Here is a 72,089-nt window from a genome sequence, read left to right on the forward strand (position 1 = left end):
TCCCACTTACTAGGCAGCTGTGGTAACCAGAGCGCCATTCGCGACACAGTGCTGTCGCAACTGCATGGACAATCTCGGCGCGGCTCACGGCCGATCCACACTCCCACAGACAGCCACCTACCTACAGTCCCTGCCCATTATAGTTCGCTACTCAGAGAATCCGCTTAATCTACTGCTGCACCTGACAGCAGAAATCTCCAATTTTCAGACAATGTTTCACAACTGAGGATTCTGTGTGGTGTCCGTTCTTTCGGTCATCTCTGAAATAAAAGACACCACACGTTCATATAACTCATAAGCCTAGCTAGGCAATGGATCCGTCTTCTTCAGTGCGGATCCACAAATACGTCCGATCTCCTGAGGGAATCTCTGAGTAGCGAATGGGAGCACAATGGACAGGGACTGCGGGTAGGTGGCGCTCTGTGGCAGTGTGGATCGGCCGTGAGGCGTGTCGAGATAGTTCGTGCCGTTACGATAACGCTGCGTCCCTGATGGCGCAGCGGTTACATCACCTGCGTGGTAAGCAGGAGAAACTGGGTGCGAAGCCCGGTCCGCTATACATTTTCACTCTTCGTCCTTGATTCCGCTTAATGATTCGCTGCAGCTTACAGCAGTGATCCCCCTTCAATTTACGTATAGTAATACGTGACAAATCAGTTTGTCTGATTACGAACTCCTTCCGAATAAAACAGAAGTGACTCTGTGACCTAGTATCCATGAACAGCTTGGATGGTTTCCGATATACTTCGAAGAATGCGGGAAGCAGGCTTTTGGTTTCCTATTGAGTGAACCAGCCACATCGCCAGAAATGATTGTTCTTCAGAATGAGTTTTTGACTCTTCTGCGGAATGTGCGCTGATGTGAAACTTCCTGGCAGATTAAAACTGTGTGCCGGACCGAGACTCGAACTCGGGACCTTTGCCTTCCGCGTGCAAGTGCTCTACCAACTGAGCTACCCAAGCACGACTCACACCCCGTCCACACAGCTTTACTTCTGCCAGTACCTCGTCTCCTACCTTCCAAACCTTACAGAAGCTCTCCTGGTAGAGCACTTGCCCGTGGAAGGCAAAGGTCCCGAGTTCGAGTCTCGGTCCGGTACACAGTTTTAATCTGTCAGGAAGTTTCGAAGGTTCTTCAGTTTGACCCTCCACTGTCTCACTTCCCTCCGTCTCCTGTATGTCTCTATCAATTTAGCAATAAACTCGAAACTAATAAAACTAAGCATAAGGGCAATCACAAACAGAAGAGAAAGAACAAGCTACGTTCAATATCGGGAGAGCTAGGAACATAACCCAAAGGCAATAAATTTTTCAATTCACAAAATGTTATGACAAAGGTTTTACATTACCTAAACAGAAATAACTGAAACAGCATTAATTAAAAGACTATGGAACCATCTGTTACAATAGAAAGGCACAACACGCCCTCAGGCCCCATACTATACCGGCAGCGACCGCCTGCAGTAACATGAACAGCCTGGTTACGCCATGGTACTGGTGACTTCGAAAACAACAAACGAATGTACTTATAACAACTAAAGCTCAATTATCTAGGATTAAAATCCGCCTATAGCTCGGGAATCACAATGAGCACGCAATGTACAAAAACTATGGCAGTTCTGTGCACAACCGAAGCTTTACATTTCTTTCAAATGAAGCTTTACAACGACACTGATCAGCCAGAACATTATGTCCACCCATCTACTAGCCAGTGTGTCCACCTTTGGCACGTATAACACCGGCGACCTGTCGTGGCATGGAGGCAATTCGGCCTCGGTAGGTCGCCGCAAGGAGTTGACACCGTATCTGTACACACGTCATCTAGTTACCGTAAATTCCGGGTAGAGAGGCCATGAGCTCTGACGCCACATTCAGTCACATCCGACATGTTGTAAGTAGGCTGTTTAGGTTTTTATGTTGGTAACGCCACGTAGCGCTGTGTATGAAAATCACTGACTGTGCTGTGTGCAGTCTGTGGCTGGTTTGCATTGTTGGAATATTTGCTATTGTAGAGTTGGGCAGTTGGATGTGAACAGTGCGTAGCGTTGGACAGTTGGAGGTGAGCCGTCAGCAGTGCTGGATGTGCGGAGAGAGAGAGCAGAATTTTGAGAGCGGACGATCTGGACATGTGTCCATCAGAAAAAGTAAATTTGTAATATTCGATATGATGAACTGCTATATACAGGGTGTTACGAAAAGGTACGGCCAAAATATCAGGAAACATTCCTCACATACAAAGAAGAAAATATATTATGTGGACATGTGTCCGGAAACGCTTACTTTCCATGTTAGAGCTCATTTTATTACTTCTCTTCAAATCACATTAATCATGGAATGGAAACACACAGCAACAGAACGTACCAGCGTGATTTCAAACACTTTGTTACAGGAAATCTTCAAAGTGTCCTCCGTTAGCGAGGATACATGCATCCACCCTCCGTCGCATGGAATCCCTGATGCGCTGATATAGCCCTGGAGGATGGCGTGTTGTATCACAGCCGTCCACAATACGAGCACGAAGAGTCTCTACATTTGGTACCGGGGTTGCGTAGACAAGAGCTTTCAAATGGCCCCATAAATGAAAGTCAAGAGGGTTGAGGTCAGGAGTGCGTGGAGGCCATGGAATTGGTCCGCCTCTACCAATCCATCGGTCACCGAATCTGTTGCTGAGAAGCGTACGAACACTTCGACTGAAATGTGCAGAAGCTCCATCGTGCGTGAACCACATGGTGAGTCATACTTCCAAAGGCACATGTTCTAGCAGCACAGGTAGAGTATCCCGTATGAAATCATGATAACGTGCTCCATTGAGCGTAGGTGGAAGCACATGGGGCCCAATCAAGACATCACCAACAATGCCTGCCCAAACGTTCACAGAAAATCTGTGTTGATGACGTGATTGCACAATTGCGAGCGGATTCTCGTCAGCCCACACATGCTGATTGTGATAATTTACAATTTGATCACGTTGGAATGAAGCCTCATCCGTAAAGAGAACATTTGCACTGAAGTGAGGATTGACACATTGTTTGATGAACCATTCGCAGAAGTGTACCAGTGGAGGCCAACCAGTTGCTGATAGTGCCTGTACACGCTGTACATGGTACGGAAACAACTGTTTTCCCGTAGCACTCTCCGTACAGTGACGTGGTCAACGTTACCTTGTACAGCAGCAACTTCTCTGACGCTGACATTAGGGTTATCGTCAACTGCACGAAGAATTGCCTCGTCCATTGCAGGTATCCTCGTCGTTCTAGGACTTCCCCAGTCGCGAACCATAGGCTGGAATGTTCCGTGCTCCCTAAGACGCCGATCAATTGCTTCGAACGTCTTCCTGTCGGGACACCTTCGTTCTGGAAATCTGTCTCGATACAAACGTACCGCGCCACTGGTGTTGCCCCGTGCTAATCCATACATCAAATGGGCATCTGCCAACTCCGCATTTGTAAACATTGCACTGACTGCAAAACCACGTTCGTGATGAACACTAACCAGTTGATGTTACGTACTGATGTGCTTGATGCTAGTACTGTAGAGCAATGAGTGGCATGTCAACACAAGCACCGAAGTCAAAATTACCTTCCTGCAATTGGGCCAACTGGTGGTGAATCGAGGACGTACAGTACATACTGACGAAACTAAAATGAGCTCTAACATGGAAATTAAGCGTTTCCGGACACATGTCCACATAACATCTTTTCTTTGTTTGTGTGCGAGGAATGTTTCCTGAAAGTTTGGCCGTACCTTCTTGTAACACCCTATATATATATATATATATATATATATATATATATATATATATATATATATATATATATATATATAATGAGTTTTGAACATTATTAAGGTAAATACATTGTTTGTTCTCTATCAAAATCTTTCATTTGCTAACTATGCCTATCAGTAGTTAGTGCCTTCAGTAAATAGAATCTTTTATTCAGCTGGCAGTATTGGCGCACGCTGTATTGCAGTAGTTTGAGTAACGCATATTTTTGTGAGGTAAGTGATTCATGAAAGGTATAGGTTATTGTAAGTCAGGGCCATCCTTTTGTAGGGATTATTGAAAGTCAGATTGCGGTGCGCTAAAAAAATATTGTGTGTCAGTTTAGTGATGGCCAGAATAAGTAAAGAGAGAAATGTCTGAGCACGTTCAGTTCTGCTCAGCTGTTTGAAAATCAAATAATGAAAGAGGATTATCAGCACAGTAATTCATAAATTTTTCTGAGGGGATGTGTCAGTGTGTTAGGTCGTGTTCAAATCTGATGAGTGTGGAGGGGGGGGGGGGTGGTTAGAACGCCAAATGAAGTTTGCCACTGTGTTTCTCTAACCACTCCTTCACACTCCAGGCTTTGTGACATAGCACGTTATCTTGTTGAATAATGCCACTCCAGTCAGGATATATGATCGCCATGAAGGGGTGTACGTGGTCTGCAACCAGTGTACGATACTCCTTTGCCGTCAGGTTGCCTTGCATGAGCCCCACTGGACCCATGGATGCCAACGTGAATGTTCCCCAGAGCAAAGTGGAGCCATCACTAGCTTGCCTCCGTCCTGCAGTATTGGTGTCGAGGACCTGTTTCCATGGAGGACGACGGATTCGTGGCTTCCCACCAGCGTGATGAAGAAGCTATCGGCATTCATCAGACCATGCACCACTTTACCACTGCGCCAACCGCCAGTGCAATGGTCACGTGCCGATTTCAGTCGTAGCTGACGAAGTCGAGGTGTTAATATTGGGACATGCATGGGTTGTAGGCTGCGGAGGCCCATCGTTAAGAGTGTTAGGTGCACTGTGTGTTCAGACACACTTGTACTCTGCCCAGAATTAAAGTCTTATGTAATTTCCCCACAGTTCGCCACCTATCCTATTTTAAAATGTCAGTCCAGCCTACGACGTCCGACATCTGTAATGAGGTGTGGCCAACCAACCCCACGACGTCTGGACATTGTTTCACCTTGGCTTCGTCACATGTTGAAGACACTCACCGCAGCACTCCTCGAACACCCGACAAGTGGTACAGTTTCCGAGATGCTCATGCCGAGCCTCTGGGCCATTAGAATCTGCCCTGTATCAAACTCAGACAAATCGCGTCTTCCCCATTCTACACATGGACAGCACACCTACTGATACTGCATGCACCGTGCGTGTGTCCGACTTGCCGGCCGCACTGGACGAGCGGTTCTGTGCGCTACGGTCTGGAACCACGCGACCTCTACGGTCGCAGATTCGAATCCTGCCTCGGGCATGGATGTGTGTGATGGCATTAGTTTAGTTAGGTTTAAGTATTTCTAAGTTCTAGAGGACTGATGGCCTCAGAAGTTAAGTCTCATAGTGCTCAGAGCCATTTGAACCATTTTGTGTCTGACTAGCAGGCTTTCCTCTCCAGGTGACGCTGCAATCGCCTTGACGGATTTATAACGATAGCAGGTTGGTGGTGACAATGTTCTGGCTATCAGTGTAAAATACGCGGCGTCTGCTAAATAGTTTGTCATTTACGAATCAATATTTAATTTGCTTTTAATAAACTAAAGTTAACAGTCCTTATCAAAACAGTGTACGCACGATCAATTCCGTCAGTTGAGGAGTGGATGATTCAGACTTTTTTAAATAAACCACGGCTCTGTATAAATCACTTTCTGGATTCCAAACTGCTAAAATTCAATTTAAACGGACTTTAGAAGCAACATGCAGAAACAATAATCAGTTTATAAGTGTAGCCAGCAGATCACTTAACAGACATATCATGCAAGTAAAGATCGCCAATCGCCAAGTCGTAAGTGACTGGAAAAATGTGCAGGTGACTCCTCTGTATAAGAGGGGTAAAAAAAGAAAGGACTAGAAAGTTGCAGAGCAATATACCTAGCATCGAAGTTAAAATCTTCTGGGTTATTAGGCCGCGTCATATTTCCTCTGAAACGATCAACGTTTCGACCCTTCTGCTAGGATCTTCCTCAGGATCTTCCGGTGTCCTCTACTGTCAGTTTCGAATCTAGCCAATGATGACGGCCAACCAATAGCAGAAGGAGGAATTTCTACCAACAACCCTTCTCCAGCGTAAGTGTGCAATATGGCCATTCTATACAATGACGATGCGCTATCAATAGTGTCCACAGCAGTTTAGCCAACAACGCCACTTCTGCATCACTGCGGGAATATTAGCCTATGACTATGGCCCACCAATGGTAGACATAAGAATTTTAACCAATACTACCATTTCTCCAGCACCAACGCGGGAAAACTTCTCTTTATAAGAGGACGCGACACTCGTCTCTGTCAATGTTCTAGCAGTAGTAGACATCGGAAGATCCTGAGGAAGATCCCAGAAGAGGGGTCGAAACTTCGATAACTTTAGAGGAAATATGACGCGGTCTAATAACTCCGAAGATGTTACCTTCACTGACAACGGCCACGAAAGCCTGCAGACTTACATGTCCATCATCGGTTTCCTGCAGAGACCTTGACCATGTTCTCATTTCAAAATATAAAATTTTCATGAGACCGAGAAGCTTATGTCCACGAATCAGTACGCTTTTAGAGAGGGTGCAAAGCCCAGGTTCCCCTTTTCCCGCATGATATACCACGAGCATATGTAATAGGTTCCCACATATGTGAGTGGCTCGGTGATGTCTTAAGTAATAGCAACTGGTATGTGGTTTTCGATTGCGTTATTCATTAGAGACAGGAGTGCCCCAGAAAGGGTGACAGGACCACCGTTATTTTCTACATACACTGCGATCTGGCGGACAGACCAGCAATCTCCGGTTATTTGCTAATGATGCTATAGTGTGCAGTAAGGTGTCGAAGCTGAGTGACTGTAGGAGGATACAAGATGACTTATACAAAGTTTGTAGATGAAGGAATGGCATCTCGCTCCAAATGTAGAAACATCTAAGTTAATGCGGATGTCTAGGTAAAACAAACCCCTCACATGCGGATGCATCATCAGTAGTCACCTCGTTTAAATATCTAAGCGCAACGTTGCAGGGCGATATGAAATGGGACGAGCCTGTGAAAATTGTGGAAGGGATGGTGAATGGTCAACTTATGTTTGTTCGGGGAATTTTGGGAAGAAATGGTTAATCTGGAAAGAAGACCGCGTATAGGACGCAGGTGCGGTCTATACAGTGGCAGGCTCCTAGATTTGTTACCGGTAGGTTCCAACAACACGCAAGTCTTACTGTGATGCTTCGGGAACTCAAATGAGAATCCCTGAAGGGAAGGCGACATTGTTTTCGAGGAACACTACTGAGAAAATTTAGAGAACCGGCATTTGAAGCTGACTGCAGAACGATTCTACTGCAGCAAACATACATTCCGCGTAAGGACCTCGACGATAAGATAAGAGAATTTGGGCTCATGTATAAACAGTCACTTTCCCCTCGCTCTATTCGGGTATGGAACGGGATAAGTAATTACTAGTTGTCGTACAGGTTAGATTCCACCACGTACAGTACGGTGTCTTGCGGAGCATGTATGTTGATGTAAATATTGATATTAACGTTAAACTAATGAAGGTCATTGCAGTTGGACAGGGGTCGAGAACACACTCAAAAAATCAAATCATGGGCAAGGAGCAGGGTTTATTTCATATACTTGCAGTTGCTGAGCCTTATAATTGCGCAGTGAAGTTTGCCTTTATCTGTCCTCACACATTAATTTTCTACAAGACAAACAGCGTGAAACCAACTTAAGGTGTACAGCATCGACAGTACACCAAGTTTCGCGAGCCAGACAATGCCCCCGTCCAGTGCAGTAACAACAGCTGACTCAGTTCGATGCAGTGTGGGTCTTACTTCCGTGTGGGACGCCGTAATTCCAATACAAATCAGTGCAAGACTGCTGAATAACACTCCACACAGAAAAGTATACTTTCGCTGACACATATTCCAGATATTAAATTTCCAAGAAAACTGTCGTTACACATTCAGGGATTTTTTATCGCCTGATCTAAGTGTTTGTCCCTTTCTTGAGTCTGGCCTTTGGCTTACGATTTTAGACTCGGGTTTTTCTTGCGTTTCTTGGTGATTGGCTTTTCCTTTTCTATTTCTATGGTCGGCCAACCACTGTCACACTCGGTGTGATTTTAATTCCTTTTTTCTGGTCTTTGTCTGTGTCTTTTTTGTCCTGTATCGTCTCTTGTCATCTCCACCGTTTGTCTTTATTTTTTGTTGGTGTTTCAAGTTCGTGGAAAAAGGGACCGATGGCCCTAGTAGTCCGGTCCCTTCAATCCCTCAAACCAACCAACCAACCACATTGGCCTCGACTGCTGTCTGCCACGATAGTTAGGCACACTTGAGCCCTACACCACTCACACTGAGGCGAAAGTCATGGGAGAGCGATATGCGCATATACAGATGTCGACGGCTTCGAGTACACAAGGTACAAAACGGCAGTGCATTGGAGGAGCTGTCATTTGTGCTCATGTGCTTCAAGTGACAAGATTTGTGGCGTGATTACTGCCGCACGACGCTAATTAACAGACTCTGAACGCGGAATGGTTGTTTGAGCTAGACATTTCATTTCGGAAATCGTTAGGGAATTCAGTGTTCCGAGGTCCATAAGGTCAAGAGTGAGCCGTGAACACCACGCTTCAGGATTACCTCTGATCTGGGACGACGCAGTGGCCAACTGCCTTCACTTAATGACCCAGAGCAGCGGCATTTGCGTAGAGTTGTCAGTGTTAAAAAACAAGCCACACTGCACGAAACAACCAAAGAAATCAATGAGGGACACACGAGGAACGTATCCGGTAGGACAGTGTGACATTGTTGTTGTGGTCTTCAGTCCAGAGACGGTTTGATGCAGCTCTCCATGCTATTCTATCCTGTGCAAGCTTCTTCATCTCCCAGTACCTACTGCAGCCTACATCCGTCTGAATCTGCTTAGTGTTTCATCTCTTGGTCTCCCTCTGCGATTTTTACCCTCCACGCCGCCCTCCAATACTAAGTTGGTGATCCCTTGATGCCTCAGAATATGCCCTACCGACCGATTCATTCTTCTAGTCGTGCCACAAATTTCTCTTCTCTCCAGTTCTGTTCATTTCTTCTAATCTTCAGATATTTTGTGTTAATGTCTGTGGTAGGAGACGACCGAGTGGTTTCGCTAACAGCGCGACATCGCATGTAGCGTCTCTCCTGGGACCGTGACCATATCGTTTGGCCATAGACGACTGGAAACGGTGGCCTGATGGCATGAAGGTGCAGTTCGAATGTGATGCAAACCCCTATGAAGGCATGGACCCAAGTAGTCAACAAGGCACAGTGCACACTTGTGGTGGTCACATAGTGGTTTGGGCTGTGCTTACAGGGAATGGACTGCGTCCTTGGGTATAAATGAACCGATCATTCACTGGAAATGGTTATGTTCGGCTACTTGGAGATCATTTGCAAGCAAACAACGATGTAAATTTTAGGGATGGCTATGCGCCGTGTCACTAGGCTACAGCCGGCCGCGGTGGTCTAGCGCTTCTAGGCGCTCAGTCCGGAGCCGCGCGACCGCTACGGTCGCAGGTTCGAATGTCCTTAGGTTAGTTAGGTTTAAGTAGTTCTAAGTTCTAGGGGACTGATGACCATAGATGTTAAGTCCCATACTGCTCAAAGCCATTTGAACCATTTTGAACTTGTTCGCGATTGGCTTGAACAACGTTCTCGAGAATTTGAGGTAATGATGAGGCCACCCAGATCGCCCGAAATGAATCCCATCGAACGTTTTTGGGACATAAGTGAGAGGTCAGTTGGTGCACAAAATCCTGCACCGGCAGCACTTCCGCATTTACGGACGGCCATACAGGCAGCATACCTCAATATTTCTGCAGGGAATTTCCAATTGTTGAGTCCACGCCACGTCGCGTTGGTGCACTATGCTGGGCGAAAGGAGCTTCGACACAATATTGGAAGATATGACTTCTGTCACTTCATTGTAGTGCCCGACGATAAACCAAGCTGAGCACGGCAATCCCCTTGTCTCCCAACTGTGACGTTCGCTTCCCCATCCAAAAGTGCACTACTCCGAGCGCTCTGTCCTTCATCCTAGCATGTTTTCGGCGTTCGACGCCCGTCACCTGGCAACGAGTGATCGATAGTGCGAGGGAAGGAAAACAGTCTATGGAATCGTTTCCCGACCGTCTCAAGTTTGAGAAGACTCGTGTCTTCCATCTTGTAAGGAAAAAATTTGGTGCTGTAGAATACCGCAGGTTGCTGTTTGCTGGTTTATGATGTGGCGAGATTTTACTAACTTGCGAGCGGGTAATGCATACTTGTTGCACGATTTTCTGGAACCTTTATGACGAACTCCTGGTTCACGCTTCACTAATTACTTGGCCAGCACCGCGAAGATGCTGTAACTTGAGATCGCAACAGCAGTAAACTGGCGTGAAGTACACTCATGCTCATGAATTAAGGATAATGCTGATATATGGTGAAACAACGCTCTGATGGGCGGTTTGCGAATTTAAATCTCCTCGGGGTATGACCATGCGGTGCATTTGACGGCAGCAGTTCACTTACGCAGAAGTGTGTTGGTGCATGTCAGAGAGCAGTGCAGCGAGTAAGTGTGCAGACGTTTTCAGAAATGCTAATGGTGACTGTGTGTTTAAAATGACTCAAAGATGACGTTATGAGGGGTAGAATACTAGGGCGACTGGAAGCTGGTCAAACACAACAGGTGGTAGCTTGGGGCCCTCCGTGTACCACAAAGTGTAGTCTCAAGATTATGGCAACGATTCCAGCAGACAGGAAACGTATCCAGGCGCTATAGTACGGGACGTCAACAGTGTACAACACCACAAGGAGACCGATATCTCACCATCAGTGCCCGCAGACGGCCACGGAGTACTGCATGTAGCCTTGCTCGGGACCTTACCACAGCCACTGTAACAGTTGTCTCCAGACGCACAGTCTACAGACTACTGAACAGACATGCTCGGAGACCTGCAAGCCGCATTCCACTGACCGCTGGTCACAGGAGAGTCCATAAAGCCTGGTGTCAAGAACAAAGTACATCATCATTGGAAGAGTGGTCCCAGGTTATTTTCACGGTCGAGTCCAGGTATAGTCTGAACAGTGATTTCGTCTGGCGTGAACCAGGAACCACATAACAACCCCTTAATGTCCTTGAAAGGAACCTGTATGGAGGTTGTGGTTTGATGGTGTGGAGTGGGATTATGATTGGTACAAGTACACCTCTGCATGACAGAGGAACTGTAACAGGTCAGGTGTATCGGGACCTCAATTTGCACCAGTATGTCCGCCTTTTCAAGGGTTCCGTGGGTCCCACCTTCCTCCTAATGGATGATAACGCACGGCCCCACCGAGCTGCCATCGTGGAAGAGTGCCTTGAAACTGAAGACATCAGGCGATTGGAGTGGCCTGCCTGTTCTCCTGACCTAAACCCCATCGAACGCGTCTGGGATGCTCTCGGTCGACGTATCACTGCACGTCTTCAAACCCCTATAACACTTCAGGAGCTCCGGCAGACACTGGTGCAAGAAGGGAGGCTGTACCCCAGCCACTGCTCGACCACCTGATCCAGAGTATGCCAACCCGTTGTGCGGCCTGTGTACGTGTGCATGGTGATCACATCCCATATTGATGTCGGGGTACATTTTGTAGCACATGTGTTTCGGGACGGTTTTCTCAACTTATCACCAATACCCTGGACTTAGAGATCTGTGTCGTGTATGTTCCCTATGTGGCTATACTATTAGCGCGAGTTCTGTGTAGTGACACGTTTTGTGGCACCACATTCTGCAGTTATCCTTAATTGATGAGCATGAGTGTACTAGTCGCGCACCGGACGGGTGGCGTCAAATGCCGGTGTGTATGTAGTTTCTAACCGATCTGGTAGAGGTCACTAGCTGACAGACACTGTTTGAGCTGTCATTTTTATTTGCAGTGCTGTTTGTTTAATTTTCTAATTGTTTATTAATTACCACTATAATTGTGCTTAGTTAAACGTGAATGAAGGTGTAAATGTGAAATAATGTTTTAAGTAAAGTTTTTATACTATACATTGAAATAACTGGTCCCTTGAGGATTATTATAGAATGACGTGTCACTCGTACCGAGGAATTTGGTATAAACTATTGCGTCAGTTTATGATACTGGGGAAATGAGATTATGATTTCGGTAAAGTCGTTTTGTTATATATTTGTGGGTCTTCAGAATTTATTTACGTTAGTTTACTGTTATGATTTAGAGACAAATTTTGATTGGTTCTGTATATATGCGCAGGATTGAGCGGGTTTGAGGCTGCTTTTCGATTGGGTATAAAGTTTCTCTGCCAATCAGAAATAAGCATATTCGCGCGTACTTTGGCAACTAGGAACTTCTTGTGCGTAGAGATATGAGTAGAGCCATGGCTTCGATGGCTTTGTGATGAGACCTATTGATTAGATGGTCCGAACAAAATTATTAATATTTTGATATTTCGGTACCAAAATGTTTGAGGAAGTGTCGTAAAGTGTGGATGAGCTTTCAGTTTAATGCACAGTGTGAATTTCGAAACTTTTGGTGACAGTTTAAACTAGTTTACTTGTGGCGTACTGCTTACTCACGAACGTAAACATTTTATTACGTGGAAATGATTACAGCAATATTTGAGCGAGCTATTCTACGAGAAACAATCCATTTGTAAATTTTCGGTGTAGAACAATTAATTATTACCATACACTGGCTACGTTTATGAAGGATGTGTGCGTCTGGACTTTTCAAACTGTATGCAGCTTAGAGTAAGTCTCCGTAGTGACTGGCCTATGCACGCTTGCCGCAAAAAAGTGAAATTCTACGCACATAAATAGTTTCACTTAACTATTGCTTCCATCGACAAAATAATTTTTACTACGACTTGTCGTTACGAAGTTTTTTTTCTATAGCTTTTTCCCGCAGAGAATTGAATTTCAGTAACTTCAAGAAGACGTGCGTTTGTGAGAAGAGATTCCCTGCGAGGTGAGTGGAACATCGCAACGCACCGCGTGCCTAACTAGAAGAGGGCATCAGTTTCTTGTGTCTTTATGAAGCGAGATCATTTCGAAGCTCGTACTGGATCTGCTTGCTGTCAATATTCATCACTGACTCATTGTAACTGTCTTACAAATTGTACTGAACCTTCTTTGGTTGAATTATTCACGTAGTGAAACTCTGCATGCCATGTGCTTCTTGTGCGCTAACGGTATGTGTTTTACTATGTTTTACTTGCATATCTGAATCAGTTATATGCTAAACGCGGAATGCGAAACGAACCATGTGCCTTCAGCAGTTAGTAATATATGTACCAATTTCTTCCCGCAATACACATTAGCACTAAAATCAATCTACTGGAACGTTATATGTCCTGTTCTTTGCATGATTTTCAACAGATATGGTAGGTCTTGACGCTGATGTCGGTTGCAGAGACACTGTACTTCTTTCCATACAAGTGTATATTTTCGACACAGTATGAGTGTTATTGTAACAACTTCTGGTTACATCTTCATTGCACTGAAAATGGCTATGAGACCCGTTGTTTACATTCTTTATATTTGATGAGATAACGGATAAAATTGCTCATGTTTACTTAAGCTAAATTTCCTTTTTATTGCCCAGTATAAACCGATGCGCTCCTATCAGAGTAAATTTACACAACATTCGTCTGGTCTTATTGCGGCATTGAGCTTGACTCATGCGTCGAAATTTTGTGTATGACATGACCTTCTTCATAGATTCTTCAATTCAAGTACATTGTTTCTCCTCAGTCAATGCTTCCTTAGCACTCGTTGATTGTATGTTTATTAGATTACTGAGTCTGCCATAATTTGCTTTAACTTCTATGCTCCTAAATTTTTAAAAAAGTTTCTTGCTGAAGTCTCTATCCAGCAAGGAAAATCCCTCGACCAACAAGCAATTATTCCTTTTGGTAAGTGTCTTGCTCACCTCCGTCGCAATTTTATTACTGTCGTAACTAAGAATTCTTCTCCAATATTTTCCCTGCTCACGTATTTGTTTTCCCGTCTGTTCTAACATTATTTGGAGGGACACCGGCTACGCTGAACCTCTGCACACACCAAGGGAATGACGCCATCCGCTGTGAGGTCCCCGTCCGGTCTGCTCTAGAATCTATCCCATGCTCCGTGGGCGGCTCTCAGCGTTTAATGCTACGTCTCAGTGCAGTAGGTCTGTATTCAATATCAGGACCTTAATTTTAAAAAACCTGTCAAGTTTATCAATAGCATTCCAGAAAAGGTTTTTTCTTGTGTTCTTTTTCATTTTTTTATTTAGCTGTACTTGTTGTCTTCGTCTTTAACTGCCCTAGATAGCGAAACAGATAGATTGGTTCCATGATATCACTTACAATTTGTACTGTTTTATTTTCCATCATTTCGTTACACGTTATTCCAGTCATGTTGTAACTAACATCTATTTTCATATTACAGTTGCTCTATTCAGTTCCTCCCTTCGTTGTTGAAGTTAATGTGTATACGATTTTGTGTTAAATAAGTTTTCACTGAGATTTACTTAAATTTCTGTTTTACATTTTTTGTTTGAAGGTGGCGTGAATTGGGTCGTAAATGGTTACAAAGTTTTTATTTATTTATTAACCCTGATCTGATTAAGGCCCTTACATCGGCTCATGGTTCACACATGCAGTGCTTTTGTTACATCATGTTACCTAAGAAATTACAATTTTAATGTGACAAATAGTATTACAATGATCTGTCTACAGTGGTAATGTGAGGAAATAATACTGGATATGATATTGCTGCTGCAACTACTAATAATGATAATAATAGTAATAATAATAATGTAATAACAATAATACAACAAATATACAGAAGAAAACAGGAGAAAAATTGAAAAATACATCCAACTGGTTGAGGAAGTCAAGGACATGTGGCATCAGGTTAAAGTTGACATTATACTAATTATACTATCAACTACAGGAGTCATACCACACAATATCCACCAGTACATCAACGCAATACAGCTACATCCAAACTTATACATACAATTACAGAAATCTGTAATTATTGATAAATGTTAAATTACCCGAAAGTTCCTAAATGCAATGTAACGTATACCGTACAATTAAAAGGAAGCCACGCTTGATCAAGATCCGCGTCACTTTCCATTTTTAACCAGACCTAAGGTCTGGGAAAGGAAAGAAGATAATAATAATAATAATAATAATAATAATAATAACAGTAATAATGACAATGATAATAGCAATAATCATAGTGGCAGACATAAAAGAATTTGTAGGTGTACAAAACTGATGTTTTCTGATACAGGGAATTCTGGATGAATTTAAAGAGAGAGCACTAGCTACGAATACTGGGAAATGAGGGAGATCTGGTTGCAGAGAAGAATGTGCAAAGGTAACAAAACGTACAGGGACAATGGCAACCATTATTGTTGTCTTAGTGATGTGTCGGCAGCTGGGCCAACACCTTGTAGATCGAGATGGCTGAAAATGCACGCTAGACTAACGCAGACGGGCGTGAATTCTGGAACAGGATAACTATTGAATGGTAGCAAGAAAAGTACGTAGCTGCTTTATACTTAACTTTATTAGTTGATGACTACAGCATTCTTCTTGAGACATTTATACTAAAATTCTCAAACTATGTAAGGCTAATGGCGCCTTGCTAGTTCGTAGCCATTAACTTAGCTGAAGGCTATTCTGTCTCTCGGCTAATGAGAGAGAAAGGCTTCGTACATCTAGTCGCTAGCTAGGTCGTCCGTACAACTGGGGACGAGTGCTTGTTCGTATCACGAGACCTGCCTTGTGGTGGCGCTAGGTCTGCGATCACACAGTGGCGACACGCGGGTCCGACATGTACTAAATGGACCGCGGCCGATTTAATCTACCACCTAGCAAGTGTGGTGTCTGGCGGTGACACCACACTTAGTACATATGTTCAGAACTGTCTTCTGAAGTTAAAAATGTTACTTAGTTCTCTAATATAACGCTGGAAGTAATTCCAGCGTCGGGTTCCTGCTACTGGAAGGACTTGGAGAATGTTGCTGAACGATGGAGTGGGACAGAAATAATTTTCCTCTGACTGGAACAGGTGTTCCTGCCATGGTCTTAAGGTAACAACGTCAGGTCGACGAAAGATATGAGGGACAGTGTACGCTGATAAGAGAGTAGGACAGACAGAGGGTGTGGAAATTTGTCTGCACGCAGCAAGGATAGCTGTGAATATGACTGTGAAATTGATCAAAGAGTCGATCATCACAGATATAATGAACACAGGCCTTCATAACCAGTTCAGGACGTTGGGGCTTTTCCCGAGAAGGATCTTGCAGTATGACATCGCTATAATCAATAGCTGGAAATACAAATGTTTGTTGAGTTACTTTCTCAGGTGAAGAGGGAAGACTATTGCATTTTGGACGGCACTGAGAGATGCTGATGCTTTCTTGCTCGTAGCAGATACGTGTGAAGTCCAGTTTAGATTTTTATCTGCTATTAGCTCTAGACTCTTTTCTGAGGGAGAGAAGTCGATATTCGTTCCATTGAGGGTTAAAGAAGGTAGGGATTCACCGTGTTTCTGGAACGACCTACCATTACTGCTTGCGTTTTGGCTGAGCCGTGATTTAACTTTGTTTCCTGTTCCCATTTTGAGAGTGCACACAGGTTTGTGTTGACATTCTCGATAACTGTCATCAGGTTTATTGGTTTTACACTTGGTTGCAACTGGAGGGGAGGTCATCAGCGTACATGTAGTATCTGCAGTACGACGGAAATGACGGTCAACGTTAGGATTTTCAGACTCACGTTTCTAAGGGTGAATTAAAGTTGTTCGGAAAGATATCACAGTGTGAAATTTTGTTTCTAGCTACGAAAAGATGCATTTTTTCACGCACCTTTTTTTTCATTTTTGGGACATGCGAGTATTCAGCTTACCTGTTTCAGTAAAATTCGCCCGGAAGTTGAAACCACGCCTGCAACAACACAAAATAACTGTGTGTTCGACAAAACTTCTTTCTCTCGCTTTGCCGTTATAAAGTAGCCAGCAGTAATGCAGTTGACAGTGAGTGATTCTGTACCACGACAATCAGTAGCCTGCTGTTCGTGCATGTTTGTTGCTGTGAGTGACGTCATCTGTTCGCGTGGAGGCGGAGACTGGCCACGAAGAGACGGCTATAACCGCATCCGCGCAGTTTCGGGAACTGAGACTGAGTTCTGCTCGAAGCTACTAGAAATCGCTGAGACTGCAGTTCCAGCATGAATGAGTACTTTCTGGTAGCTGTCGCCACGTTACAAAATAGTGTGGGGAGCAATTTAGCGAGTGGGCGTACGAGTGTTGCGTGATAGTCGCATTGAGTGAACTGGTGCTACATTACTAAGCGAGTGTACTACTAGATTTTACCACCGATTTCTTGTCCTGGATTAGGAATTCAAAAAAAGATTTTATAGACACTGATAGAACTGTAACAGTCATCGCAGTGTCTATAAAATCTTTTGCGATTCAGGAATTTTGTTGGATAAAGAACATGAGCGAGATCATATCAAATAACACATTTGCAGCTGTAAGCATCAAATGAATAAAACTCCTCAAGCAAAGAAATTCTTCAAAAAGCCAAAATTTGAAGGAGTCAAACATTGATTTGTGTGCAGCTCTTACACAAGCAGGAATTCCACTCACTAAGGTGAACTAACCAGCGTTCAAGGGATTTCTTGAAAAATACACAAATCTTTGTGTACTTAGTTGCACGTTATTTCAGTCAATGCCCCATGGCAGTACTTAAAAAAAAACTACTTGGCGCCTGTTTAGCAACAAGTCATACAAAGAATCAAGGGGGGAGTGTCAGACTGCGATGTGGGAATCATTACGGATGTTACCATAGACTCAGCGGAACGATACATTTCCAACATCTTAGTTTTTCCCTTTGCAGGGGAGAAAGTTACGCCCACGTTGTTAAAAATGTATCAGCTGTAGATAGCCAATGCTAGTACAGTACTGCAATCAATTATGGACTTCTGCCAGAAACTCTGGCCTACTGGTACAGGGTTTGAAAAACTTCTTATTGTGGTTATGGACCAGGCTTCATACATGGTTTCAGCTGTTAACTATCTGAAACCTTTATTTCCTAAGTTGAAGCATGTGGTATAAGGTTTGTGAATCCATAAGGAACGAATCTCTGCCATGCAGTAGATTCTTCTGAAAGCTCTGAATCATGTTGTTGCCTTCAGGGAAACTTTCCAGATTTCCCGATCATTACTCGTTGGGCTCCTTGGACTGAGTGTGCTGCTATGCCCTGTGAGAATTCTGACAAAATGAGAGAGTTTGTACTTTCTTTTCATCCAGCTGACGCAAGTGCGATTTCCAAGGATCATCAACTTCTGTTACCGGAGAAAATACGTAATTTGCAGAGAGAACTATATTGTGTTGATAGTCACAAACGTCTGACTGGAGCTATTATACGCTTAGAAAAACAAGGTCTGGAAAAGGGAAAGCAATGGGATATTTTTACTTCCGTGTGGGAGCCGTTAGACCGATTTCCCAAAGACAAATCTGAGTCTACCCTTCAGAAGAATCCGGACATTGAGGAATTCGCCACATCTGTGGAGTTGCGATTTTGAGTGGTTACAAGATTTGCCTCACTGGTTTCTTGTGAGGTCGAAAGAAGTTTGAGCATCTACAAAGACATTCTATCTCCTAATATAAACACATTTACTTTTAAAAATGTAGACATGCTTAATGTCTTGAATTGCAACAGCTTAATGGTTTTTCGTTCTTTTGGTAAGTTATAATATGATGTATTTGTTTGTAATTCAATAAATTAGAACAGAGGAAAGAGAAACACCGTTGAGCTAGTTGAATAAACCAACACCTTTTGTCCCTTTTTCACCTTTCCCCTTACTTTTTCTATCTGGAATTTGCAGTTAAAAATCCTAACCCTGCTGATGACACTTCAATAATCTTCAATGAAAAGAGTATAGGACCTAATACCCAACCCTGAGGGAAGCTTGATACTGCCATACTCCATTGTGACTTCGTGGTGCCGGACGTGACGCATTGCTGGCGAGATGTCAGGTATGAGTGAAACCGTTGTACTACAGCTGGCGAGAAATTTAGACTGCTAATATTGGCAAGTTAAGTATCGAAGTCTACTGTGTCCAAGACTTTGCTCAACGCTAAGAAGCACATCACAGTCTCTTCTTATTAACCTACGGCAAGATGCAGGTCATCTGTTACTTAAGAGCGTTACCATTTTTATAATACAGGAAATATTTAGGCATTTCGTGTTTCAATTGCTTTTTACTCTACAGAGTGTCCCTAATTTTTCCGCCGTTATGAGGCGGTAGCTTCGGACGTGATTACAACGCAGCCTCGCCAGTGTCCACACGATGCACTTGACGGACGCGCGCGGCAGTGTATCTGCGCAGCACACGTGTCGCCACGCGGCATGCATATTCAGCGCTGCAGCCGGCAGCGGCACGCGGCGCAGCCACACGCTGCCGCAGCTGACCACTGCAGCTCTGTCCTAATGGACTCCACTGGCGCGGCTGCCGCACTTGAACCGCCGTCATTGTTGTGCTCTCGCCGCAGTGGCGACAGGTGTTACCAGAGCGGACTTTCTAAAGACAGGTGGCACGGAGTTTCGTCACCACGTGTTGCAATGCGTACGTCGGAGCTCTAGCGACTAAATTTGGCTACCGTGTAGGGATAATGGAGAGGGTGATTTACTCGCAAAACCACAATGTTAATGTGCCGAAATATCACCATGCATGCTGCTAGACCCTTTGTGCTATTTGTCAGTAATTCGCTTTATTGATCTCTGTATGCAGTCTTAAATTATACCGCAAAGATAATTCCTTACTAAGATGTCCCACAAGCATGCCACAGTACATGTCACCTATTCTCATACCGCAATTCGTACCTCTCGTAGTTTTAACATTGAGTTGTAAATTTCTGTTCCTGCTACAAGCAATATGCTGGTATGCAAAACTTTAGACGAAGGTAACTTTCCTACGATGTGTCATTGCCAAGCAAGGGCTGTCGATAAAAGATCGACATATTGACATCCTTCCAAAAATACCATTATACATTGGCGCAATTTTCCCCCCGAAATATATAGCGATGTGAAAATGGCAATACGGAACGCCGATATTTTTATTTTACATTATATTCTTTAACAATTTTCGTAAATATTTGAAGTTGTGCTTTTGAAAGTTTGGTAGAACAATTTTATATTCATCATGTGGTGGAGTATTACTACATTCTTGAGCTTTCATCACGTCCAGTCTTTCCCTTTGACTGTCTGAAGGAAGTATACGTGGCACAATAGAAGAAGTCCGACTGCGATGCAGGTTGGTGGTGTGAGTGGAAAAAAAAAAATTAACGCAACTAATTTGCTGTTTCTTCACATTGGCATTCTTTAAAAACAGTTGCTGAAAATGATCTTCAAATATCTAAAAGACAATATTGGTCTTTGCGGTGGGCAGAGACATGTGAGGTGAAATACTGACGTAATCGGCACGGGGTTACCAACAGAAACTGCAATGTTTAGTTTCACCATGCAATTTTGCGACTACAATTTCTAGGTCACTGGCGCTGGCAGATATCAAAAAAATATGGAAGGCTTCATGAAGCGTTCCGGACAAGTCCAGTATTAGACGAAACGGAACGACGGATCCAACGAACACCTTTTTTGTGCCATTTGCATAGAGTTACCATTGTTAGCAAAGTGGTTGTCGTCAAGCGTGAACGTGCGTCGTTTTCCTCTCAATTGTTGCTCTAAAGCGGATAGGCAGATTGTTGCTTATTGATATACAGAATATCTAATAATAAATCAGTACTTAAAAACAGAGCTCTAAAACTGGCAGTGTGTTTACAATGTGTAGCCTGTAATTTTATAGGCAGGAACATCGATACTTTTTCCGTCGCTGTATCGATAATTCGATAATTTTTCGATTACTGAGGGGATATAATCATATTTTTTGAAATACCGTAAAATCGGATTACAGATATTTTAAAAATATCAACAGTCCCACTGCCAAGTAACATAGCTCGATGGAACTTGCACCATACACCGAAAGAACTGCTACAGCAGGGCTTCACAACATATGTGCTCGCGGAGCAAGCTGTGAGCAGCAAAGCGCGAGCACGGAGCAGCGCGAGCACGGAGCAGCGCGAACACGCTACCCCCACTACTGGACCAGAGCGGAGAGTGGGGAGAGTCACGTGGGGTACACAACAGCTGCCGCAAGTCGATGTAAATCCGCGGCCACCTGCAGGGATATCACTCACGAATTATTACTGCGACAAATGAAACAAATAAAGGATAATGTACACGTGCCACATAATTTTATTAGCTTAGTGTATGCCTCTACCATCTGTAGACACTGAAACTAAAGAATTCCACGACAATTCTATATTTTCAACACTTTCCTCAACACTACTTAAAATATCACCTCCGGTTGTAGTGTTCTTCATGGCTACTGCATCGAGGAGCTCCTCCCTCACCTGAAGATCTCTATTAACACCTCTAATAAATATGGAAAGCTGCGCTGTTCCAGTGATATCAACACTTTCGTCCAGAGCTAGAGAATACGCCATAAAATCTTTACAGATATTTGCAAGCTGGCTCTGGACGTCGTCTGCTATGTCCCGTATGCGACGCATAATGGTCATGTTAGATTATGGCACAATCCGAAACTGTTCAACTTGAGATGGACACAAATGTTCCGCTGCAACTACCAAACATTCTTTTATTAAATCGCCATCAGTTAAGGGGCGCAGGGATTTTCCTAAAAGCACAGCAGTTTGGTAACCCACTCTGAGAGCTGCCTCACTTGATTTTTCTTCGTCGTCCAGATCTTCTTTGGATAGCTTCCTTTTAAGTTTAATAACTTCCTGTGCACGATCTGGTCAATCACATTTTCCACGTCCGTAGTCTTTCGCGTGGCACGACATATAATGTCGCTGCAAATTAAATTTCGTAAAATAATTCAGCGTTTTGTGACACACTAAACATTTTGCAACACCATCTTTTTCAGTAAACAGATACAGTTCCTCCCAATGGGGGTTGAACTGCGAAAGCATGGTTGGGGTTACACAACGGCGACTTCACATGATTCTTAACGAGCGAAGTGACTGTTCAAGAGCTGATCGTAGTACTTTAAACGTTACACAGTCGGCGCGAATTCAATAGGCACGCTGCTGCCCTTTTCAAACGTGCGCGCGCATTTCCCCTCGCTCTTCTCCCTCCCTACTCCGCGACCTTGCAGCTGCTCGCGAGGACGTGCCTGAGCAGACGCGAGTACTCGCGCTCAAAACCGGCCAGTTGTTAAGCCCTGTGCTACAGTATAGAACAGATGGTAACTGGAAGAAGCACGCAGTAAGACGTAGAGAAATGACACTTTTATTTTAAGACAATAGCTACAAGGTATTCACCGCGATTTAGATGATCCTCTCGATAAAACAAAATCCTTGATGTGGTGCTTAATATGGTGTGTGACCGCCAAGGACGGCAGTCCACGCTCTGCATCGTGATCCCATGCTGGCCAGAAATCTGGTAAGGAGTTCATGTGCTGGGGCGTTCCATTTCCCCACCAACTGGATGGTCGTTGGTGCTTCCGAGCGTGGTGCAACACGGCTGCCCAACGCATCCCACACGTCCTCGGGGAGCAGGCAGGCCAGTCCGTTTCCCGAATATCCTCTTGTACCAAGACCTCTTCCACCTGCGCTGTTCGATGCGCTTATTATCCGTAAAAAAGAAGTCAGGGCCGAATGTTTTTCTGAAAAGACGCTCATGCTGAAAGAGTATAGTGACAGAATAACACTTAGGTGTGAGTGTAGAGTGTTGGAAGATTACCAATCATATACAACCGTTCGCTCGACGAAAGATCCGTACCCAAAGACTGTAACGTTGCACAGGTCACACCAATATTCAAGAAAGATAGGAGTAATCCACTTAATTACAGGCCCATATCTTTAACGTCGATATGCAGCAGCAGTTTGGAACATATATTGTGTTCGAACATTACGAGTTACCTCGAAGGGTCTATAGGCCCACAGTCAACATGGATTTAGAAAACATCGTTCTTGTGAAACAGAACTAACTCTTTACTCGCATTAAGTGTTCAGTGCTATTGACAAGGGATCTCACATTGATTCCGTATTTGTGGAAGGCTTTTGACACGGTGCCACAAAAGCGGTTTGAATTGAAATTGCGTGCTTATGGAATATCGTCTCAGTCATGTGACTGGATTCGTGATTTCCTGTCAGAGAGGTCACAGTTCGTAGTAATTGACGGAAAGTCATCGAGTAAAACAGAACTGATTTCTGGCGTTCCCCAAGATAGTGTTATAGGCCCTCTGCTGTTCCTCATTTATGTGAACGATTTCGGAGACAATCTGAACAGCCGTCTCAGGTTGTTTGCAGATAAAATTGTCGTTTATCGACAAGTAAAGTCTTCAGAAGATCAAAAGAAATTTCAAAACGATTTAGAAAATGATATCTGGATGGCGCGAAAATTGGCAGGTGACCCAAGATACCGGAAACCGTGAGGTCATCCACCTGAGTGCTCAAAGGAATCCGTTAAACTTCGATTACGCGATAAATAAGTCAAATCTAAAGGCCGTAAATTCAACTAAATCCCTAGGAACTACAATTACGAACAACTTAAATTGCAAGGAACACTTAGAAAATGTTGTGGGGAAGGCTAACCAAAGACTGCATTTTATTGGCAGGACACTTAGAAAATGCAACAGATCTGCTAAGGAGCCTGCCTACTCTACGCTTGTCCGCCCTCTTTTTACAATACTGCTCCGCGAAGCAGAAAGTACTGACGGAGGACATCGAGAAAGCCCGTAGAAGGGCAGCACGTTTTGTATTATCGCGAAACAGGGAAGAGAGTGTCGCTGCAATGATTGAGGATTTGGGATGGACATCGTTAAAACAAAGACGTCTTTCGTTGGGGAGGAATCTTTTCACGAAATTCCAGTCTCCAACGTCCTCCTCCGAATGCGAAAATATTTTGTTGACGCCGACCTACATAGGGAGAAACGATCACCATGATTGTGACTTAGGAAGTCGGGATGAGGGGTACGCTTAGCATGGAAGGTCAAGGCCCCTACTAGGTCACTCCTTAACACAACAATTAGCAAATCAGTTATTAACAATTTATTCAAAACAAGCGAGATTAGAGGCAATCAACACGTGGCCGTTCTTAAGACAATATCAAAATATACAGTTACAACAACTTAATTAAAAGATGAGCCACGGAGATTTCAAGAGACAAAATGCAATCTGAAGGTGATTTTAAAGGTGGCACAAGAAGTCTCCTTGTATTTTAAGGCAATAATCTACAATATGAAAGTGATTTACAACACACACCAGTTCGTTACGAACCCAAATAACGCAAGGAGCACAACAAGTTAATTAATACAATTGATTCCCAAGCAAATTAAAGAACCCCTTTATTTACATATACATAAAATAGGTTCAATAACTACCAAACGAGCAGTGACGCCAGGCTGCACTGGTCAAAAGATGACAACTGAAAATGCCGGAAGTAGCAGTAGGGCCCAACTGGGAATCACTTTACATTAGACGGCACGTCACAGCTTCTGTGCATCGACGCAGAACGTGGCGCCACTCACACACAACCCAACTCGCAGAAAAACTGGAACACAAATAGACCGCAGAAAACACGGCAATCAATATAAGTCAAAAGATCAATAAACAATATAAATTAAGAACCAATAAATGCTTTCAATAAAAGTGAGTCAAATTTGTCAGCAATATCAATGTTGTGAAACATTCAGACTAAGAACTGTACACAATTCCAATGCTGACAATATAGTATCAGACCTTTACGCTCTATTAATTTGTCAAAATTTCCACATATGAAAAGGCCGACCATGTGTGCAAAGATGAAATGGAAATAATTTCAAGATAATATCACGTTATTCAAATGCACAACTTCTCTACGATACTAGGTTTGTACATCTTAATTTCGTTGGATAGGTCTGCGATGTACCTGCCAATTGTGTAATCTTGGCATGCAGAAAAGTACAACTAGACTATGACCTACTATCTTCAATACTTTACAGTTACTGCTTTTTTGGGAACACTGATATTTTAAAGGAGGTAGTGACTGCTGGTCTGCATGTGGTCACACACGTTGCCGGCTGCTCTTACTTCAGAAACACGTGCATTACGACAGCGAACAAACAAGTAGACTCCTTGGAACGCAAATCGTTCAACGAAACGAAGGCACCAAAACCACTTACACCTCCGATGACAGCGTTGTTCGAGATGGTCTCGAGGGATGGGTCTCTCCGAGAAAACAGACACCGGAGCAATGCGACGAGCAACGCCCGTAGTTGACATCAGGCTGGTCCCCCACAAACTCGCGCCCGTATTGCAAGGCAGACCGGCCGCGCGGCTGGTGACCGAGCCGGCGTGTTTTCCTCCTTCTTGTCCGCGAGCACGTCCCTCCGCCTCGTAGCGTGTCCGACGACCAACTCGCCGACCACAAAAACCCGTCGCAAGATCACAACAGGGGCAAAGATCGTAGTACAACCGGGTAATCGATAGTCGTGCCAAAGAGCTGGTGTGCCATAAAAGGCGCACCACAGCTCAATGATAAAATAAGGGAAATCAGAGCTCGTACGGAAAGTTACAGGTGTTCGGTCTTTCCGCGCGCTATACGAGATTGGAATAACAGAGAATCGTGAAGGTGGCTCGATGAACCCTCTGCCGGGCACTTAAATGTGATTTGCATGTAGAGGTAGAGGTCAGTGCGTCTTCACAACGTTGCGGCTTCCCACATGAGAACACCTGGACTACCAAACGACCATCTTCGAGAATATTCCTGGCTGGCAGGCAGCGCCGCGGATGTGTGGGTGTCAACGGAACACAATGGAATGTTCGTAGGGCAAAGAGTACACCCCATCCATTCAGTCGCCGTGCCTTCAAGTACCGTTACGTGTAGTTTCAGCTGCACCCGCTGTCTGAATGTGAACCGCGTGTTGCGCTCATTGGACCACACATCCTCTCCTTCACGCAGCAGTGCCTGTGGTTCGGAAACTCCCAAGGATGTAGAACAATGCCCTGAGGAACACAGCACACACAGTACTATACACACGTCACACTTCGTCATTTGTACAGTTTTATGATGCTTCTTCCTCGTGCGAAGTTACCCAGATGTTGTCTGTTATAGCAGCGAGCGACCGGCGAGCTGTGCACGGCAGAGAATGGAGACGCGAAACCGCCAGGCAGGAGAGCCGCTGCGGGTATCGCTACGACGAACAGACAGGACAGACGAACGAGGATGGGACGACAGACAGTACACGAGGCCAGGACACAACACGAGGAAAAAAAGGAAAGAACTGAGGTGATAAACACCGCGAGACAACAACAACGGCCGCGCGGGATTACCCGAGCGGTTTAAGGCGCTGCAGTCATGGACTGTGAGGCTGGTCCCAGCGGAGGTTCGAGTCCTCCCTCGGACATTGGAGTGTGTGTTTGTCCTTAGGATAACTTAGGTTAAGTAGTGTGTAAGCTTAGGGACTGATGACCTTAGCAGTTAAGTCCCATAAGATTTCACACACATTTGAATATTTTGAACAACAAGAACGCAGTAACACTGCAAAATATGACAGTATGTATCTGAACACATGGAACTGGAACGCAGTATGGCTGAGATGCACACGCGAACTGTGATATCGATAGCTACGATGCCACGGTGTAGGTGCAAGCTCTTAAGTTGGCATTACGACAGACAGCGACGACAGCGCCCTCTAGCCGGCGCTGTGGAGCCCTACGAGCGTCGCTCCGGATTCATCCCATTTGATCAAGAGTAGACGGCCGGCACACTTCGCTTCAGCTTCGCTTCATATAGAGACTTTGCTCTACGTACGACGATTTCAAATGGTTCAAATGGCTCTGAGCACTATGGGACTTAACATCTATGGTCATCAGTCCCCTAGAACTTAGAACTACTTAAACCTAACTAACCTAAGGGCATCACACAACACCGGGCCATCACGAGGCAGAGAAAATCCCTGACCCCGCCGGGAATCGAACCCGGAAACCCGGGCGCGGGAAGCGAGAACGCTACCGCACGACCACGAGATGCGGGCTTTACGACGGGTCTAAGGCTTCGCACCTACGTACAAAGTTATGTATGCCTATGTATATACGCATGCACCAGTAAACCACTTTTCCTTACTTGCAGTACCAACGTGTTTTACCTCACCTGACCTACTCGCTTCCTTCAGTCGGCCAACCTTTCAGTTTTCAGGAGCAGACGCACGCGCCGCCTTCCAGGCGGGATACAAAACGAACTACGGCGAGTACCAGACTGCTGGGGTAGCGCCGCGCAGCTGCCTAAATACGTTACCGCCGGAAACGTGATTGGCCGCGGACTCCACGAGGTACCGTGAGTGGCGGACTCGCACGGCGAGGCTCGCGGCGCAGGCGCGCGCCGGAGCACAGGGACCCCTAGTGGGTATCCAGCTCCATAGCCTCTGGCGCGTATTCAACTTCCGCGCCTTCCGATACCGCACTGTCCCAGGGCCAGGGGACACAGCTACAGCTTCCCGCAACTGTTTGCTAACAGACACACAGTACTTTTTCGCCTTCCTTCAATTGCGTCGTGTTGCTGGACCAGACCTACTTGGCGCTAAAGTCACTATGATCCGAAGGCATGTGCCCAGCTTTCTGTGCACAACTGGAAGACCTTACATTTCCACCCAACTGTTTATATGTTACGTAACATTACCTACCTTGTCCTTTACGTTTGCAGGGCAGTGTGTTTTGCCACTCTTTTGGCATTTCTTTCCTACCGTCTTCAGACTGCCAATAAAATCACAAATCCACCGTCTCATTTTTCGAAAAAGCCGAACTAACTATAAAAGCTAACTTCTTTAGCGTATACAAGAAAATATTGATGTGGAATGGAAGGACGGAAGATGACAAAAACCTGTAGTAAACCATATGCCACTGTCCGCCGTGCAGCCAGGGTGATGCAGGTGACAACCAACGGGGTCGTGCTGTGACATGAAATGGCACGCCAGGCCACCACTTCTGGTTCTCGAGCCGTACGGTCGGCGACAGTCACGTTGTTATCCCACCTCTATCCGAGGCGTTACCAGACACGTCTTTGCTGGTCATCAACGCTCGATTCAAAGCGGAGCTCATCACTGAAGACAGTTCTACTCCAGTGAATGGGAATCTGGGCCGAAGACAAGTCTGAAGACGGTCCGGACGGTGGTCGGATACCAACCTGACTTGTTACCCACCATACGGCCGGACAGTCAGGAGTAATCGTCTAGGGTGGCATTTCTTTTCACAGCAGGACCCATTCGGTTTTCAGCCGCGGCACCCTTACAGCTCGGCGATACGTCGACGATATTCTACGCACCGTTTTGTTGCCCTACATGGCAAGCCATCCTGGGCTTTTCAGCGAGATAATGCCCTCTTGCACACGGCGAGAGTTTCTACTGCTCGTCTTCGTGCTTGTCAACCCCGCCTTGGTCAGCAAGGTCACCGGTTCACTCACCAATTGAGGATGTTTGGAGAGCTATGAGCAGAGCAACCAACTCGGATTTTGTCGATCTACGGCGCCAGCTGCACAGAATTTGGGGCAGTATCCCTCACTCGAACCTCCAACAACTATGTCAGTCAGTGCCAAGCCGAATAACTACTTGCGTAACGACGGGAGATGGATCAGCGTGTTATTCACTTGCTCAGTTTGTGAAGCTCTGTCTCTTGAAGAAATCATCCAGTTTTTCTGAAATTGTAATCATTTGTTTGTCCGTACAAGTATGTTACATTTACCGATTTCCATCCCACTTGAATGATTCCTTCGCAGTGTGTAATTTTTTTTTTTTTTTTGTTTGCTAAAAGAAACGCCATAACCATTCTGTAAGTAGGATATTTGTTTATTTAAAATCCAGGTGAAAGACAGAGATGTGATTACAAAAATTTGCGTTCATGAGGAACTTGACAATGTTCGGAAAAAAATTACTGCTGAAGAACATATTTCGGGTAACACCATTAAACAGATTGCCCCTGGAATTGTTCATAGTGCTGTTGGTTTATTGACTCAAAAACAGCTCAGGTAAAGAATACGTAATCCTTTAAGCAATAACCATTTTTCTCCTCCACTCTTAAAGCCTACATTACAACACCCATCGCTCTGTTCGGCACAGAGGAAACACAAACATCAAAAAAACTTTTGCATCACCTCGGTTCAGAGAGTTCCGTAGCCTGTACGGAAAATTGGAGTAGAGATCAACATAAACATCATTTCCGCCCTTTTTATTGCTCATGAAAACCATACATTGCATGTTGTACCACCGTGAGACCTTCAGATGTAATGGTCCTGTTTGCTGTACACACCGGCACCTCTAATACCCAGTGGCACGTCCTCTTTCACTGATGCGTGCCTGTATTCGTCGTGGCGTACTATCCACAAGCTCACCAAGCCACTGTTGGTCCAGATTGTACCACTCCTCAACGGCGATTCGTCGTAGATCTCCCAGAGTGATTTGTGGGTCACGCCGTCCATAAACAGCCCTTTTCAGTCTATCCCAGGCATGTTCGATAGGTTTCATGTCTGGAAAACATGCTGGCCACTCTGGTCGAGCGATGTCGTTATCCTGAAGGAAGTCATTCACAAGATGTGCACGATGGGGGCGCGAATGGACGTCTATGAAGACGAATGCCTCGCCAATATGCTGCTGATGTGGTTGCACTATCGGTCGGAGGATGGCATTCACGAATCGTACAGTTGTTACGACGCCTTCCATGACCACGTACGTCGCTCCCACATTATACCACCCCAAAACAACAGGGAACCTACACCATGCTACACATGCTGGACAGTCTGTCTAAGGCATTCAGCCTGACCGGGTTGATTGCAAACACGTCTCCGACGACTTTCTGGCTGAAGGGATTTGCGAGACTCATCGTGATGTCAATCCTGAGCGGTCCATTCGGCATGTTGTTGGGGCCATCTGTACCGCGCTGCATGGTGTCGTGGTTACAAACATGGACCTCGCCATGGACGTCGGGAGTGAAGTTGCGCATCAGGCAGCCTATTGCGCACAGTTTGAGTCGTAACATGACGTCCTATGGCTGCACGGTAAGCATTATTCAACATGATGGCGTTGCTGTCAGGCTTCCGCCGAGCAATAGCCGTAGGTAGCGGTCAGTCACTGCAGAAGCTGCCCTTGGGCGGCCTGAACGAGGCATCCCATTGACAGTTCCTGTCTCTCTACATCTCCTCCATGTCTGAACAACATCGCTTTTCCCTTGTTGAGGACCCTTCCTGGCACAAAGTACCAATGCGAACGGAATCGAACCTTGGTATTGACCATTCAGGTTGAATTACAGACAACACGAGCCGTGTACCTCCTTCCTGGTGGAAGGACGAACTGATCAGCTGTCGGACTCCCTCTGTCTAATAGACGCTGCTCATGCAAGGTTGTTTACATCTTCGGGCGCGTTTAGTGACATCTCTGAACAGTCAGAGGGACTGTGTCTGTGATACACTATCCACAGTCAACGTCTATCTTCAGGAGTTCTGGGAACTGGGGTAATGCTAAACTGCTTTTGATGTGTGTACCTGCTTGGGTGCAACATTTAAGGACGGAAGTTACTTTCGTGTGATGTGTCACTGCCCAGTAACACGCATCGATAAAGCTTGGACTACACATAGAAAGAACTGCTGCAGTACAGTACAGAAGGTAATTGACGGAAGTACTGAATGGGATGAACAGAAATGACACGTTTATTCAGAGACAATAATGACACTGAAGACACAGTGAGCTGTGATGGTCGCCTGGGGGATGCAAAAGGCGAGGCATGGTTCTTAATAGATCACCGACAGCAGAGCATGTGTTGCACCGCATTGCCAGGCTGGCCACAAGGTTGATAAGGAGTTCTTGTGGCAGTGCGTTCCATTCCTGTACCGGTGTGGTTGACAACTGCTGTATGGTTGTTGGTGAGAGTAAGCGTGCTGAAATACGTTTCCCCAATTTAGTATTTAAATTCAGTTATTAGCTGGAATAATCAGAGTCAATTCCTAATACTTCAGGGGTTATTAAATCTAATATCAATCTAAGTGCATTAACAACAACAAAATTACAGCACTTCATAAAAATTTGTCTTTGTGGTCCCTATGCGGCGATGCGTAAGAGCGCCTACGTTCTTGCCTTACCATTGGTTCTCGATAGTTCATAAGCAGGCTTTCGTGAGATAACTGGCATCCATCTTCAGGTTTCTGCCAATTCAGGTTCTCACCATCCCACAATTGCCATGGCGCTATCCCCTGAATCAAACGAATTTGTGGCCATTGATGCTGACGTTTTTTGCATGCGTTCCATAAACCCTGCTAGTCCGATTTGGAATGTGTTCCACACACTCCAGCAGTATCCCAAGATGGGCGACAGAAGTGATTTATAAGCTGTTGTGAGAGTACAGCTGAGCTTTCAGCATACGTCTGTCCCTGTCGGAATTATTGGCGTTGGTTGGACTGCCCGATAGTAAGATTACTCCCTGTAGCCTTAAATGCATGTAACATAACGTTCCACGTAATGAATAACTAAGAGGACAGGGGTGGCGCAAGTTGAGACATGGTTGTCGTTCCTCATAAAAGATAACAAAAGGGATGATCATCAAGCAATGAAATCAAACAGCGGTCCAAATTAATTTCTGTTGGTTATAAAATTTCTGCTAACATGCGGATGAATAAGCAATTATTACAGGGTCTGTTCAGTCTCAAGAAATGCACAGTAAAATAAAATTTATAGTTATTGGCATGGGGCGGTACTGATCTAACGCGTGAATGTCCTGGCAAACACTGTATACTCGTAGCTTAGGTGAGCAGGTTAAGTTTGTACTCCACGAATGAGTTACGGGAACACAAATTCATGATGGCACACAATGACTGCCTGATTCCAGAAGAATGAAAAACTACAACATGCAAATAGGGGTTGGGGGTTGGGTTGTTTGGGGGGAAGAGACCAAACAGCGAGTTCATCGGTCTCATCGGATTAGGGAAGGAAGTCGGCCGTGCCCTTTCAAAGGAACCATCCCGGCATTTGCCTGGAGCGATTTAGGGAAGTCACGGAAAACCTAAATCAGGATGGCCGGACGCGGGATTGAACCGCCGTCCTCCCGAATGCGAGTCCAGAGTGCTAACCACTGCGCCACCTCGCTCGGTCATGCAAATAACATCAATAGGCGAGTCATAAAGGAACCTTAAGTCACTCGAGCAAAGGATAAGATAGCTAACTGAACCTAAAATATGCCTACCAACGTTCGGTAATATTCGTGCCTTGCTCACTCAAGTTGGAATTTCTCACTGTACTCTGAATTCAGTAGCGTTGAGCAATGCGAGTGCCGTAATCTGCTTCAGACTAAAACTCTCAGGCCGCCGATTACTAGCACAGCCGTTCTCTACAACCCCTGTTTCTGTCCTCTATACTATTTCCCCGCATCAAATGTATCATTCCGCGTCTCCAGCTAAGATCTACTCTACCGATACACAGTTCTTTCTCCTCTCTACACGCTAGTGCAACTCCTACGCGCCGAAGAAAAATGCTCAGAAAAATGCTGGCGAATGATTCTTTTTCAAAGAGGCAACAATCTCCCATACTAGTAAAAGTTTTTCAGTGTTAACCAATCGTTTAACTGTGACGTATGTAGTTCCACGACGATTTTGAGTTGCATTCCCACTCTTCAAGTTTTCCACTTCAGCCAGCAAGCTAGACTAAACGTCCGTGTTTCCTGACTATCACTTTTTGGCTACTTTATGAAGATTATCCAATGAGGAGCCCACTTTCAACGTTTTAGATAAGATAGTACTCAGAAACTCTGCCAATCTCTTTACAAAGAGAACATGACCGCACTGTAGCTCTGTTGCTACTTATGGAATGCAGGGCTCTCTGGTAATGAGTCCCACCTGCACTGCTTTCTCGGAAGGTGATCCGTTCGCAAGAAACTAAGTTCCTTCGAAATTTGCGTTGGCCAGGTGGCACTGATTGTAGGAACTGAGATTCTGCGCGACCACAGGTGCTCATCACGCTTCCTTAGAAGCCTTCTGTGAATGCCGGCCTGGACCTCCTATCGCTCAGGGCACGTTATGTGAGAAACTTGGAGAATGTGGCGCCCAGGCTCCCCACCGAACAGCGCTCGGGTTGCGGCGTGTATCGCCCACCAGCAGACATTTCACCTCATCCACTATCTTCCACCTCCAAATGCCGAGTCGAACGTCCTAGGGGGTCCCACCAGCCGCTAAGCCACTGCCTCCTGCCTCTCACCTGATCAAGGCTCGTCAGGGGTCTAGGTCAACTTAAGGAACCATCACATACACGGTGTTTCCGTAAACGCGCACAGTAATGTAACAGGACATAGAGAATGATCCACTAAACAATATGAGGTAGGAAACTTGAGTCGGGGAAGCCAGCTTAAGGAGAAACGAAAGTAAACTTGTCTAGAGCTTTGTCTAGCATTACTGTTTTCCAGTTTATTTACAAGTAATGTGCATACAACTTCACATATACCGTGCTGTTTGTTTACATGTGCAATCTTTATTTCCTGTAATGAAACGAAGAAGACGAGCCTGATTACTATGAATTCATGATGCAGGTTTTGTTTACTTTATTTGTCGGTAGGGTGGCTCAGTTGCATTGTAATTAGCAGAACGTACTATGAATCAACGACAGACCTATTCATTACTCAGTGCTATTCACAGACATACAGTACAACTCGATGGAGCAGTATCTGTACTGGCCATTACAGTTGCTACACCAAGAAGAAATGCAGATATAAATGGGTGTTCATTGGACAAATATATTATACTATAACTGACATGTGATTACATTTTCAAGTAGTTTGGGTGCATTGATCCTGAGAAATCAGTACCCAGAACAACCACCTCTGGCCGTAATAACGGCCTTGATACGCCTAGGTATTGAGTCAAACAGACCTAGGATGGCGTGTACACGTACAGCTGCCCATGCAGCTTCAACACGATTCCACAGTTCATCAAAAGTAGTGACTGGCGTACTGTGACGAGCCAGTTGCTCGGCCACCATTGACCAGACGTTTCAATTGGTGCGAGATCCGGAGAATGTGCTTTCCAGGGCAGCAGTCGAACATTTTCTGTATCCAGAAAGGCCCGTACAGGACCTGCAACATGCGGTCATGCATTATCCTGCTGAAATGTAGGGTTTCGCAGGTATCGAATGAAGGGTAGAGCCACGTCTCACAACACATCTGAAAAGTAACGTCCACTGTTCATAGTACCGTCAATGCAAACGGAGACGTGTAACCAATGGCACCCCATACCATTACGCCGGGTGATAGGCCAGTATGGCGATGACGAATACACGCTTCTGATGTGCGTTCACCGCGATGACGCCAAACACGGATGAGACCATAATGATGCTGTAAACAGAACCTGGATTCATCCGAAAAAATGACGTTTTGCCATTCGTGCACCCAGGTTCGTCGTTGAGTACACCATCGCAGGCGCTCCTGTCTGTGATGCAGCGTCAAGGGTAATCGCAACCATGGTCTCCGAGCTGATGGTCCATTCTGCTGAAAACGTCGTCGAACTGTTCGTGCAGACGGTTGTCGTCTTGCAAACGTCCCCTGTGTTGACTTAGGGATCGAGACGTGGCTGCACGATCCGTTACAGCCATGTGGATAAGATGCCTGTCATCTCGACTGCTAGTGATACGAGGCAGTTGGGATCCAGCACGGCGTTTCGTATTACCCTCCTGAACCCACGGATTCCATATTCTGCTAACAGTCATTGGATCTCGACCAACGCGAGCAACAATGTCACGATACGATAAACCGCAATCGCGATAGGCTACAATCCGACCTTCATCAAAGTCGGAAAGGTGGTGGTACGCATTTCTCCTCCTTACACGAGGCATCACAACATCGTTTCACCAGGCAACGCCGGTCAACTACTGTTTGTGTATGAGAAATCGGTTGGAAACTTTCCTCATGTCAGCACGTTGAAGGTGTCGCCACCGGCACCAACCTTGTGTGAATGCTCTGAAAAGCTAATCATTTGAGTATCAGAGCATCTTCTTCCTGTCGGTTAAATTTCGCGTCTGTAGCACGTCATCTTCGTGGTGTAGCAATTTTAATGGCCAGTAGTGTATTAGCTCATGCAGGTTTTGTTTACTTAATTTGTCAATAGGGTGGCCCTGTTGCATCGTGTTTAGCAGAATGTGCTATGAATTAACGAGAGACCCATTCATTACTCAATGTTATTCATAGACGTACAATACAATTCGATGGAGCAGTAACTGTACAGTTTCGCAGAACTTACCGACGCCGGCCGCAGTGGCCGTGCGGTTAAAGGCGCTGCAGGATGGAACCGCAAGACCGCTACGTTCGCAGGTTCGAATTCTGCCTCGGGCATGGATGTTTGTGATGTCCTTAGGTTAGTTAGGTTTAACTAGTTCTAAGTTCTAGGGGACTAATGACCTCAGCAGTTGAGTCCCATAGTGCTCAGAGCCATTTGAACCATTTTTTGAACTTACCGACATGCACCTTGTGTATGGGAAGTACTTTGCAATGCTCTCGCTGCTGAAAGGCCGTACAGGGAAAGATTTCCTAACAGGCATCATCGATCGACGAATGCGGCATACTGCTTCGTTGGAAAGAAGAAACGAGGAACCTGGCAACTCGCACACACGATTTTAAAGAGGAGGTGCTGGAACGTGCTGCAACAGACCTCACTACAAGTACTCGTCGTACTATACGTGAAATACTAGCGTGTGGAGAGAACAACAATTACACCCGTACCACACACGACGAGTTTAAGCAAGTGCGTGTGACTGACTTTTCACCAAGGGTCGCATTGTGTCAATGGTTTTTCCAACAATGGAACCGTCGACAAGATTTCCTCCAAATCGTGCTGTTTACTGACGAGGCCTCTTTTTATCGTGATGGTATTTCGAGCAGCAGGAGCAGCCATGTGTGGAATGAGGTAAACCCTCACGCTATAGTAGAGTCACACCATCAAGAACGTTTCGTTGTGAATATCTGGGCAGGCATTGTAAGCAACAATCTCATTTGGCCATATTTTCTACCTGGCCGTCTAACTGGCCACCTGTACAAGAGGTTCGTGCACAGAATTCTACCTGACTTGTTGCAGACCGTACACTTGGCTCTTCCTGAGACGATGACGGCGCACCGCCCAATTTCAGTGTCGATGTCCGCACCTATCTCAATACTGTACTTCCTAGTCGCTAGATTGGGAGGTCCTGCTCCATGGCCTGCGAGGTCACCTGATCTGAATCCCCTTGATTATTTCCTATGGGGGTATGTAAAGTCACTTGCATATGAGACCACAGTGGATACGGAGATAGAAGTAGTTGCCAGGGCTGTAGCTGTCTGTGATATGATTCGAAACACACCCGGGATATTTGTCAGGGTGCTTCAGAATCCTGTTCGAAGTTTCAGTGCATTTTGTAAGATACAGTACGTTCATTGTATCAGTAATAGTATCTGCAGTTAACTGTAACTAATGCAAATAAAAAAGTACACAGTACAGCTCTTTTATTCCCATTTTCTCCTTAAGCTGGCTTCTCCGACCCCGGTTCCCATCCTCAAATTGTTCAGTGGAGCATCTCTATGTCCTGTTACATTTTTGCACACACTTTGGGAAACACCCTGTGTACCACTAGTAAAGAGAAGGAATTAATATAAGGAAGACACCTGAATCCTGGAAATCAATGACTTTGTTATAGGCGTTGACTCCATTCATATTATAAAAATGACTGTATGCATAGTAGTGGAAATCAGCATAAAGCGCCTGGATATTTGTAGGAAAATTAACATTGTCAGTTGGAACAGTTGTGCACAGTGTATATTCAATAGTATCATATCCAGTATACCGGAAATACAGTCAAATGGTATCGCATTTGTCGTTAATACTACGGTATACAACAATGCATCAACGATTCAGATGGTAGAGAGGTGGAACTCCGTATAAAGGCAGTTGGCTCTGTGTGATGTTAGTGTGTGCGCGTATATGCTTTCACCGTATACAGGAAACTGACGCCATTATAACAGTGCGCGTTGTGTATGTAAACCACGATTGTGACAATGCCACGTAGAAAACAGTTCTCATGAGATGAAAAAGCCAAAATCAATGCACACAAGTAAGTCTGAACCCTCTAATCGTCAAATAGCCAAGAAGATGAAACACTCATGTACAGTGATTGATAATTTCGTTAGATTGGGAGAACGACATGGAAAGAAAGGAAGATATAAGTTAAGTAGAAAATTATTCGAGGCATCGAAACGGTTCCTTTTCTGGAAAGCAAATGGTTTAAATCATTATTCTTTCCAACTAGTTGCTGATTTACAGTTGTCAGTAACTTCCAGACGTGTACAACAAATTTTGTCAAATTGCAAACGTCTTGCATTCGAGTAACGGCTGCAGAAAACTGCTCTAACACCCAAACATAAACAGATTAGAACGGAGTTTGCTGATAAATATATGTTACGGATTTTAGAATGGGATGATCTGATCTTCAGTAATGTGAAGTAGTTTACTTCAGGTGGGTCGGATGAATTTCGATACTATTGGCTTGATCTGAGAAAATGGCAGCACGTAAGAATGAGCAGAAAAATTGTGGTGGTAAAAGTGTTATGATTTGTGCAGCCATCTGCGCTGGAGAGAAATCACACATTGCTTGGCTGAACACTAGAATGAACTCTAACATGTTCACTGAGATGCTAGAGACATAAATGATCACAATGTATGAGGACTTAGGGAACAGAAGTCTTATGTTTCAACAACATGACGCATCTACGCAACTTTGCATCTTCACTACTCATGCAGTAAAAGTTCGCAACAGTCAAGAGTTTTTAATTTATTACTCTTTTAGCACTAGCTGCATGTGCCACACATTTTTGAGACAGCATTCACAAATGCCGCTGGATGTAACAGCAAAATTATAGCATCTTCGACACATAGTTCAGGAGGTATGAACTTATAAACACTTAGATGCGTGAACAAATGCCACGTCATACATGACGTATTAACTCCTTACTACTACTTCAGCTACAACACATGTCGTAGACAGTAATCACATATATCACTGGTTATACCTGCAAATTCATATCGCTGTACAATGTGTGTTTCAGGAAATATGACGTCTCAAGTATTGAGCTGCGTGAAGACGAAACTTCAGGGGAAATTTAGATGGAGACATAGATGGCAAATGTGTGTAAAAATATGCGAAATATTTTAAACATGTAGGTTTTTCATATGTGACACATGTGTATGTGGGCAAAGGCAATGGTGAAAAGCTCCTCCTAAACCCTCGGATCCATTGCAACAAAACGTGGTGCATGTACTACTCAATATTTTGAAACGAATACTGTGGGTCTAAGAACCAGCAACATCCTACTAGGGTGGGAGTGATAACTTGAAGAGAGAAGGAGGAATGAGGAGAAATGGTTCAAATGGCTCTGAGCACTATGGGACTCAACTGCTGTGGTCATAAGTCCCCTAGAACTTAGAACTACTTAAACCTAACTAACCTAACGACATCACACACACCATGCCCGAGACAAGATTCGAACCTGCGACCGTAGCGGTCGCACGGTTCCAGACTGAAGCGCCTAGAACCGCTCGGCCACACAGGCCGGCGGAATGAGGAGATGTACAGACAGAGAGGAGGAAGAAGGAGATGGACAGAAAGACAGGGGAGAGGAGGAAATGGATAGAGAGGGGGAAGGGGAAATGGTCAGAGGAAGGTAAGAGGAGGAGATGGAGAGAGATGTGGGATAAGAGCACATAAACAGAGAGAGAGAGAGAGAGAGAGAGAGGAAGGAGCAGATGAAAAGGGAGTGGGGGAAATTGGGGTGGGAGAGATGGACAGAGAGAAGGAGAGGAGGAGATGAAGGGGGGAAGAGGAGATGGACAAGAAGAGGGGAAGAGGAGATGGACGGAGAGAAGGGGACAGAGGTGATGTATTAACAGAAGATTTGGATAAATACATACTCCGGCAATGTCAGGTACTCAACGGACTCACGTCGATGAGGTGAAACATAATGATCACCTGCTTAATGGCGTGTTGGTCCACTTTTCAAACACTGCGCCACCTATTTTGTTTGGCATGGATTTTACAACTCCTTAATATTTTCCAGGAGTAAGTGGGAGCAGATATCTATTCACAAGTCACAAAATTTCCGCAAACTACAGGTCAGTGATTTGTGGGCTGCAGCTAGCGCCCGATAAGTGTTCCAATGGGTTCAGCATTTGCTGGTTAAGACACCAGTGAGTTCACTGTCATTCTCCAGAAAACACTGGAAAACGACTCTGGCCTTGGGTTGCGGAGAGTTATCCTGCTGGAAGATGCCATTGCACCAGACACGACTTCAGCCATGAAAGGATGAAGGTGTTCCGCAATAATGTTCACGTAGTTCACTGCTGTCATGGCGTCTTTGAGTCCTACCACACGTCCCATAGAAGCCCAACTCAATGTACCCTATAGCATAATTTTGCCCTCAGCGGCCGGTACACGTTTCGAGCAGCCATACGCCTGGGTGACGGCGTATAAGGACACAACGATCGACCTTGAGTAACAAGAAATGCGATTTATTCGACAGGCGACAAGTTTCTATCGATCCACTGTGAAAACTCAGTAACGCTCTGCCCACTGTATCCGTAATTGACTATGACGTTGAGCCAGCACGGGAACAAATAGGGATCGTGTGCTTTGGAGCTCCATGTTCACCAACGGCCACTCAACTGTGGTCTCCAAAACACTTGTGCTTGCACCAGCATTGTATTCTGTTGTCAGATCTGCCACAGATTTTGGATTACACAGTGGGCGATTTTCCGACTTCTACGTTTTGTGATGAGACGTCGACTCATTATTTCACCATCCTTCAATCGTATTCCATAGGTGTTGAAGACGGAAAGCCGACCAGCTCCGGCGTTTCAGTTATTCTGATTTCCAGCCGCAGCGTCACAACAATGTGCCCTTTGTCAAAAGCGCTTATATCAGTGGATTCTTGAATTTGCCGCCGGTGTCTTCGCTAAAATGACTACTCTTCCGTCTCTGTTCCGCTTATATTCTTTCCCTCCTGCGTCACATGCCTGCAGCACCGCCAGGAGGGATAAACCCCGCGATGTGCAGTGGTCATTATGTTTTGGGTGATCACAGTACAACAGATGGACGTTGATAGCGATGGACAATGGTTTGTGAATCACTTCAGCTATTCTTCTTGTAGACGGTTGTGACCTGTGCTTTCTATTATGAGTCACTGGTAACAGGTATTTTCTGGGTATAATTGAATCTGACGTTATTCTAAACTCTGTATACAATGTGACAGAGGTTCCGTCGATCCTCGAGCATTGTTTGGTTTTAGTTGTTTCATTAGTAAAGGAACATTTGAAAACGACGTTCGGCATTTCTGCTTTTGCTTTCCAACCCTCAGATTCAGGTCGTCTGTCATACGTATTAACAGGGATCTTTATTTGTAAGAAGAAGAGGTTACTTAACGTCAGATTATCCAGGTGTTGTGGTACAAGCTCTTTCATAATAGTCCACGTTAGCCCCAATGCCGGTGAAGTACAAAGTTCCGCTATGTACACTGTTCTGGTTGCTGGGTACTGACTGACTCTGAGCTAGAGGCTGAGCTAACTGTGACTGTCGCTCCCACTGGGCTGTGATTCGACTCGTTGACTCACTGGATGACCGAGTGGCCCCTGGGCTGGGGCGGCGATCTAAATACTGGCGGTCGAGAGGGCGTTGGCGGGCTGTTTCTTGAGAGTCTGTCTTTGGCCTCTGTCCCGATAGGCTCGCTTGTTTAGATGCCGACTATCGATCTTCTCACAGCCTCTTTACCGCCTGGCGTGCTGGCGACAGCTTACGTCAGCACAATTACCCCTGAGTGCAATCAGACTTTAGCCAGTATCCCTCCCTCCCCCCTCCACCATCTATTCCCCTTGCCCCGTCCCCTTCCTCCATATTACCGACAACACTAGCACCTAACAGAATTGTAGAATGAAATACATTCCCCAGAACTCTTTTGTTTTTGAAATGGTGAAAGATTATTGATATTTAGTATGTGTGTTTGTGTGTGTGCATGTGCTTTAGAATAAATGACAATGGAATTTGTGGTGTATCGCAGGTGTTACCCACAGCTCCTCAGAACAGAGAGCTAACTACCCAGAGTGAAGGTACACATCTGTTACAGAACGTGCTTCCTCTGCATTATTCCTCTCCACTACAGCACTTGCATGACCTGCACACTGCAATCTCATTTAAAATCAAACAAGTTCGGATTTGTACACTGTACTTAATGATTGTAAATCACTTCACTGCAGCACTCTTTACTTTTGTTCTGGCAGAAGTTGGATGCATTCAGTCTGTTAGTACTTTGTGTTTACCCACTCTAATAACAATAATAATAATAATAATAATGATAAAACTGTATAAAGCACTGTAGTAGCCCATATGTAGTTACTGCTTCAAATGGCTCGCAGCATTATGGGACTTAACATCTGTGGTCATCAGTCCCCTAGAACTTAGAACTACTTAAACCTAACTAACCTAAGGACATCACACACATCCATGCCCGAGGCAGGATTCGAACCTGCGACCGTAGCGGTAACGCGGTTCCACCCTGAAGCGCCTAGAACCGCACGACCACACCGGCCGGCTGTAGTTACTGCTGTGTCGTGCTGTCAGTTAACTTATTTATCTATTTTGAAGCGAGCAATGAAGCAGTTTCTGGACTTCTGCAGATACTATTTCCTATAACATCTACTGTCTACTATTTACTGTCTACAGGTATTGTCTGCTATAATGTCTTCTGTAGGTTGTAGAGAACTACATCCATTTAGATGAAGATACCTACAACCTGGAGAAGACATTTTCTTGAGATATTTAGCATTTGTTGCGTATGTGTCTCACTTTTATCATCACTAATGTACGAGACAAAGCACAACATTTGTGTGTATTGGGTTGACTATGTGAGGAAACTGGACCTCCACCGCATTAATGCTACTAATTAAGGAAAAGTAATTATTGATAACTTAGCTAATGATATTGGAGTGTTACAAAATTGCAATAATAGTAATTATCTTTTGAAAATAATTTAGTTTCGTGACTGAAACAGAATCTCATCGTTTAGTTTTTATCCCTTAGAAAATTTCGTTTTACTCCTGAGGGAGCAATTACCCCAGATTGCGAACCTCTGCTCTATCTGTAACCCAATGCTTTTCATTACAGCTACTTTACGCCGTATCCTTTGTTTCCTTAGAAGTGCCTTTACCGTGATTATATTCCATGGTGTGTAACTCCCATCTGGAACTGTTTTACTATCTACATATCTGTCTTTTAATCTTTCCCGACAGTTCCCCGATGTGCTGATGCTAGTGGTGTATGTTTTGTATTCTTCTTTTAGATAGAACACAACTACCTCTTTACGTAGCTTCTTGCAAATGTACTTCTTTTTAATTATTTTAGGTGCTCCCTGTATTTCTGTAACCTTTGTTGTAAATTATTCATGGTCAGGGATATCATTTTCAATTGCACCTATTCAATGAGGTTTCTCGTCAGTGAGTTTAATATGAAGTGTTTGCAGAGCTAATAAACGAGTAAACGGTTGGACAATATTTTTATGCACTCTATACAACCTTTCATAGCTTCAAAGAAAGACTTTCCTGCATTTTTCCAATATTCAGACGCAAACAACGTTTATGCCCTGCGTCGACAAAAATGTCTCAACTTATTTGTAGTTTCCACGTCCGTTCTCTTATGTCTGTGTTAAGAGATCTTCGTAGGAAGAACTTAAACTTCGCAGTAGTATCAGACATAAGGTTTAAAACATTTTTGCATATTACTCATTTATTCTCATTGATGATGCTTTTTTTTCTCGAAACTCGTGATTGCCCCACTGCAAAACACAAAACGGTAGAAAATGGTTCAAATGGCTCTGAGCACTATGGGACTTAACATCTGAGGTCATCAGTCCCCTATAACTTAGAACTACGTAAACCTAACTAACCTACAGACATCACACTCATCCATGCCCGAGGCAGGATTCGAGCCTGCGACCGTAGCAGTCGCGCGGTTCCGGACTGAAGCGCCTAGAACCGCTCGGCCGCCACGGCCGGCTAAAACGGTAGAAGTTTAGGGTGAATGTATGGTGCTTCGTTCATCTAATCTCGTTGGGAGTCTACGCATGTACACAGTCGCTTTCGCGTTAAGTAGTCCACGTGCAGTCCGTATGCAGAATGCAATATTGGTTGGCGTTCATTAGTCGATGTACGCCTGTTGCATATTTATTTGGCACACCAAACTGCTCCCGTCCATCCCATCAATCTCCCTCCAATCCCACGGCATTCGGTCGGAATGCGGTGAATCAAGTGTCACAAAATACTGGGAGAAGTCGCACAGATTCACCGGTCAGCGTAAACAGTAAAACTGACTACCACTATGCTTGAAAACAATTTCTTTTCACTTCGTGACGTTTTTGAGTTCTTTATCTTTTTTCTTTGTGTTCAATGCGTAACATCTGCCGGCGATCTTCAGGCTGAACAACAACTTTCTCGATTGAAACAGCTTGCCGCGGCTCCTAGGTGGACACTGATTTACACTACTATTAAAAGGAAGGAACATAATTTATTGCGCCTAGCGTCAGTTATTCATCTTCGCAAATTGACGAACGCTGTTATATGCAACCGATGTATTGAATTATTCCTTTCACGTGGTCAAAGTAACTTTAATCTTAGCTTAATCAAATCATGCGAAAACCACATGAAGCTAGAAGCTCATAGCTATCGAACTGATTATAGAATGTGAAGCAATGTAGTGAAAAGCTATAAAAACACGGAGCAAAATATTCTTGCTGTGGATAAAGACTGCACTGCACTGAAATTTTATTCCGGTGTAAAGATGATGTTTATGTGGTTTTAGCAAATGTTTCAGAGTAACAGAGTGACAAGTTTTGGGTCAAGCAACAGATATTACTTACACGTGCAATATAACTCAAACATTTTCGCTGTTGAACGTTGGACTGAACATCTAATGTATAACTCCGTCCTTACCACACACTACACCTGTATCTAAAAGACAATGAAATGGTCATATGGGAAAATCCCCACTTCATCGCTACCTTGGAGATGCTGCGTCCCGTCGCTCGTTATGCCGACTATAGCACCACGTTCAAACTTACTTAAAACTTGATAATCTACCATTGTAGCAGCAGCAACCGATCTAAAAATTCGGCAGCACTTTTGTCTCATACAGGCGTTGCCGACGGCAGCGCCGTACTCCGCCTGTTTAACATATCTCTGTATTTGAATACGCAAACCTACACCAGTTTCTCTAGCACTTCTGTGTACTTAACAGTTAACAATTAATACATACAGTTTATTGAACATTTATCAAAGAAAACTTTATTTGGTGGTGAAGTTGGTTTCTTCTTATTAGACTTAGTACTTCACTCTGTGGGATTTTCAGTTTGAAAGTGGAAATTCCGCGTGGCAAGGGGCTCCCATCGGGTAGACCGTTCGCCTGGTGCAAGTCTTTGGAGTTGACGCCACTTTGGCGACTTGCCTGTCGATGGGGATGAAATGATGATGATAACGACAACACAACACCCAGTCCCTGAGTGGACAAAATCTCCGACCCAGCCGGGAATCGAACCCGGGCCATAAGGTAAGACATTTCGTCCCGCTGGCCACTCCGCTACCAAGGCGATCAACAAATTACGTTAATTAATTACCGTACACAATTAAGAGGTTTATAACAGTTTCCTTGTGTTGTGACTTGGCGAGACAGCCAAGCCACTACGAGGTAGCAGAAAGGCACGCGTTTAAGCTCACGCAGGCTGGCGTGAGGTCTGGAACAGTTAAAGGAGTTGAGTCTAGTAAAAAAAGTACGTAGCTTCTGGAATACTTAACTTTAATCCATAATTGGTGAACATCGGTCTGACGGTACATGCATCTCAAGATAAATAGCAAATGATAATGGCGCCTTGCTAGGTCGTAGCAAATGACGTAGCTGAAGGCTATGCTAACTATCGTCTCGGCAAATGAGAGCGTAATTTGTCAGTGAACCATCGCTAGCAAAGTCGGCTGTACAACTGGGCCGAGTGCTAGGACGTCTCTCTAGACCTGCCGTGTGGCGGCGCTCGGTCTGCAATCACTGATAGTGGCGACACGCGGGTCCGACGTATACTAACGGACCGCGGCCGATTTAAAGTCTACCACCTAGCAAGTGTGGTGTCTGGCGGTGACATCACACCTTGAATATACAGAGTACGTGAGAAACCATGCTGCCACCAGTACCTCTCCTTCGCTCCATCACTGAATGCATCTCAGGTGCTTTCTGTATTATTTAAGCGCCTTTGTGTCGTGGAGTGTTGTTTCAGCGCCCGTTCCAGGACACGAAATGAAAGGGAAGTACAATATTCCAAGTGCGGGAGAAACTTAGCTGAAGGGACAGGCGGAATATTTGTCGAGTGCATAACAAAATATAACTCATTAGAACAGAATACTATAGGTTACTTCGCATCACTGTGTTACTTAAGTTAGCTCAACTAAGCGTACAGTAAAGAGCTAAAGAAAAGGTACATCTGCCTAATATCGTGTAGGGCACCAGCGAGCACGTGGAAGTGCCACAACACAACGTGGCATGGACTCAGCTAATGTCTGAAGTACTGCTGGAGGGAACTGACACCATGAATCCTGCAGGACTGTCAATAAACCCGTAAGAGTAAGAGAGGGTGGAGATCTCTTCTAAACAGCACGTTGCAGGGCATCCCAGATATGCTCAAAAATGTTCCAGTCTCGGGAGTCTGGACAGCAGAAGTGTTTAAACCCAGAAGAGTGTTCCTGGGAGCACCCTGTAGTGTGTGAGGTGTCAAACTGTCCTGCTGTCCCAAGTCGGAATCCATAATGGACATGAATGGATGCAGGGGATCAGACAGGATGCTTACGTACATGTCACCTGTCACCATATCACTGCAACTGCACACTCCCCACACCATTAAAGAGCCTCCACCAGGTTGAACAGTCCCCTGCTGACACGCAGGGTCCATGGATTCATGACGTTGTGTCCATACCCAAACACGTCCATCGGCTCGATACAATTTGAAACGAGACTCGTCCGACCAGGCAACATGTTTCCAGACATCAACAGCCCAATGTCGGTGTTCACAGTCTCAGGCGAGGCATAAAGCCTTGTGTCGTGTGGTCATCTACAGGAGTGGTGCTATGGCTCCGAAAGCCCATATCGATGATGTTTCGTTGAATGGTGCGCACACTGACACCTGTTGATGGCCAAGCATTGAAATCTGGTGCAATTTGCGGAAGGGTCTCACTTCTATCACATTGAATGATTCTCTTCAGTCGTCGTTGGTCCCGTTCTTGCAGTATCTTTTTCCGGGCGCAGAGATGTCGGAGATTTGATGTTTTATCGGATTCCTGATATTCACTATACGTGAAATGGTCATATAGGAAAATCCCCACTTCATCGCTACGTTGGAGATGCTGTCTCCCGTCGCTCGTTGCGCCGACTATAACACCACGTTCAAACTTACTTAAAACTTGATAATCTGCCACTGTAGCAGCAGCAACCGATCTAACAAATGTGCCAGCACTTGCTGTTTTATATACACGTTGCCGACGGCAGCGGCGTACTCTGCCTGTTTACATAACTCTGTATTTGAATACGCAAACCTACACCAGTTTCTCTGGCGTTTCAGTATACTTAACAGTTAACAATTAATAGATACGGTTTATTGAACATTTACCAAAGAAAACTTTATTTGGTGGCGAAGTTAGTTTATTCTTATCAGACTTAGTACTTCACTCTGTGGGATTTTCAGGTTATCAATAGTAACATTCTTTTTGTTGAACAAACCATGTGGTTACAATTACAGTGCAACTGGTCGCGGGGGTCCAGTGTTAGCTGTAAATATCCCATGGCGGCGACACATTGTAAATATTCTAATGCACTGGTACGGAATTGTTTTAGAGTGGAAAAATTAGTTCCAATTTTGACTACCAGGTTCAAATCTGGCGCTGTAAATAAAAGAAAGACGAATAGATATGCTTCCATAAGTAAGGAATTAGGAACGGGTCATGGGAAGGAAAGGCCAAAAAACTATGAAAGGCATAATGTTGATTTCATTATTAACTGCCGGTTGAACAAACATTGTAAGCGGCAGTTATGGGCACCGGAGACGTAGACGAGATGCTGCACAGCGCCAGATTTGACCATTGTGGCTAAAACCCGAACTAATTTTTTCGGGTGCAAATCGGTTCTGCAGTTGTGCATTATCATCTCTAACACGTTACGCTGCCGTACGATAATTACAGTCCACACTGGACCTCCTGTGAGTAGCTGCACTGCGATTATAAACACCTGGAATATTGCTCAATCATCTAATTTTTGAAAGGTATTAACCTAAAATGTTAGATATTCCTAAAAATTTGTTTTGAGGCGTTTGCAGTCTTTCTAATGCAGCAAGCAGTTTTTTCTGAGATGATGACATTAGTGTTTCGCATCCTGTCGACAAGCTTCGAATAGGGAAGGATGGAGAAGGGCAGCGGTCGTGTCCTTTCGAAGGAACCCTCCCGGAATTTGCATTAAGTGATTAAGACAAATCACGGAAAATCTAAATCAGGTTGGCTGGACGCTGATTTGAACCGTCGTCCTCCCGATTGCGAGTCCAGTGTGCTAACCATTGGGCTGCCACGCTCAGTACTGGATTCTATCTGCGTTTTTAGCTTCATTATGGGAAAAGGGTGGGGGACTAAGTGTGGGTCGCATATACCTACCCTTTCAATTGCAGTTTATCCATAATTACAAGTCTACGAAATTTTGTGAACAAAGTTTGCCAATTCCTACGCAAGTTTAGACAATTTCCTGCCTTGTTTCAGTATGTCCTTCATTCTGCCTCAGGATGTCTTCTTCTAAATGTAATGAGTGAGATCTATGTAGCAAGATACTAAATTCATCCTCTGATCTTGTAAAATGAAGTGGAGCAACGTATCAATATGTCAATATTGGTGACTTGACCTCTACTTTGCTTATTTTCATTCGCTTATGTCGTATGGTATCACCATTTGGGGTAACTCTTTCCATTCTAAAATGATATTTTTAGCTCAGAAGCGGGCAGTTCGGGCAGTGAGTGGTGTAAGTTCGCGAACTCCTTGTCGACCCCTGTCCAGCAGTCTGGGTATTTTGACATTGCACTGTCAATATACAGGGTATCACATTTCTCTTGACCAACCTAAATAACTGCTTGTCCAGATGCAAATAACAAAATGTTTCAAGCAAATGTTCTTTAGCCGTCAGGGGGACATCAGTAAGCATCATTGACTACGTTGTAGCTTTGTTTTTTACAAAGATATGAACAGCGGTATGACTTTTTTAAATTGCACCCTGTATTTCTTATTCGTTAATTCATTTCCTCTCCTAAAGGCCTATTCAAAAATGTATCACAGTGTACCATTCACTGAAACACAACTTTATTAGCTACATAACACAACGTTGACGTTGACGCTCTCAGAGCTTAGTCCATTTACTCGGGGTAATGGAACACATCCACGTGCTGACGTCGATAGAGGACAAATGTAAACATAAGTAGAATGCACACACGTCATTCCATCAACCATCGTCAGTTGAAGAGTTGTGTGAGTAGAATGTACACCAACGAAGAGAAGGTAGAAATGCTACCTGTCTATGGAGAATGTAAGTTAGCAGAACAGTAATTGCAATATTGTTTTCTTACGTACGGGTACGTTTAGTACAGTAGTTTAGTCCTTTTAAACATTTTTTGTGGAGTATGTATACAGAAAAGGCCGTCCTTCCCACTAACTGCATCGACATAACGTTTCTTTTATTTTTCTTGTTGAAGGTAGGCGAAATGCTACGCAGGCAGCGGAACTGTACAGAGAGCAATATCCTGACAAGAACGCACCTTTCCGACGGATGTTTTCTCGTCTTGTTGCGACGCTTCAGGAAAGGGGAAGTTTCAAGCCACGACAACACAATTGTCGTAGCACTAGCACAGACGAAGCTGCCGAAGTTACTGTTCTCGCTTCCGTTGCTATGAATCCACATGTGAGCACACGTCAACTTGAACACGAGATTGGTATTCCTAAAACCCGTGTACATCGTATTCTTACACGTCACCGGTTCCATCCTTACCATGTACACTTACATCAAGAATTGTATGGGAATGATTTCCATAATCGTGTCACTGGCCACAGCAGCAAATCCTCGCCAACCCGAACTTCTTCTCCGATGTTCTGTTTACCGATGAATGTTCCTTCTCAAGCAAAGCACAGGTAAATACAAGGAACATCCATCACTGGCCCAGCGACAACGCACGATGGCTCAGACAGGTGGAACATTAGCGTTAATGGAGAGTTAACGTCTGGTGTAGAATGCTTGGTACTACAACTATTGGCCGTTATTTCATGAATGGTAGTCTAAACGGCACAGCCTATGCCAACTTCCTCAGACGAATTCTTCCTCCTCTTCTGGATGAAGTGCCGCTAAGAACCAGAATGCTTATGTGGTATCAACGCGATGGATGTCCAGCACATAATGCCTTGCGTACACGTCGTGTTCTGAACAGTAGGTATCCTACCAGATGGACTGGTCGAGGAGGAAGAGTTACTTGGTCTGCTAGGTCTCCTGATTTAAATCCTCTGGACTTTTTTCTTTGGGGATGCATTAAAAACGTTGTCTGTCGCGATATTCAAACAACTCCAGAGGACATGCAGGAACGTATCGTGCTTGCTTGTAATCCTCTTCAGCAGGCAACACTGGAAGTAGTAAATAATTCTTTCATTCAACGAGTGCACCAGTGTATCGGTGTCCAGGGTCACCACCTTGAGCAACTTTGAATGTTCTACTCCTGGGCAATGGTACAGGAGAGTCAAAGTCAATTTTGTGTTATGTTCTTACTTGGATTTCATTTGTTTTCTGACAACTCCAGCAAGTGGACGAGTTTGTGATCCTGGGCTCAAAGTCAATGTTGTGTTATGTAATTAATAACGTTGTGTTTCAGTGAATGGTACACTGTGCTACATCTTTGAATAGGTCTTTAGGAGAGGAAATGAATTACCGAGTAAAAAATACAGGGTGTCATTAAAAAAAAGTCATACCACTGTTCATATCTTTGTAAAAAAACAAAGCTACAACGAAGCCAGTCATGCTGATTGATGAGTCCCTGACGGCATAAGAACATTTGCTTGAAATATTTTTTAATTCTGTCTGGACGAACAGTTATTTGGGGTGGTCAAGATAAATGGGACACCCTGTATATACTCTTTACTGTCGTTTCTTGTTAACAATATCAGCTTATTCCCAAGATTTAGCAGCATTCACTCAGTTAATAGTCGGCAGAAATTCAATCTGCATTTGGATCGCACTTCTTCAACTCTTGAGCAGAAACGTGTGCAGTATATGACGCATCCACTTTCAATAATCTAGCAGAGGAGTTCAAAAATTCGACGTGCATTCAAATCGAAACTGAAGAGTTTCCTCATGTCTCGCTCCTTCTATTCTGTTAAGGAATTCCTTGAAAAATTAAGCTCATTGCTTTGTTATACTGCTGATTGAGATTACTTAAAATTATGGTTTGACTTTTCTTGGGTTCATAAACATTTTATTTTATCTGTTATTACCAGACGTGTAAATAAAATAAAATAATAAACTGAAGCTTTCTATTCCATCGGAGATTAGGAGATCGAAATCATTATGCCTAGATTCTTGTCATAGCGAAATAGGAGGTTTAGGATTTTCTTGAAAGAAGTAAAACTTATTCCCTGACTTCGTCATGCAGCAGAATCGTTTCTGCAAGGAAAAATGGTGCAATATTGTCCACTCGAATGACTCCTTCTGTAAGTAAATCTTTGCGTCAATAGTAAGATTCATAGGTGATCGTTGAAATCTCAGTGAAACCCAGCGACCTATCCTGTAGCGGAATCAATGTGTAAAAAACGTTATTTGTTGTGCAGGACAAAGAGAAAAAACTCATATTTTGAAGCATGTACTGAAAACTGTCATCACTGATTTATTCTCACCAAGTAATGAGCGTTACTGACGGGGGACGTCAAATTCATATTTTTAGATTTCCAGAAGACTTTTGACCCCGTACTTAACAAGCGACTTCTAATCAATTCCTAGTTGCGCAGCTGGATTTGTGATTTTCTGTCAGAACGGTCACACTTTATAGTAACTGATGGGAAGTCATCGAATAAAACGGAAGTAATATCTGGCGTTCCGCAAGGAAGCGTCATAGGCCCTCTGCTGTTCCCAATATACATAAACGGCTTAGGACAGTAGCACTCTTAGATTGCTTGCAGATGATGCTGTCATTTGCCTCCTTATAAAGTCATCAGACGATAAAAAATCTGCAGTACGATTTAGACAAGATGCCTGTATGGCGCGAAAAGTGGAAAATGATTCTAAATAATGAAAAATGTGGTCATCCACATGAGTACGAAAAGGAATACGATAAATTTCGGTTACACGATAAATCACACAAATCTAAAGACAGTAAATTCAGCTACATGCTTGGGGATTACATTTATGAATAACGTAAGTTGGAAACATCACATAGATAATGTTGTGGGTAAAGCAAAACAGAGACTACGGTGTATTGGCAGAATACTGAGAAAATGCAACACACCTACTAAAGAGACGGCCTACGCTCTTTTCTAATGCATTGCCGTGCGGCGTGGGATCCGCATCAGATAGGATCGACAGAGGACATCGAAAAAGTTCAAGAAGCGCAGCTCGTTTTGTAGTGTCGTGAAATAGGGAAGAGAGCCACTGATATGGTAGATGAATTGGGGTGGCAATCATTAAAACATAGACGTTTCTCGTTGCGGCAGGGTCTTCTTATGAAATTTCAGTCACCAGCTTTATCCTCAGAGTTCGAAAACATTTTTTGGGTGTCCACCCATACAGGGATGTATGAACGTCGTAATAAAATAAGAGAAATCAGAGCCTGCACAGAAAGATTTAAGTGTTCGTTTTTCCAGCGTGCTCTTCGAGAGTGGAACGATAGAGAAATATCAGGAAGGTGGTTCGATGAACCCTCTGCTAAGCACTTAATTGTGAATTGCAGAGTGATCGTGGACATTCAAAAACACTGGAAGCTACAACTACAACGTAACGTCATCCACAATCCCTAATTAAATGAAGTACATGTCAATATCATAAAAAATATTGTTACTTCAAAAACCTAGAGCGAGGGGAAGTTATTAAAAGTAGATTCTTCATGATTTGAAAGAAGATTTGCTACGTTCTATAGCTAAGAAGTATCAATATTTCTTCTTTAAAATAACAGAAACGCTTCCGTTTCCATCACTGTTTTATTCAGATGAATAACAGGGTGCGTTTCAGAAACTGCGTCCAATCGTCCGGTGAGAGTTTGTATTTACATATAATGAATATGCGTGATGATGCACCGAAGTCGCACCAGCATTTCATCAGCACATGTCTGCTTTCTTCTACTTTTCTTTGATGTGGACTACATGAAAGAAAGATGAGGCTTTCAGTCCTTTGTATGCATCAACCTGTGCAGAGAGAGAAGATTGCGATGCATTGCACCCTACATTTGACAGCAATATGGAGACGAAACGTAACAGCTGACACGCAACTCTCAACGGGCAAGCGAACAAAGTCATTTTCTGGCTAAGGTGCCAACAGAACGGCTTCAAACGACTGGATACGGTTTTACAAAATTACCCCGTTCACTGTACATCGATTTGTCTCCGTACTTCGTTATAAACATTTGCTTTGCCAGAAATTTTGTGATGTCAAGCACGCTTGCGGTAGCTACAGTATCAAACAGTAGAGCTACAAGACACGAAGTTACGTAAAAAATTGCAAATATTACAATCCTGAGAATTATGTTTGTTCATTTGTTAACACTGTATTGTCCAGTTCTACAACACAACATTAGAGTCGAGAAAGTGCTTCTCCAGTGAGATACGAAAATAAACAATGTTTTTATACGATTATACACATTATGGCTTCATTATAGTGTGTGGCCATGCTAAACGGATAGCATCGCCCCCCTCCCCCCCCCCCCCCCCCACACACACACACACACCACAACAGTATTTTGTTATCTATTGATTATTTCCTCTTTCTTTTATGTAATGACACCGCATTTTCGTGAAGATATGAAGACAAATCTGTCCCATCCTACAGTGATCAAGTATGTAAGTTATTTATTTGTTTATTCTTCATAATTACAGCCTATTATGTACAAGGCTAAAATAATCTATACAAATCACATTTTCTTGGATAGTTATGTATTCATTATTGATTTCTAATAATAAATTATTTTAAACAAATAGAGATTTTTTAAATTAAGAGAGAGATTTGAAAAAAAACTACAACTACTTCTATTACTACAAAGCTACATTGAACCCTTAACTAATTACCCCGCTACTAATCTACTATAAACACTACAGAATTTGCCTTTTGTTCGTTCATTTATTTTCGTGCATTCAACTTGTACGTGGTTGTTTCCGCTACCGGACCCACGCTCATGGTACCCCTGTCAACAGCCAAAGTCTGCTGGATTCCTTGGGCGTCCGGCAGCACGTCACCAGCGTTCTCACTGTAGGGAGTAATACCACCCACCACTGTTACTTCTTAAAGTCCACACTTCCATGATCATTTGCTCCAACGCAATATAGATTCTTAGAAAACTATTTCATTCGGTAGTCACCGACCTCTGTCATCTTCTCTCCATTTGCAGTGTATGTTGTCTAGCCTGGGCGGAAGCATGATGACTCATGCTTGAATGCCTCTTGAAGTCTTCCTTGGCCTTCCTGGATACTGCAGCTGCAGTATTGTCCAAGATGCGCCAGGTCGACTCACCCCTTAGTGCTGCTTTAGGATCGCACATTCTAAATACCTGACGTCCATTACCCTCTGCATTTTCATAGAGCGCACAGTGCCGCAATGTGTGTCCTGGTGTGCCCACACTGTCGCAGGCGTAGCTATCATAGATCTGATTTTCTATAGATACGTGGCATAAGGGCCAGTTCCAGTCAGGTAACGTATCGGTCCACTCGATGGGTTAAGAAATCTCATTTTTTATCTCTCTCTGAAGATACAGAGAAATTCGTACGTACTCCTGCCACTGCCTGAAGTGTCCCATACATTTTGTCACAGTTGTAGCAAGCGATATTTTATTGCCTTTTACGAATTGGCCTCAGTTTCAAGCACCCTTCGTATTTTCATTTGATTTCCTTTCTTTAACCAGTAAAAGGCTCCCATTTTCCTAATTTCCAGGTTGAGTGGGCATATTCCCAGATATACTAACAAAGCATCATTGGAGGTAGTGTGGTAGCCGCCCTTTGATCTTAGTTCCACGTCTCGTTGAACTCTTCTCACGACTGAGGCTGGCTTCACTAGCTGCGGTCTATGAGCTCAGACGTTCGCACCATATCCTACGACTGATGCTAATATAGATTGATAGTATACTTTGATTGTCTTCAAGGGAAGCCGAAATGGCCTGTTTACAATAATAATGTTCTTCATTACGTTGCTATCTTTCCTGCCTGCTTCATCTACATGATGTACAAAGTTACGACGTTTGTCCAGAAATACCCCTAGATATTTCGTTACTGCGCTTCTCCTAGTCGTTACATCTGAAACATCCCCTAGATATTTCGTTACTGCGCTTCTCCTAGTCGTTACATCTGAAATATCCCCTTACAAAAATTATGAAATGACTGTGCTCATAAACGTCTACATTTTTTTATTTTCAAACAGCTGAGCAGAACTAAACGTACTCAGACATTTCGCTCTTTACTTATTCTGATCAACACTAAACTGACACACAAAATTTTTAGCGCTACGCAGTCTGACTTTCAATAATCCCTACATAAGAATGGCCCTGACTAACAATAACCTATACATTTCATGAATCACTTACCTCACAAAAACCTTCGTTATTCAAACTACTGCAATACAGCGTGCGCCAATACTGCCAGCTGAATAAAAGATTCTAACTACCGAAGGCACTAACTACTGATAGGCATAGTTAGCAAATGAAAGATTTTGGTAGAGAACAAACAATGTATTTACCTTAATGGGTATATATATATATATATATATATATATATGGGTATATATATGGGTATGGGTATGGTATATATATATATATATATATATCGGTTCATGATATCCAGTATTACAAATTTACTGTTTCTGATGGACACACGTCCAGATCGTCCACTCCCAAAATTCTGCCATCTCTCTCCCCACATCCACCACTGCTAGCGGCTCACCTCCAACTGCGCAATGCTCCGCGCTGTTCACATCCAACTGCCCAACACTACAATAGCAAATATTCCAAAAATGCAAACCAGCCACAGGCTTCACACAGCACAGCCAGTGATTTTCATACAGAGCGCTACGTGACGTTACCACCATAAAAACCTAAACAGCCTACTTACACATCATTTAATTTTATTTTAGGGTTTATTATCACGTTCCTTTCCAGCAGGAAGTACGTTGTTTTGTGAGGTGCTAGTAACAGGGTAACACTTCGAAACCAGCCCTCATGTTCGCGGAGGGCAAGATTACATTTGTCTTCTATAACTCTTCTGCAGCCACCGCTTACAATGAACGGCACGTCATCTGCAAATGCCACCCACCAGGCAGCTTACGTTCCCGCTGTCATCTAACTTCTGTAGTATGGGCTCCAGTACTGCATCCGAAAACCCAGGAACCACACACTGATCTCTGCGGACGGCCGTTTGTTATTGACTGCATCGTTTTCTTACCTGGGAATGTTAAAGAAGCAAGTCGCCCGTGGCAGTAATCTCTCAGGCACTTATCCAGCGCTTCTTGACACTCCCAAATCTCTAAGGCGACCGAAGAATGACGGTCACCATAGGGTATCGAAGGCGGCAGCAACATCAATCATCGTCGCTAGAGCGTACGCAGAGTGAGTATCTGTTGGTATCGAAATCACCTTATTAGCTGCGTCTTCGATCGATTAGCCTCTTCTAAACCCGTGCTGGTGAGGGCACATTCAATGTAACAGTCTGTGATCTTGTAATCTTTTGCATAATAATTTTTCAAATATCTTGCCGAGAACATTCAAAAGACAAATTTGTCTGTATGATTTGGTTATCACTGATCCTTATCTTCCCCTTTCCTAATTATCACCACTTCGGTGTTCCTCCATGGTGCACGGATCCGTCCTTGCAAGAGACACTCATTGTACAAATCGCACAAGTAACTGTCTAATTGGTCACATTGTTGTTGTTGTGGTCTTCAGTCCTGAGACTGGTTTGATGCAGCTCTCCATGCTACTCTATCCTGTGCAAGCTTTTTCATCTCCAAGTACCTACTGCAACCTACATCCTTCTGAATCTGCTTAGTGTATTCATCTCTTGGTCTCCCTCTACGATTTTTACCCTCCACGCTGCCCTCCAATACTAAATTGGTGATCCCTTGATGTCTCAGAACATGTCCTACCAACCGATCCCTTCTTCTGGTCAAGTTGTGCCACAAACTTCTCTTCTCCCCTATCCTATTCAATACTTCCTCATTAGTTATGTGATCTACCCATCTAATCTTCAGCATTCTTCTGTAGCACCACATTTCGAAAGCTTCTATTTTCTTCTTGTCCAAACTATTTATCGTCCGTGTTTCATTTCCATACATGGCTACACTCCATACGAATACTTTCAGAAATGACTTCCTGACACTTAAATCAGTACTGGATGTTAACAAATTTCTCTTCTTCAGAAACGCTTTCCTTGCCATTGCCAGCCTACATTTTATACCCTCTCTACTTCGACCATCATCAGTTATTTTGCTCCCCAAATAGCAAAACTCCTTTACTACTTTAAGTGTCTCATTTCCTAATCTAATTCCCTCAGCATCACCCGACTTAATTAGACTACATTCCATTATCCTTGTTTTGCTTTTGTTGATGTTCATCTTATATCCTCCTTTCAAGACACTGTCCATTCCATTCAACTGGTCTTCCAAGTCCTTTGATGTCTCTGACAGAATTACAATGTCATTGGCGAACCTCAAAGTTTTTATTTCTTCTCCATGAATTTTAATACCTACTCCGAATTTTTCTTTTGTTTCCTTTACTGCTTGCTCAATATACAGATTGAACAACATCGGGAAGAGGCTACAAACCTGTCTTACTCCCTTCCCAACCACTGCTTCCCTTTCATGTCCCTCGACTCTTACAACTGCCATCTGGTTTCTGTACAAATTGTAAATAGCCTTTCGATCCCTGTATTTTACCCATGCCACCTTTAGAATTTGAAAGAGAGTATTCCAGTCAACATTGTCAAAAGCTTTCTCTAAGTCTACAAATGCTAGAAACGTAGGTTTGCCTTTCCTTAATCTTTCTTCTAAGATAAGTCGTAAGGTCAGTATTCTCTCACGCGTTCCAGTGTTTCTACGGAATCCAAACTGATCTTCGCCGAGGTTGGCTACTACTAGTTTTTCCATTCGTCTGTAAAGAATTCGTGTTAGTATTTTGCAGCTGTGACTTATTAAACTGATAGTTCGGTAATTTTCACATCTGTCAACACCTGCTTTCTTTGGGATTGGAATTATTATATTCTTCTTGAAGTCTGAGGGTATTTCGCCTGATTCATACATCTTGCTCACCAGATGGTAGAGTTTTGTCAGGACTGGCTTTCCCAAGGCCGTCAGTTATTCCAATGGAACGTTGTCTACTCTGGGGGCCTTGTTTCGACTCAGGTCTTTCAGTGCTCTGTCAAACTCTTCACGCAGTATCATATCTCCCATTTCATCTTCATCTACATCCTCTTCCATTTCCATAATATTGTCCTCAAGTACATCGCCCTTGTATAGACCCTCTATATACTCCTTCCACCTTTCTGCTTTCCCTTCTTTGCTTAGAACTGGGTTTCCATCTGAGCTCTTGATATTCATACAAGTGGTTCTCTTTTCTCCAAAGGTCTCTTTAATTTTCCTGTAGGCAGTATCTATCTTACCCCTAGTGAATTGGTCACATAAGACTTGTATTACTTCGGTAGGGATCCCGTCCTGGCCTGGAAATTTTTTTCTTTTTCACTTAAAATTATGTGCCTAATATCATCTTGTGCGAAGAGGTACATAAGTTTATTGTTCCTATATTCTTCCCATAACATTTTCCGTAACTTACGCTGATCATCTGTCTTCTCCATCGTCAGGAAATAGTGTTTTCATTAGCAGGACAGCTGTCTGTTCCCAACACAAACTGTGTTGTGCCACGTGTAGGTGGCAATAGGACTGAATTAGCGTTGTGAGGTCAGGCGTGACCATTATATTCTACTCAGTGCTAATTTTCTTACAAATCACCACGGTGGTTAAAGTAAGGTGTTAGTGCCATAGAAGCAGACGACTTACTGAGTTTCACTTGGTTTTCGAATGTGTAAAGGTGTAACGTGCTTCAGAAACGATGCTGACCAGACACTGAAGGATCTAGATGGTTAGCGTAGTAGACTGGAAATAAATATTTTTAAAACAAATGACCTATGAATCGAAATTGGAATCGGTCTGGCGTGTCGATTACCAATGCTGTCACTCTACAGCATACAGCGTAAAATAGATTCCTTCGTTACATTCCTTTGTTATAGGAATTTGGAACTCATTGAGCAGCACAAAGGCTGTAATGCAAATGCTTTCTGATGGAAGATAAATTTCCGTGACAGTAACCTCTTCCTATGTCTGTTATGTTCTATTAAACAACAAAAACCGTTAGTGAGTAATACTGAATGACTATTTCCTGTGTAAGCTTATTTGTCCGTCGCTGACATAGAAGACCGCAAACCTTCTTTCCTTCCCGTCTGAGCAAGTTGTGCAGTGACTAGAGTACACGTAAAGCTTACTGGGACGGGGGAAATGCTAGCTACAATGAAGTCGATAATTCGATTGTAATACTGGTATTTTAATTTGATATCCCCTACAACTGACAAAATTTGCAAAAAAATGTGAATTTCTTTATCCACCCACACACTTCTGAGAATGGCACATTAACAATTTGAAATTACGCGCCCCTATTACCGGCAGCTACGTTGATAAATACTCGGCACCTCGCAAGGATAACTACCAGATCAAGAATATAAGGTAAGTTGGTGAAAATCTCGCTTCTGAGCACACAATGAGCTCTAACTGCAGAACTCTGCACGGAACACGCGTTGGTGCAGTGCTGCGATACAGACCGTGTATCTCCCTTCGAAGACGATGGCCAAGACCCCGTCTCCAAGTCCGTACCGCTCGATGGCTCAAGGCTCGATGGCTCCACTCTCTACACAATTCTCCCGTCTCCCACGCGTACGAAAACGCGACGGAAGAATACTCCGTTTCCGCCAATGTCGAACGCTCTATCATCACCGCAATCCCTCCAACGGCATTTCTGATATCTACCCAATGATCGAGTAGGTCATAACGCCCCTAGGATAACGAAATTCCCGTCTTCGTCACGTGTTGCCCAGCACAGGTGGCTCCGGATGCTATCCCCAAAAGCGCCGTATTGTCCCGCGTTTCCAGTGACCGCTACCTACAGCCCACGGCGGCCCGGCGAGCTACGGTCATCTACAGACTTTATATTCCACAATTCTCAACTTCCGACGCTTTTCACCAACGCTTTAAGTTAGTGGCCCAATCAAGTAGACATGCAGACAACACTGCTCGAGGGTGCCTCATATTTATCATAATTCAATAGCGTCATGTTCTGATGCCCTTGCCAGTCCCTTTATTATCTTTATTATTAATACTAATGTTCGTAAGCTAACGTGTAAGTGCCCATGTCCTGGCACCTTACACCTGTTGTAAATAGGATGTGAAGCTTTACACAACACTGTAGTGGACGCATACAGTACAAGGATAAATAAGTTCTGCCGACCAGTGACGGACTATGTTGCTGGTCAATTTCTCTCTCAACATAGTTAACTTACGGTAAATACACGAAACCGACTACATTCAATGTGAGCTGATTCAATTCCGAACACGCGATTCTGGAACGCCTGCTAAATACCAATCTTTGATATTACAGACTTTTCATTGTACAAAATGTGTCTAGCAGCCGCAAATTTTCTTACGATCAAAATGGTTCAAATGGCTCTAAGCACTATGGGACTTAACATCTGAGACTTTGAACTACTTAAATCTAACTAACCTAAGGACATTACACACGTCCATGCCCGAGGCAGGATTCGAACTTTACGTCTCGGAATAGGTAGACACACATGAAATATAGACATACGATAGGGAATTCAGTAGTATCCTTCTGTTCATTTTTGTCACTTTTTATATTTTGGATTGTACAAAGTACAGTCAGAATTCCTGGAAGATAATTTGGTCACACTTGCCGTAGAGATACCGTACCTGTAGGCTTCTCATAAATTCTTGGGTTGTAGTAACTGGACTAAAATTTATTGTTTCAGTCTCAGATTTGGATAATTTTTTAAAATGTGTCACCTTTTTCTTAGGAAATTTTTCCAATAACAATATGTAGATGGTTTTAGTTACGTCGCAAAATATTGAGAGCATTGGACTGAAATATATCCAATTTCAAATAAGTTTCTGCTGATTCTAAATACCTTTAAAGTTCTCAAACGTGAAATAAAGTCATTTCCTGAGAAATCGACAAGGGATTTAGAAGTTAATGCATGTAAAAGATAAAACCAGGAAATTAAATAATAAATAGAAAACATGAAAGGAATACAAAATTTTTCATAGGGTAAAAAGTTGATTGGACTGATTTTCACTGAAAAGTATGGCGCTCATTTATGACAATTCTAGGATCGTTGTGAAATGCTGCAACGAAGATGTTTATGGAAACAATATTAAAAATTTACAGCAAATAATTGCTTTAAAGGTCGCAGGATTGCATGTCTTCCATAATGTAACGCTCTTCAAAGTTCAGACGCAACAAAAGTGTGAAACGAAAAGTTCACAGTAACCATGCTGCATTTATGATGTTCTGAGCGTGGAGTTTATCTGAGATTCTGTTATTCTGCGCAACGGAGTAATCTGAGATGTACCCTTTACCCTGTGGCTCCTGCAGATGCAATTTCAACCCCCACACTACTATAGTAGTCAGACAGACGCTGCTAACGTTCTAAAGAGAAATGCCTGAAAAACTTTCAGCAATAAATATCTTCTGGAGTCGTCCGCTGTAAGGAAATGACACAAAAATTCACAAAATTTCTTATGTAACTAGTGGGATACTTGGGTACTGGAGTAGTGCTAGTTAGTGTAAGAAAAACATAAAACTAACGAAAGTTACTATTTATTTTGAAAAAATTCTGAGAAATCACAATAGCACTTTTAGTTATGAATTGAACAAGTTATATCCCGGTTCTTTTCGGAAAGTGAAGTTACCTCTCCAGGATAGGATTCGCTAATGAAATTTCTAAACAAAGTTTAAGATGGTTGTTGACTTGGCAGAATGGCTGAGAGGAGCGCCTACTCAACTTGAATAATTATGCTTTAGAATGTTGCTAGGTACAGTCGAGGCTGTCGCGTGTGAAATGCAGTGAAGTGTACTGTTGTGGAGGTAATATGGGGCTCGCAACAGTTGTAGCGCACAATACCGTAAGCTGCGATGACCGCTGTCTGCGCCACTCGCTGCTGAAAAATAAGATAACTCTCGTTGTATCTGGATTGACCTTCGCCAATCAAACTCTCCCTACGCTTTGATGAAGCCAAGGACTCCTATTCGTCCCTAGTCTAACTATTGGCGTGGTACACTGGTCAGATAACCAGTCCACCGCGATGCCGCTCAAAAATTCGCCTGCAGGCGTTTAACTATAACTCTGTCCGTTCACACCGCTCAATAAGTGTGGCGGCCAACACAGTGAACAACGCTTAATCGAAAGCACTCAATATAGAGTCGCTCTCCGATTCGCTCTCGACAGAGGTGCTCTCCCAGTGAAGTACTGAGGAGAGACTTGTTCCTCGCTCTTTGAGTACACGTACGAGCGCGCACGCTCTCGTATGACTCTTCACTGTATGTGAGTGTAGTTGGAAAAATATTATAAGTGGAGCCACACTTTTAAATTATCAATAAACAGTTCTTATGCAAACAGTTCCAAATGACTTCTTAGTATAACCCAGCTTAAGAAAAATGTTTTAAGAGGTGCCACAGTTTATAAGAAATAGCAAAACAGTTAGTAAGCAGAGAGCTCATATAATTTCTTAGTATTCACCTGTTTAAGATTTTTTAAAAATAGCAAAAACAATTACTAACCAGGCAGCTGAAATACTAATTTGCTATGTACGAGCTCAAGCCACAATGGTGTTTCAAGAACACTCCTGTACTTGAGTACCAACTGTTTAAACCTAAATAAAGGGAAATCCAGAAACCAAGAAGCACATACAAAATTACTTAAGTTACAAGGCAAGGACGCCGTCCTTTGGCAGTCAGAACTTAAGCAAATATTCCACGTCCCAAGTAACATATATATCTCTACAGAACAGGCAATCGTAATCCACACTTTAGAGGCACGATCCGGAATCAGAGCAGAAATCGATAAGGGACAGAACCGGTATGGCTTGATCTCCCCCACTTAAACATAAAGATGCCCTGGCTGGGAATCGGTACCTTTGGGAGAGGGTTAGGACGAATCTAACTATCCTCCTTAACCTGACCAAGTTGTACTTTCGAGATTTTGCCATTCGACTCATTATGGACTGTACTCAGAAACCTTAAGATGTTACAAGGACCTATAAAACGGTGAGCAAGTTTACTGGAAATTGTTGCTGCAGCCTTAGCCCCACCATTAAACCTGCGCATGAACACGTGGTCTCCAATCTTCCTTTTGAATGCGCCCCTCCTATGACTGTACCTAAGTGCCAGACGTCTGTGTGCGAGCTCTATGTTGCATCTCGCTGTTTCCCAGTTATCTTTCACGGTATGAGGGGTGACTCGCTCAGGCAGCAACTTAACAGTGATCCAAAGGTTAGCCAAATGAGAGTTGATTACATAGGCGAGGATTTGCGAGGCCGGAGTGGCCTTGATAGTTTCATGATGAGCGGTATTAAATGCCAGATTTAACCACGTGAGGTCCTACCGCTTTTGAGACATAGCACGAAATATTATCTACGTGGCCTTCAAATTTCTGTTCATACACTAGGCAAATGAAAGTTTGGGTGTTATAAGGAGCAGTAGTAATACGCCTGAGCCCATAACTTAATTGCTCTCCACTTGGTTATTGCATATCTAATCTTTTTGTGACCAACTTTGAGCAAGAATTTATGACAAAATTCCCTCAACATTTCGGGATCTAAATAGTTTGAACTAAAAGATACAGTTTACTGGACAGTGCGCTGAGAATGACACTTAACCGTTTTTAGACTTCAAAGTGTCCGTGAAAAATGAAAGTATAGGCTTCGATATTTACCGAAAGCCAACTACGGTAGATCTTGTCACACGTAGGCAGTCATGTCACACAATGAAATATAAATCCGCAGCATTCCGAAGCAAGTTAAACCGTATGTACGAAGTGCCCCTTACCAGACAAGCTAAAGTGGCTGAATATGAGGTTATATAGCATACATCGTAGGCTACGATCCAGAACCTGTTAAAGCAGTTAATAGAAAACTGAAAAAGAAAAATTTTCCTTCCCATAGTGGATTATAGGCAAATTTTATAACGCTTAGACCAGTCAGTCAGACGAAGGACCGTTCTATTTTTTTTTTTTTTTTGTAGTATCCGAAATCTAGGTGCAATATCCGAGAAAACTGGAAGAAGTATGAGATCCGAAAACATTATTCCAGAGTATTTTACATTTTCAGATCCAGGCAGAAAACTCAGACACAAGGAAAGAGCTGCGGTGAATAAATATAATGAAGCGGGTGTATACTGATTTACATGCAGCGATTTCTCTATGAAACAGGACAAGCCGATAGGTCATTTCGAATAAGATTTCGGGAACATCTGAACTTAAATAAACCTCGATCTGCATTAACAGCTCATCACATATCATTCAGAAGATTTAAAAATATTAAAAAAAAGAAAATAAGCAATATTTTGAATATATTAGAGGAAGTGGAAATTTTCAGACAAGGAAAAAAAAAACGCTCAGTTCACGCTGATTAACTAGTTGGAATTAAAGCATCTTGGCATTCTGACTAATTTTGACTGTTTGTATGATTAGATGCTAGTACGTAATGAAATTCTATACTGATCTCGCTTGCAAAGCTAGCGACCTAGCCTTCTTGCAATAAGTATATGACATCACACTATCCACATGGATATTTGCCGTTCCTCTAGCCAGTTAGTCTCTCTTTGTAGTCCGCACGGCTGCTTTTGCCTCGCCCTGCAGTGAGCTGCCTTGCTATCAAACTGGGCAAGACACTGCCCGCTGATTCTCTCCACATACTAATTTGCGTGTGCCACGAATAATCATGCTAGCAGTGACAACTCTGTATCGCTAATCCGGCTTCCTTTAAAAAAAAAAAAATATTTAGTGTCCGCTCACTATAAAGTGGCTAAACTACATGCCATCTGCCTTTTCCCAAGCATTTATAGAAATCTAAATAACCTCCACCATGGAACTATGAAAATACCTGAAAACAACGGACAGCAATATCTGGGTCCAACAGATCTTGAACTCCTGGCCCCCTTTGGCTCTCCAACACACAAACCGTTGCTAAGAAGTTATCCGTATGCATGTTCCCCTTCTAAATGCCTTTTCTTATTTTGGGAAATGCGTGGATCTTCTCCCTGTTTTCCCTTAACATCGCAAGAAATTTCAGGAACTTCAGCCAACACGGCGCAGCTGCAAGTGAATTGTCCGCTATGCCCAGCATGCGTAAGGCAATCGCAATCCCCATACACGTCGCTTAAGGCGTCAAGAACCCTGTTATCCAGACCCTTTATACAGAATGTAAATTTTAAATTGACAAACCAGAATAACTCGAAAAATAAGCTTCACACGAAAAAAGGTGTAGACTCCAAAGTTGATTATTTTCGAGGGGGACATCTGCTGGTGCTAAGATTAATCCGACACCACAGCCCTCTGGGGGTGGGGCGGGGGGCAACTTGAAAATTTCAAATGGGAACCCCCATTTTATATTGCAGAATCAGATTCTACATAAAAAACTACGTCCATTTTGTCTTCAACATTTGTTTTGATTCTTGGTAGTTGGCGCTGTAATTCAAGAAAATTCATGTTCCCATTTTTTCGTGGGAAATGGCTACGGATAAAAAAAAAAAATATTTATTTACTTCGTAAATTTTGATTCGCTAAAACTAAAACTTTCCCTCTCTACCCATAGCTTGGGGTTTGAGAAAGAGGAATTAGAGTTTTACAATTGTTGACATAAATATTAATTTTTTAGTTGTAGCGTCAGCATATGTCCCTCTCGAAAATAATCAGCTTTGGATTCTACACGTTTTCTCTTGCCAAAATCAGAAACTGCTAACACTGGAGGAGGTTAGTAAGAGATAATTTGGTTGATTCAAAGGAGGTTTGCTGCTCTCTCCTCCCCCCCCCCTCCTCCCACCCCCGTTCCCCCCACCCTCCCATGAAGGATTTGACTTTCTTGCGTAAGCTATTTAAAGGAGCGGCCAAAAATTTGGAATTGATTTTCGAAAAAAAATTGCCATCCCTATAAATCTTGCCACCCCCTTCTTGCTCTTTGGCTGGGGAAAGTCACACAAAGGACGTGTTTGCTCTTGATCAGTGCTAACTTCCGATAAAGATATACAACGACGAGTGTCATTAGGTGAGGTCCCGTGATGGTGATGTACACGTCAGATATGCTTGCACTCCAACTTATGCCTAACCTCGAGTGACAACTGTAACTGAATAATGCGCTGTCTCAAACAACGAAGCGATCCCTCCGCCTGCATAACTTCAGACAAATGCTTGCTTCATATTCCTTGGTTAATGGATAAAGAAGCTGAAATATAATGCTGTGTGAAAAGCACAATGTATCAGAATGAAATTCAAACCGAACCATCAATCATAACACAAAGTAAACTTGTGCAACCTGCTCGAAAAAAAATTCGTTAATCCCCGATACCAAATGCAAAATGGGGGTAGGCAGCTTAACAAAGACATTAGCAAAGTCTGAGCAAAGGCCTTCCTCGTCCCCGACCCACCCACTACTCACACTCTCTAGCTTATGTCATGGCAGAAGACTGCAATCTGCCTGTAAATCCTTAAAATGACTAACTAAGCTATCTACGGCACCACTTTAATCAAGTTTAAGGGACAGCCGTTTTATGTTGCTAAGTCGATTCGCCAAAAGTGTACCCTCCGCTTGGATCTTATACACTTGTTTGCATGTAGACTGACTATCTCGTAAGAACTTCACATTGTCCCGCAATCCTGCTAACCCCATCGAATCCTCACTAAGCACAGCACCTATGTCACAAATTGCATCTGGGTTAGAGGTTCAAGGGTTTTCCTAAGGCGCTGCGAAAACGAGCAGCCAGCTCAGGTATGGCATCTCGTCGGACTGCTGGCAAATCCTCAGCTCGTATAACCTGACATGAAACTTCCTGGCAGATTAAAACTGCGTGCCGGACCGAGATTCGAAATCGGGACCTGTGAGATCATGAGTTGTGCTTGGGTAGCTCAGTTGGACGCCGGCACGGTAGCTTAGCGTGTTCGGTTAGAGGTTTAGCTGCCCTCTGAAATGAAAAAAAAAAATGAGTTAATGGATCAATGATGAACTTGAACAAGCTTTATGGAATCGTCCGCCCCGAACAAATACAACGTACAATAATGAACAAAATTAGATAAAAAAAAGTCGGTAGAGGTCCCGAGTTCGAGTCTCGGTCCTGCACACAGTTTTAATCTGCCAGGAAGTTTCATATCAGAGCACACTCCACTGCAGAGTGAAAATCTCATACTGGAAACATCTACCCGGCTATGACTAAGCTGTCTCCGCAATATCCTTTCTTCCAGGAGTGCTCGTTCTGCAAGTTTCTCAGAAGAGCTTCTGTGAAGTTTGGAAGGTAGGAGACGAGGTACTGACGGAATTAAGGCTGTGAGGAGAGGTCGTGATTCATGCTTGCGTAGCTCAGTTGGTAGAGCACTGCCGCGAAAGGGAAAGGTACCGAGTTTAAGTCTCGGTCCGGCCCACAGTTTTAATCTGCTAGGAATTTTCACGTTGGCGAAAATCTCATTCTCAGACAACAGTTGATCCTTCTTGAGATAGCCTATCCCTGGCGTAGCCTCGCCAGCATACTGACGACTGCTACCTACAAAATAGTGCGTAATCATGCACACAGATAGAGACGATCAACTCAAGTAAAGGATTAAGTGTTGCTGCAAAAAGGAAGAGAAAAACCACGCTCTGGGTTACCAGTTGAAAGGTGGGAACTTGGGATTAATTCGCCCCAATGGAAAGACTGGAGCCCCACAGTTGCTTCAACATTCACTGTCCTTCAAATATAGTTTCCTTTATTGAGTTACAGAAAGACTCCAACAGCTGTCACAATTTTAAAAGTAGTAAATAGCAATTAAGCAGACAATTGAAACAACCCTTCCGTGAACATCATTTTAATTAGAAGAAAATTCTGAGCGCTGCCAAAATTTTAAATAACTCATAAACAGTTATTATGCAAACACGCCCAAATCACTTGTTCATATTCCCCAGCTGAACAAAAATATTCTAGCTGCTACAATTTTTAAAAAAGAGTAAAACGGCTACTATGCAGTCACTTCATGTAACTTCTTACTATTCACCAGTTTAAGAAAAATATCCCAACAGCTGTCACAATCTTTTAAAATAGCAAAAACAGTTATTAAGCATGCAGCTGATATGACACCTCAGTATTCACTGGTTTAAGAAACATATTCCAAAAACTGTTACAACTTCTTTAAAAGAAATAGCAAAACAATTATTTAGTGGATAGCACATATAACGTCTTAGTATTGACCAGTTGAGGAATATATTCTAACAGCTATCGCAAATTTTTTAAACAGACAATCAGTTACTAACTCGGCAGCCGGAACATTAACTTGCTATGTACCAGCTCAAGCCACAACTGCGTATCAATAACACCATTATACGTGAGTACACACAGATTCAACTCAATTAAAGAAAAAGTCAGAAACCAAGAAACACACTGTTAGATTACTTAACTTGGTTCTTTAGGGCAAATCAATTTCAAAAAAATTGTTCAAATGGCTCTGAGCACTATAGGACTGAGGTCATGAGTCCCCTAGAGCTTAGAACTACTTAAACCTAACTAACCTAAGAACATCACACACATCCATGCCCGAGGCGTAGTAGTCGCGCGGTGCCAGACTGTAGTGCCTAGAACAGCTCGGTCACCCAGGCCGGCAAAATCAATTTCAAATAGCCTCTGCAATCAGAACTTGGACGTATGTCCCATGCCCCTACTAACAGACAGTAGTCTCCAGAACAGGCGGTCGTAGTCGATGCAATACAGGCTAATGATTGTTCCCAGAAGCAGTTGATTGTGTCCGCAAAACGCAAGTATATTAACACACTAACGCTCGGATCTAGAAATTTAATTAATTCTAGGAATTGATCGTTTCAATGATTTTTGCCTGTTATCGACATTTATGCTAGCAAGATATCGGTCCCGGGAATTGCAAGACCTTCGAGAATGTTTTAAGATTGATTTCAGCTATCAAATCGAAAGTGGAGTGCATTTTACTGTGATATGATTACTAATTTTCACTCTGTAGCAGAGTGTGCGCTGATTTGAAACTTCCTGGGAGATTAAAACTGTGTGCCGGACCTAGACTCGAACTCGGGGCCTTTGCCTTTCGCGGGTAAGTGATCCACCAACTGAGCTCTTTCGCAGGTGAGCTTCTGTGAAATTCGGAAGGTGGAAGGCGAGGTACTGGCGGAATTGGAGCTGTGAGGGCAGGTCGTGAGTCGTGCTTGGGTAGCTCAGTTGGTGGAACACTTGCCCGCGAGAGGCAAAGGTCCCGAGTCCGAGTCTCGGTCCGCCCCAGAATTTTAACCTGCCTGGAAGTTTCAATTACAAATCATTATTTTACTAGTTTTTTACCTTTAATTGTACTGTGAAACCCTGCATCTTGCCAGATTTCATCATTCTAGGTCAAGGGGAAGTATGCTTCAGGTTCTGGTTAATGACTTAATGAGTATCAGAATATGCGACATAAACTGCCGTATCGTTTGGCTGCATTGATTTAGAAGCTTCAGTTTCTTAAAACGCAAAGCCGCCGTAGGCCTTTGTGTGTGATGTAGGTTTCACCTTGATACGTTCACCTGTGTTAGACAAAAATGGTTTTCTTACAGAAGCTTGCTTACGTCCCACTTCTCAAGTGTATCGACTCGTGCTACACCTTGTGTTTAGATTACATTGGTTTTCCTTTTCTTCCACTGACATGTTTGTTTGATGTGTCGTCTGTCATTAAGTGGATGCTTGGTAACCATAACCGTAACCACTAAGCCACACCACAAGTTGGGAAACGGGGCCAAATTTCTAGTAGTTTATTGTCGATTTGAGATTTTCACACAGAAATTTTTTATTCATATCTTACAGAAACTAACAGTACGGCAATAAACAACCTTTTCAACACGCCGCTAACGACAGTCAAATCATTTATAGCAATACAACAATTTTAAAAAAATTCTTAAAAAAAGAAGGAAATAGAAGTACCAGTACGGCAATGAACATCCTTTCAAAACACGCCGCTAACGGCAATCAAGTCATTTACAACAATGCAACAGTTTCAAATTTTCCTTTAAAAACGGCAATCCAGTGATTTATAACGAAACAACAGTTTAAAATTTCTTAAAAAAAAAAAAACACTGAAGCTAACAGTACGGCAATAACAGCCTTTCAAAACACGCCACTAACGGTAATCAAGTAATTTACAGCAATACAACAGTTTAAAAAATTTAAAGAACATCAGTAAACAGGCCGGTAAAGTAAATACAGAACTTTACGGTGAGGTAGTGAAGCTATCAACACCGCCATTAAAAAAAAAAAAAAAAAAAAAAAAAATCAAAGGTCTCAGCAAACACACTATTAATGGCAATAAAGGAATGGAGGAATTTAAAAAGTTTTTAAACAAAAGTGTCCTGGAATATTATTAGAACATAACAAATATGACGGACCCGTGTAAGGCGGGCACAAATCTCTCACTCAGGGATGCTCAGGCTAGGCAGAATACTGACCAACTTAATACGCCCGTAAACACAATTTCCGCTCTCAGGCTGGTCACTGCACCGACTTTTAGCCAGCGAAAACTTGTAATAAGATGGCTTAACTTACTAACAGAATTAGAGCTAACTTCGTGCAAGGAAACATTACACCACACAGTCCTGAATGAGCGATCACATGATCAACCAACAAGAAGCATGAATTTACTCATAACACACGACAGAATAGCGAAACAATTATACTGCCAAAACTACACCTCCCACCGGACAGTAACGAGAGGAGGAGGAAAGATCACTGTCTTCAACCCGATCGCCGGAGGCCACATGACAGAAGAGACGCTGGTTACGCAAACTTATTGCTTAATGATTAAGCCTTCCACTAACTTAACTTACAATTATGCGTGAACAGGCAGTACACGACCTCCGTTGGCAAGGATCCACACATACGAACGCGCACGCGTCGCCAGTGTAGCCAACACGCCACGGTCACGCGACAACACGCTCTGTCACCGGAGTTCACGTCTTCTCTGCAACGTGGACGGGAACGTCCCACCGAGGTGAAATGAACGGCAACTACTCGTGGGGCGATTCTGTATACAACTAACCCGCTCGGAGCTCTTCCCTCAACTCAACCCACTCGTTACACACAACCGACATACATCACGTGACGACTCGGTACAACCGACCACGCCTGGTCCGCGCTGGCGTGCCACACTGCCCTCCCATGTCCACCAGACTCTCTTAGCGCACCCCTACTTCCGCGCCCCCACACGAAGTTACCACCGGTCAATGATCTCACATCCTCCATAGCAGTTTCCCGGAAGCAAAACGCAGATATCGATAGCAGAGGGAAAAGACAACCAAGCAGCCACTTAATGACAGACAACATATCAAACAAACATATCAGGGGAAGAAAAGGAAAAGCAATGCAAATTAAACACAAGGTGTAGCACGAGTCGATACACGGCTCAGTTTCGCCTTGATACGTTCACCTGTTCTAGACAAAAATGGTTTTCTTACAGAACGGCAGGGAGACAGACGGTCTGACGGACAGCAAAGTGACACCATGAGGGTTCCGTTGTTACCAACAAAAGTACAGAACCATACAAAGTAAGAAAACTCTTTATTATTTGAAAAGCAATCGCCAAAACTGTCAATACATTATTCCACTGCGAGATAAGACGGTTTTTCGTGGAAAAATATTTGTGTTTGCATACGGAGCAAAGTCAAGCGCCGGCACGCCAGTTGGAACGAAAGAGCAGAGAGGGCTGTGGAGAAGATGTCAGCCAATTGCACGCTGACCGACTCCTCTCCAAGATGACAACGAGACAGCAGCGTCCTCTACGCGAAGATGACATAACTGCCGCGGTCGACTGGTTGCGAAGAGTAGCTTCAAGAATGAGATTTTCACTCTGCAGCGGAGTTGCGATGGTATGAAACTTCCTGGCAGATTAAAACTGCGTGCCGGACCGAGACTCGAACTCGGGACCTTTGCCTTTCACAGGAGAGCTTCTGTTAAGGTTGGAATGTAGGAGACGAGGTACTGGCAGAAGTAAAGCTATGAGGACGGAGCATGAGTCGTACTTGGGTAGCTCAGATGGTAGAGCACTTGGCCGTGAAAGGCAAAGGTCCCGAGTTCGAGTTTAGGTCCATCACACAATTTTAATCTGCCAGGAAGTTTCAGTAGCTTCAAGACTAGCAGCTAGAACAGAAGCAGCGAAGCTCGTTACTTGCTTGTACATTCTATGTAGCTCAACCTGGGAATTGTTATACTGAACATATTTATTATTTGCTTGCGACACATCTGTGTATTTCTCAAAGTACTGTCATTTTCTTTTCGTAATAAAACTCATTAATACTGGTTGTTTGAATTGTTTGTCTAGCGATCCGAGAAAACAGGTTTCTTACACACCCCATACTCGACAACTAGGCAGGATTCAACATAATCGACGGTCACCAATATCTTTCTTCAG

This window comes from Schistocerca piceifrons, chromosome 4 (genome assembly GCF_021461385.2).
Source record: "Schistocerca piceifrons isolate TAMUIC-IGC-003096 chromosome 4, iqSchPice1.1, whole genome shotgun sequence".
NCBI classification, from domain to species: domain Eukaryota; kingdom Metazoa; phylum Arthropoda; class Insecta; order Orthoptera; family Acrididae; genus Schistocerca; species Schistocerca piceifrons.